We start from the raw sequence: 72089 nt of genomic DNA, 5'->3' as shown, positions 1-72089 counted from the left end.
GAATCTGCTGCAGCACACAAAATAGCAGGCGCAACTGTGAAAGTAACATGAGGTCCATGCAGCAGGTGGGAAAAAGATCTGTTTTGGCTGGCAATTCTTGTGTTCTCCCATGCTGTGGAAACACAAAATGCCAAAATGAATCTTTTAATAATATCCTAAAGACATTATATTTATGCTTTGTAGAATCCAGCATTCTCTGTGACATTTTCTTGGTTAGAAATATCTACTGGCTTTTATGCTGCAGAAAATGGATTGGTTTGTTTTTTTTTAAAAAAAGATGTATCCCCTGTACTGAAGTAGCTGGAAGACAACTGTCTCATATATTGTTTGACTGGCTACCTTTTCATAGTATGTATTGGATATACAAAACACCAACAGCTGATTTGGGTGGATGTCCTATCAACATGTAATTCAGGAAAAGAGATATAGTGGTAGAATCGCAAAATAATTATTCTAGTTATCCTGTCCCTTATAGTCTGGATCACTGACATTTTAAAGAAATATTTGAAGAAACCAAAATAAGCACAAAATAAGCACAGCTGCATAACAGAAGAGATCGCATATTCCTACTTCATAGTTGGATTATTAAGATATGGGGAATAGGAACCAGTTTGAAATACTAACCATATTGACTAAAACTTTTTATGAATAAATAAATATAGGTGATAGGATTAATAAATTTGTGATAATAGTCATTTTAAAACATTGAAGCAAAACAGATAGGGTTAGGACCAAAGAATGAGTGAGACATAGCTCATGGAACAGAACTTTCCAGTTTCCTTCTCTTGCTACAGGCGTGAACCCCCACAAAATAAGATCTTAAATGAGGACTGAAACTTTATCCTTGCCAGACTTTTTCTGCTGGTTAGAAATCAACTGGTTAGACTCAGCTGAGACACATGGAGATACAGTAACATTATCACAGAAGAACCTATTTTGGCCATACCAAGTAAACTACCACACTGTTTTAGCATGTTCACAAAACAATACGTTTAGCATGTTGCACAAAACCTGTGTAAAACAGTTTACTCCCTGTGTAAAACAGCTAACAATACTTTCTGAGAAGCAAATACTGCTATCAAGCAGATTGGTGAGAGTTACTTTCTCTTTGTAGCGCCAAGGAGAAATTAATCTTCCTTTTCTACTTTTTAAAAGTGTGAAATGGCAGATGAATAGCTAATGGCTGTTAAATCTGCCTGCCTGCCTGCCTGCCTGCCTGCCTGCCTACGTCTCTCTCTCTCTCTCTCTCTCTCTCTCTCTCTCTCTCTCTCTCTCTCTCTATCTCTCTATCTCTCTCTCTCTCTCTCTCTCTCTCTCTATCTATCTATCTATCTATCTATCTATCTATCTATCTATCTATTGGGTAGGAGCATAAGGTGGCTTCCTGACAAGAAGCATTTTCATTGAGTAGTTTTTCCTTACTTTCAACTTATATGGTTCGCAGTATGTATTGCATTTCTTTCCAGTGAAGTGTTACATAATTGAAAAATGGTACAACGATCAATATACAATACACTGCTTGTTTCCCACAAGCCTCGTGAAAATTTAACAATTGTTTTTTAACATCTCAACTTCACTTCTCTCAAGTTGTCCTGTATGACAATTATACCAGTGGGCTTTTTATAAAAAAAAAAATGCAGGCACTTCACTGGGTTTTTTTTAACAATGTGCATCCTTAACAGACAGTAATTAATTGGAAAAGAATTTTTTGTATGTGCTTGTAAGGTTTGACCTTGATGTTGTTTGCGTAGGCCTCCAAAGCAATTATTCCAGGAAACTAAGATGGAAAACAATGGCACGAAAGCAGAAAGAAATGCTTGACAATTGTAGCTGAACAGGATTAGGTAGCAGTCTACTTTTAATGAGGGAAGACATGCAGTAATTAAATCTTGACATACAATTATGGAAAATATCAAGTAACAAGTCCACAATGCAATATAAAATAAGAAAAGACGTTTTCAGAAAATTTGCCTGATGCTCTGTCATCTGAGACTGTTCTTTATGAGTGCAGGGTGAAGGTCAAGGAGGTATCTCAACTCCATCAATCGTTTGGACAGTTACAAATGACCTTTCACTTTCCATAAGACATTCAATATTCTGAATTGGAGGGATGCATTTTTCTGTGTTTAGAAAATGGCAAAATTGAAATCTTTTGGACAGCATAAGGTATCTTTATGTCTAAATCTTCTCACTAGTTCACTCATTCCTGCTGCACATTAGAAAATAATATATCATTTACATGAAACTGGTGATACAAAGTATCTGTGTCAAGAGGTCATTTACCCATTTTCTATATTTACTTTGGAGAATCCATATACAGCAAATGTCAAATGCTATGTGTGGTTCTATGTGTATTAAAATTTTCATTAGGTTATCTGGAATGCAGGATGCTGTTTCCTTATTTCAGTCAGGCAGGTTGCTCATGAACGCTAAATCCAGCTTTTCTTCAGTAAGATAAGCTTCCAATGGAAATGTGAGGAGTTCTATAAACACCTTCTTGATGTCAAACAGCCCAGTTTTGTACATTCTGTAACTGAAAGCTAAGATATAATCAGGAGGCTTCTGTGGACTATTTTCTGCTGAACAAGACAATTCAGTCTGTTTAGCTATTGTCAGTAAAGTCAATGAAGTTAGAAATGTGTAATTCTGCTTAGGTTAACACAGTATTAGCTGGGTGCTCCCTCACATTAAAAAATAATTATATATTCCAATGTAGCATATCATAATATCCTATGTGTAGATTTATGGGGATCATTCATTGTTCTCCTGCTGTCTGAAATAGTACAGTTAAGCAGCAAGTTCATCATACAATCCAACTGACTTTCTAGCTCTAATCTAATAGACCATGCACCTTTCCATTCAGGTGATCCCTCAGCATGTTATGACTTCAAGAAATGTTAGTGCATGTGACTCACCACAGGTCATCTAACCTCTACAACAGGTAGCCAGAATTGTTCACAGTGTACAAGCTCTTCATTCACCTCCATACCTGTACAACAACAAATTGAGAAGTTAACTTCAGATCATATCCAAAATGCCATGCACTCAGCTGCAATATATTTGGAAGGTCAAACTCAGTGAGACTTTGGCAGTTTGTGATAAGATCTCCACCACTGGTTAGATGTCAGTGTGGATGCATGTTCAGATGATGTATCTTCAGGACCTGCTTGTCTGATTTATATGGATGACTTTCAGCTTTGGAGCTTTAGAATGTGTCACCAATATGCTGATGATACCCAGCTCTATCTTTCTTTTCCACATAATTCCACGGATGCTGTTGATGTTCTGAACCAGTGCTTGGAATCAGTAATGGGCTGGATGACAATGAGCATACTGAAACTTAATCCTGACAAGATAGAGGTTCTCTGGGTTGGTAGAAAGGCAGATGAGGGACTATGTATGTATGTATGTATGTATGTATGTATGTATATGTATGCATGCATGCATGCATGCATGCATGCATGCAGTAGTGGGATTCAGCAGGTTCGCACCACTTCAGCAGAACCGGTTGTTAAAATTGTGCTTGCAAACAACCAGTTGTTAAATTATTTGAATCCCACAACTGTATGTATGTGTGTAATCTTATTTATGTGCTCCCCAGTTAAGCAACTGAAAGAGGAAAGCAGCAAATAACAACTGAAAAGGGAAGGGGTCACTACCTACTGCAACACTGGATTCTGCACAGTGATACTGAGCAAACATGCTAAGTGAGCATGAGCAGATATGCAGGCTCACCTTTTGGAATCAATGTAAGTGTATTTGGGGTTTACATTGCAATCTTAAGTAGGTCTACTTAGAATCCTGTTAGAATTTCTCATATTAAACAAAGGCAATTGATGCCTTGCCTTGCTTATTTAATGGAACTATGAATGCCAGTTACTGTATTTATTGTACAAGGATTGTCAGATTTGTATTGAGTAATGTATGAATTGGGATAAAAACTGCCTGATAGGAAAATGTTTCTTTCTGCCCTCTTTGTTTTTTAAAAAGTTTAACCCTCTTAATTTTCAGTTTGTTTTTCAGATAAACAAGAAAAGCAAACATGAGAGTCTGCAGAATCAGCACAATATGGGAACAAATATGCTTCATGCTACAATGAGATGATCTTCTTTCTAATTAGAATTATTTTTAGTTTTAGGAGAAAATGAAAAAGACATATGCATATATGTAAATATTGCTGTTAATTAAAACATAATAATCCCTTAGTTCAAATTCATGAACAATTCTGATTATTCCTGGGTATTCATGTGGAAAATGTAACATGAGAAACGAAATTACAGATAATGCTGGGAAAAAAAAACAATATACAGGAAAGGCAGCATATTGGGCTTGTTTGCCTATTTATTTATTCTATTTCATTTTACTTCATTTATACCCTGCCTTTCTCTTCAATTGGGACCTAAATCAGCTTACATTATTATTCTCTGTTTTCTTCTCACAACTATCCCGTAAGGTTGAGGAAGAGCGGCTAGTCCAAGGTCACCCAGCAACCTCCCATGGCAGTGGGGTTTCAAACTTGGGTCTCCCAGATTTTAATACACTACCCCACATTGGCGATAGAGTGATGAACTACGAATAGGAATATCTAAGTTCAAACCTCCAAGCATGGAAGTTGCTCTGAGGTGTATCTGTGAATACCAGATGCACACTTTTTTTTGTAATGTGACTATCATCTGGTAGAAGTTTGAAACTGTTCATGTGGGTTAAAGAAAATATTACATAAGCCAGGTCTGAGTTTCTTCAAATAATATTTGGTTGACAGAGCTCATTTGCCCTTGAAAATAGTAGACTGTGGCGTTTTTCCCATGGACAAAATATCCTGGGATAGACTCAGGATCATATATCCCAGGGTGTTTTTATCTCGGTTTCTCCCTTTGCACGGCTGCCTATCAGCGCATTCAGGCTGGGAGGAAGAACTCCAGTGAATTATGCACAAGTCCCCAGTTTATTTTAATTTTCCACATGAACATTTACATTTAAGTCGTTTACGTAGTTTGCGTACATTTACATAGTTTACGTAGATTCCGTTTTTCTGACGTTCTGATTGGCTGCAGCTAAGGGGTGGGGAGAGCAGGCAGCAAAGCCAGAAAAATAAACTGGCCCGTCTCCCAGGGTGTGTGCATGGGAGTGGGATTGGCGTGGGCTTTTTCAAAAGAACTGCCAATTTCATCATTTTTTGAAAACTGCAGGATAAGGCAAATCTTGCAGGGCGAGCCTGATTTAGGCCCAGAAGTCATGCAGAATTCATGGCCAAACTGGGATGGTTCACTTTCTTATCCCAGGATATAGCGGCCGTGGGGAAAATGCTTGTGTTTACAGGTTGTAAACATAATAATGGTAAGTAATTGAAAAAAAACATTACTGAGGGACAAACTAGGTGCTATAGTAGCCAAATATTCCATTTTAGGGACAAATTCAGCTATTAAAAATGCCATAAGAGATCAGGATTGTGACACAGTGGGAATAAGGGATCTTATTTCCCTTCCCATGCTCTTCCACAACAGGGGCCTGTTTGGGCCTTTGAAAAGATCCCCTATTCCTGCTGTGCCACGGGCTGGGTCAAGTTCGGGTCCTCACAGCATTTTAAAATCTGAATTTGTCTCTAAAATGGCATTGTAGTTACATGTAGAATTGGTGGCTACCATAACATTTCATTTGGCTGGCATTTCTTTCATTCATATTGTTCTTTTTTTGAATACTTTTTATTAGGTTAAAATAATTGAACAACATTACAGGAGGGTATATTGAAAGAAAAAAATCAACATATTTCTTGTTTCTCCTTATACATTCTTTCTTATCTCCCAAATTAGTTAAAATTAAAATAACTTTGTACGTGTCTCTAACTGAGACTCTGCATAGTCCTTTCTTTTTTCTTTTAATTAAAAGCCGAGTCAAATCAGCTTCTACGTGAATTGGCCAGCTTCCGGGGTCCGGTGGTTGTCTGGCTTAGCTTCCTTCCTTCCACACCTCCGGGGTTGTCTTAACTGGGGGATTCCCCTTTTTCTATGTAGTTCTTATTTATCTCCCCTTATAAACAAATATAGCCAAGTAAAGAAAACACAAAGTCAATGACTTATACACTTAAATCAATAGAAATTCGCCTTGTTATCGGATCTGTTTACTGATGACCACTGAACGCGCGGTTGTGGGGAATGCTGCATGTCATGAAGCTCGCGGCCGCCGCGAGGTTTACAACAAGGACAAGCTGCAGTGGTGAGTCAGACCTCGTGCTCAAAAGCACCACACCCGATTCAAAGGAGTATGGTTTGGCTCAACATTATTTTTTAAAGTGGGGAAATGACCTGTAGTCACATACTAAACAATAAGCTAAACATGAATTGGCCAATAGAATGCATGCTAATATACTGGTTCTTGTCCCTATTTATAATTTGATTTTCAAAAATGTTTTCTTCTACCATTGCTTCACAGTCTTTCGTACTGATTCACAACATTTGCAAAATGCCATGAAAATACAAATTTTGGGTGCTGTGTGGTTTCCGGGCTGTATGGCCTTAGCTTGTGTTCTATAGCAGCATTTCTCTCCCTGAAAGCGTTTAGCCACCAAACCAATGGCTGGCATCTTCAGAGGATAGATGAAGATGCCAGCCACCATGATCTGAGTGGCACGATCAGGAGAGAATGCTACTAGAACACGGCCATACTGCCCTCCCAACCTACAGCTCCTGGCTGAAAAGTGATTCCGGCCGTGAAAGCCTTTGACAATACAAAATACAAATTCTCTAGTATAAAAAATTTGAATTGAAGGAAGTATCACTTTATGGGAAGAGGTAGCATCTTTGGATAGGTCAAGCAATGGACAAGAAATGATATTGTAACCTCTATGTTCAGAATGGGATGACCCAGAAAGTGGTGGAGACTGAAAGCAGGAGAAGGCTACAAAACTCATGAAGTTAGAGGAAGCATGGCTAGGGATCTTGATTTATTTTTATAGCCCTTAACATCTTGTTTAAGGTAACTGCAATGTTGTTGGGAACTAATGGGAAGGGAGTTGTCTATTTTTGCTATATTGTAAATGTTAGAATTTATTATTCCAGGGTTTTTGTGTGTGTAATGGGTGAGAGTTCTTTTGGAAACCTTCATAATCTTGAATCCAGTTCACCAAGACTCTGAAGTCTTCATGAGCCAACCACCAGCAGAAAGAATGGACTAGGCATTATCAGACTGTAATTAGAAAGACCTGGAATGAAACTTGAAGAGGACCTTGGAGTGTTAAGTTAAATGTTAATGTTTGATAAGTGTCATTTGTTAAAGAAAGTAAACCATTTTGTTTAAAATTTAGTTGTTGCAAACTCCTTCCAAGTTCTGCCCCACAGAACCCACAAGCAGAGGTTACACTATTTTGTAGTAAATTGTTTCATAAGCAACACATCATACCTGGAAATAGTCTACAGTACTTATGGGTGAAGTCTGACCCAGGAAGTGGGTGTCTAGAAATGGGTCTCTGAATAAACAAGTGTCTGCTAAATGAAATTGCATGCAGATGGTGAGACCCTTCTCCGGCAAATGAAGACTCTACAACAGTGGTGGCGAACCTATGGCACGGGTGCCAGAGGTGGCACTCAGAGTCCTCTCTGTGGGCACTTGCAAACAGAGTGCCCCCCGCCCCCCATCAGGGCTGTGCATGTTCCGCTGGGCTGGGGCAGCATTGGAAACCTAAGACCTCGTTTTGCAGAAGCAATGTAGCTGGTAACCCTGTCAAGCTCATTTAAACCCCACTGAGATTTTCATGTGAAGAACTTCTGATCCCTTTACTTGGGAGTAGAAACTCTGGGGGGGTTTTAGCAAAGGGGGATTGCTTCTGAGTAAACCCTCCTAGGGTCGTTATTCATCCATTGGAAGAGTTACTTGCACGTTTGCTTTCCAGCAAAATACTGGCTACCCTGAAAACTTACACCCACAGTAACGCTGCGTGGGTAACCATTTTTTTCTAAACTAAAACCTCAGTATTCAGGTTAAATTGCCGTGTTGGCACTTTGCGATAAGTAAGGGGGGTTTGGGTTGCAATTTGGGCACTCAGTCTCGAAAAGGTTCGCCATCACTGCTCTACAACGACAGGCTTGGAAAATGGATTGGGCCACAGCCCAATTTATTAACGTATAACAACATAATTATTTACAGAGAAGCTGGGCAGCAAACGGGTCGCAACATCAAGCGATCCCCAATCTCCATTGGGGCCACCTGCAGGAAGCGGGAGCCCCAGGGTTGAACCCTGGCTTTAACCCTTCCAGCTGCCACTGAGGAGGCGGGCACCGGCTAAGCCAACCGGCCGCCTACCAGCCTGACCCAACCCCACTCCCTGGGGTGTCGGGCACCGGCTAAGCCTACCGGCTTGCCTACCGGCCCGCCACACACCCCGGCCCTTCCGCAGGGCACAAGCATGGGAGAACCAGCCGGCTGGTTCTGTTTCTGCCCAGATGTTGCGACACCCGTTGCCAACCCGCCGGGCTGCGCCGAAGTAAGCAATTTGCAATCTTAGTTAACAGGGAGGGAGGGTGACCCACGCCTTTTCGAGTCTCGCCGCCAAGAAGAACTATCTCTGGGTGTGGCGCCCCTTTTATACCTAGGCTCCTCCCGCCTTTTAAGGCCTGGAGCCAATCAATGCAACCCTCCTGCAGCATGCTGGCCAGCATTGCTTTTGCAAGCAACCCCTTTGCCTCCTTTGCTCACCACAGCCGCAATGGCTGCCCCCGGTGATTCGGTTGCTGCTATTAATGATGAAATGGATTTTAAATCTCTTTTTTAAACTATTGCTCATACTTGCTCTAAGCTAGAATTTGAGGATGACAGTGTCTTCTCTATAGATTATTGTGGCTATTTAGATTGAACAGAAGGATTAAATTTGCTGATATAGTAGAGGACATTTAAAGTCGAGTTCATTGATGGAAATTGGTCAGTGTATCATAAGGCCAATATGGTGTAGTGATTAGGATGGTGGATTGGATGGCAGAGAACCAAGTTTCTTGGAGGAAAGGTAGGATTAATGTGGCATGAGTTTCATTTTCGTTAACTTTTGAAATAAAATGAGGTAGAGAAATCAGTATACAGCATTATGTTGGTTTTTTATGTCAGAATGAATGGCATAGACGTTAGCATGCCAGCTTGAGAAGTACTAATTGATTTTGTGTTCTTTCAGTGCCAGTTGATACTATCTAGCTAATTACACAAGACATTCAAATCAAAACTGGAATTTTAATGAAGTTACATATGTTCCAGTGGGGCCCATGCCAGTAAGTAGAACGAGCAAAAGCTGTGCCAAGAAGATTTATAGACTGATCCCAGAACATTTTTGTTGGCTCTCCTCCTTTTCCCCCTACAGGGCACTTGTTATTCTAATAAGCTTATCATGTGGCAACTTGCTTTAAATAAAAGGCATTTCATCCATAAAGAAAACAAGCGCGCACACACAATCACATAAAGATTTGACTGTTGTGCACACCATATGAGTAATTCATAATCTGAATTCATCCTTATGGACAGAGAGTTGCCAATCATTACACCCTGCCTTCAACGAATGGTATAAATGAAATTATTCCAGGTTTGTAAAATTGGTTCAGATGAGAAGAAGATTGTCTGACAGGACAGACAAACTCTGATTTGTTTCAGTTTAATTCGACCTTGATTTGTTCTAATGCAGAGTGCTTATTCAGATCTCCATCTCTCCTCCTCCCATACGTGAAGCAGACATTAAGACTTCCTCATTTCAGAAATGACTCCTAATATGTCAACATATTATAGTTTGTTTCTCTTAAGTATGATTACACCACTCTGATTTCTGGACAAATTCCAGTTGATTGAACTTGGCCATCACTACAACTTTAGGTTAAATCTTTCAAAACCATTATGTGAGGAACAAATGGAGAAAGCACGCAGAACTGGGAGCAATGAGACTGAAACTTGTTACAAACAAAGCGGAGCTTGTTACAAACAAACCAGAGTAAAATCTGCAAGCTGTCCGAGTCACAAGCACTATAACTTCTTCCATAAGTAGTAATTTGAACCCTAGATTCTTCAAACTCTCCAAAACTATGTTGACCATATTATCTTAACAAGGTAACAGAATAATCTCTGTAGATCTTACATATAATAAGGCTGAAAATGATACAGAAATGGATTTTATTAAAAGGCATCTGTTTTCCAATGTTGAAGCTACATGTTTCAAGCAGTGAATTAAAGCTTTCATTTTGTAAGGTTGTTTTGACAGAATTATTAGAACATCACTAAATACATTTTGTTATCTTGGCAATAGATCTAGGGTAAAACTATGGCTGGAAGAAAACTAATAATCAAATTCTAGCTAATAATCAAACTCCTAGTTTTAAAAGTGGTGATGATACTGTTGCGTTTAATTAGTCTTATATATTTTTTGAGTCTTTGTGAAATGAGAGCTAGCAAAGCAATTTCGCAGTCCAGGATTTTTACTGACAAAAATGACTCAGAAATTATTGCTAGTGGTGGACAGAATGTATATATTTAGTTAGACTTTAAAACTCAATGGGGAAACAAGCAGCTTACACCATTGTCTTATCCTCCGTTTATACTTACGAATGTCCCATGAAATAGAATAGGCTGAAAAGAGTTACTGGCTCAAGGTCACCCAACAAGTTTCTGTGGAAAAATTTAAGATTTGAACCTGGGTTTCACGATAGTGCTCCTTGGTTGCAGGGTAATATAGAAAATGAATCAAAGATGGATAGTAGATGCATTTTGGAAACTATCAATATATCTAATTCCCAACAGGGTCTCACTTGTGGGTACTTAAATCCAGAGACTGGGTAGATGAACAGACAAGCTATAAAAATCCAAGGTTTGTAGGAAAATGTGAAATTAAAAAACCCAGTACATTGGAGGTTAACCTCCAATAGTAGAAGTAATATCTGCACCTTTAAGAAACTAATGTGCTCTGAGCTCTCAGGGGTCATTGTAGAGGTTGCTAAGTAACCACCACACTATTACCTCCCTTCAAACCTTGATTTCTTTCAATAAAATGCCATATAACTCACCTGGGCTAACAGCAGCTTTGCAAAACTTGCACAAATTAGAGGATCTGTCACTAGAATCTGTCGTAGTAGCAATATGCATATAAATGTACTGAATAATTTTTTTTTCAAAATAGAAATCAAGCATGTCTAATTCTGTCCTGGACTGTGGCATGCCAAAAGAAAAGAGAGTTAATGAGTTGTAAATTAATGGTACATTGTAAAAATTTAATGTTCTTACCAGAAACCATGTGTAATAGACCAAACCACCACCACCACCACCACCACCATTATTACCCTAACCCTAACCCAGAGCCCTTCGGGGATGGGGCGGTATATAAGTCCAATAAAATAATAATAATAATAATTATTATTATTCCTTTCCTCCAGTTAGTTCACTATAATGTATATTGTTCTTCCTACTTCCCGAAACAATTAGTGAAAGAGTTGTAGTCATAGTTTACTTTCTGAGTTGAAATGCCCTTCCACTTTTACAAAGGGTACTTTTTTTGCTGGATTCTTCTGCTCTATACAGAACCCCAAGCCTCAGTCTATACTATTATGGATGGTCTCCCACCTTCAGGAGCTGCTCTTAAATCAAGCTACATTGGGAAGTAAAAATATCTGCTCTGGTAAAATAGCTCTGCTCATGGTCCCTTGAATCTAACCTGAGGCTTTGAGAACACAACAGCGGGAAAAGTTAACTGTTAGCTGTTTGAAATTCCCATTCAGTGATAAAGATCATTGGATAACCTTGGGCCAGTCGCTGTTCTTCAGGCTGATCTACCCCACAGGCTGTTGTGAATGTGGAAGGCAGGTTCTGTTCTCTGAGCAACTTGGAGGAAAGGTAGAATAAAAATAAATGCTCATAAATAAATAAATGTTCAATTTTTGGTTAAAGTTTGTTCCCAGTGCTTTAGGACTGTCATATATATTTTATGTAAGGTCTTTTAATTCTCACGCCTAGTAAAACTGACTGCTCTGCTATTTATCACATCATATTCTTTCCATTTACAATATCTAGGTACTTCTTGTATTTTCATTGCAACACAAAGGCAGTGTGGTATAGTCAGAATCATGGGGAGACGGCTGAAAACTCCAGTGACGATGAAACTCAATTAATGACAGCAATGACTGTCACCAACATCATAGGATTATTACAAGGATAAAATGCAGAAAGGAAGAACCATGTACTAAAAGCTCTGTGGAAAAATGCAGACTAAAAATATAAAACACAAAATGATCCTTAATATCCTAAGCCTCTTGAACATTTTCATAAGCATATGGGAATTGGGGAGGAGGGATACAAAAGGTTAAACACTGTTTTCCTCACATGATTTCTTCAAGCCTTGAGCATGTCTCTGGAGAGGCAATGTATAGTTTTCCTAAATAAACACACAAATGACCTTTTTAATGAAATATGAACTTGTGAATTGCTCTTGTGATTTTGTTTAATTTACCTCACCTTGAATGAGCTCAGGATCATGGTCCTAATCGCCATTTTGGCAGACACAACTGAGCATGAGTTACGTTAGAATTGAGGGAGGTCTACCCATTGCATTTTGCAAGGTTTTCCTCCCACAAAATGTTGTCTGTTCCATTTTAAACTTAATGGTACATAAAAATGAAGAATTTGACCTACATTTGTCTACTGACTAATCTTTCCTGAAGTTACTATATTATTCACCAAAGATTTAATTTTTTTTAAAAAAATAGAGTTGCTTTGTAAAATGTTTTCTATTTAGCATTCACTGTTGAAAATATTTTTTAAATACTCCCCAGACTGTACATAACATATAAAACCATTTTTTTTTAAAAAAAATCCTACATAAATTCAGGTGTTGTAGTTATCAAACTGTGCTGGTACTTCATGGAAACATTAAGAAAAAAATTGGGATCTCTTGAAAAATGATTGGCTGATCTTCCAGATTTTTCAAACCATCAACTATATCTCTATTTGTCTGCTTACTGGTCTAAAATTTCATGTTCTTACCTTGCAGCCATCTCTACTGTAAATTAAAACCAGGAATGATTCCCATGTTTCTACCAAAGTTATCCACCCATGATGCCCAGTCATTTTTCTTGACATCTTGCTGAATAAAACGGTGTGCCTTTGAGTTTCAGTGGCATGCAACACACATTTCTTTGACAAAAGAGCATGCCCTTGTCATAATTAACTTGCTGCTGCTTCTGTTCTGCTTCCATTTCTACATTTTTGAATGGGAAGATTTGACTCATGATATCTTGATGATATTTTGTTAAAAGGCACCACTAGTCTGTAATCGATTATTATTGTGCAGAATTGAGACCCCCATTCAACAATTTCACCATGTGACTTCCCAAAGTTTGTGAATGATCACTACTTCTTTATTCTTCCTTGCTTGCAGCCACCTGTTCTCTCTGCACTGTTATTATCTCTTTTCTGAATTCCAGACCTGCATGCTCTGGGCATGGTGACCTATTTCAATATCTAAACCAGAAATGTTTCTTACTCTGCAAGGTAGTTATTTAATTCTAGCTGCCAAGATCTTCAGGTTTTATCTTCAGGTGCGTGTACTCCTTTTTTAGATATTTTCATCCACGAAACACTACATCTTATTCTGCACAGTTATCATAAGATTTCTCCTTGGTTTATCTCCCTAATCCCTGCAACTCGTGGTCCTTTTCAACTTAGAAGAATAATACTGAAAGGGAAAAAAGACAATAAAATTGAACGTAATGACAGCCAATCAGTAGGTAAACCCCACTCTCTCTACTTACAATCAGTGCCAGCTGTAGTGCAATTAAACTCAGCAGGTGTTCTCAGAATTTCTTTTACACCCATCCCCCTTCATCCCTATAAAATATATATAGTCTTTCAGATACCTAACAGCAGTAACCTATCTCAAGTAACAGCATAAAAGGAAGTATCTTGGATTGAATTTTTTCATAGCTGTTGCAATCCAATGTTTAGATTGTTCTTTCACAGGTTAAATTGCCCTAAACAGTTCAGGGTGCAAGTGTTGTATCCTTGCTTCATTAATGACACATCCTAAGTGAAAGAATTAAAAAAATGTTAGGAATCAGTTTCATAATTTAAAAATAGATGTATAGAAACAACTGACATCCACCAATATATTTACCCTCCAAGAAAATCTGGTCAAAATATATTGATATTGTTTCATAATAAAGGAAACAAAGCTATTCTTCCTTGTGGAGTTCCTTTCATAGTGTGTAAGAAGAATTTTGCATTTTCTATAGACATAAATAATACACATTGTTAAAAATTTCACTGTGAAAAAAGCTTTCAAAAGACTGATAGGTCCTCACTTCATAAACTCTCTCTGTACATTCTGTGGCATTTTAAAATCTATTTTATTTATTTAAAATATTGATATCTCACTTTTATGTAATGCAGTTTACTTCAGCATCCACCATGGAACCATGTGCCTTGCATTATAACCATTGGGTGAGCCAGAGTTTTTGATCTTTGTAGTTATATATGTTTAGGTCTGCACCTCAGCAAGGTTAGGACATTTTCCTAATTCACAAAAAGTATATATATATATAACATCCTTGTCTTGCACAGGAGATGAAGTAAGTCAGATGATGTTAGGTCCATCAGGGACACTGAGAAAACATGTCAGTTAAAATCAAAGTTCAAAAACTTATTCAAAAAAGAAATTATTGTATGTGGATAGGACAAAGCAAAAAAACCCCTCTCAAAACAAACAAACCTGTGAATGTTTTCTCTGCATATTCATGGAGTTAAGCTATATATAAGACATTCTAAATCAGTCATATATTTTATGGTTATTGGCACAACCTGTTGACTATAGATTTTCAGTAGGAATTGAAAATGCAATACATGGATTTTGACATGTAGTTCATATTAAGTGTAATCAAGTTTAACCAGAAAAAAAAAGTCTGAGCATGAGGTACATAAGGAGTAGGCGGGGGTGGGGTGGGGGAAGCAGTGAGCAGGAAGACTGATAAATCAAGCTGAGAAAGTGAACCAGCAACTAGAGCATGAACAGGAGATTCATATAAAACAGGTATTATATACTTCAGTGGGACATCAAAGAGATTATTGTAATACTTTCTGCTCTGTTTTCTTATCACAGCAAAAGATAGGGATGTATATTTTTAAATCTGAAAGATCTCGCCTAAATGTCAATGGGAGGCAAGTCTTGCGGAGGTTAGTTTATCCGTTTTTATGCAAGATTTATTTTTTCTCTCTTAATTCATCAATTCTTAACTCTAAGGAATCAAAGCATACTTTTAAACAAAAAAGCCACATGGTACTTTTAAAGTCAGTATTCGTTGCAAAATCTTTAGAAGAACAACTGTCAGACATGGTTCCTCTACATAAGATCACCCTGTTTCTAATGTATTATGACATATGTAGAAGACACACTAACAAATTTAAATCCCCAGCTCTCATCCACTGGCAGAGGACAATGATTGAGGCAGACAAATCTCCTTGGGGAGGGAGTTCCAAAGTCTTGGTGCCATGACTGACAAGGTCCTTTCTCAAGTTGCCACTCATTTAGCCTCAGAGAATGGGGATATCTGAAGCAAGGTGACTGAAGTGGTCTGATTAGGTTCATGTAGAAGTAGGTGTCTTTAAGGTATGGAGGCCCCAAGCTGTAGAGGGCTTTAAAAGTCAATACCAGCACTTGGAATTAGACCTGGAAGTAAATTGTAGGTGAAACAAGACTGGAGTGAGATGACCTTCCATGTGGCTTGTTGGTCTTTGTAGCATCTGTTACCTGTTGGCATTTTAGGGTCAGAGAGTTTCACTATGTGAAATAGGATGTTTGATTAAATGAATCACTTGTCTGATTCCAGCTTTTACATACAACAGTATCAGTTTTTCTCAGATAGTTCTTTTCCAACGGCCATCCTCTGAAATCACTCCCAAAATGGTTATGGTAAGATTGGATGCTGGCATTGGAAGACCTCTTTGTATAATCTGCCTTAGTATATGATTGGAAATCCCCCCCCCCCCCACCAGGCAATAAATATTAAATGCCTGTCGGGTGCGTTTTGTATTGGTAACCCTTGGAATTGGTGGTTTCCAACTGCTTCAGAAACTACACCTCTTTGGTAACCATAGTCACAGCAATACATGTACAGTTTAGTACCAGATGCCTCTCTTGTGCATCGCTTGTCAGCCCCTAGATAGCAATGCATATTGGATGGATTTACTGAGCTTAGTGTCCCCTTGGAATGTGCCTTCCCTATTGTGCTTGGCAACTTTCCATCCTGTTCACTGCCATGCCATGCATTCAGCTTCTTTGCAAGCCTGTTATTCCCTTAGAATACGCCACATGCCAAGTAGCAATACTCCCCAGATTTAAAGGTTTCATTGTCAACTAAAGATTTTATTGTCAATTAGATTTAGCATCTAAATGAATACTAAGATTGATGACTTGTTTGAAGGAATCAGATCTAGTTACAAAAGTGTAATGTACACTAAAATGCTAGCTCATCATGAACATGGTGGATGGCTCTAAATTTCTGTTGGTGATGATCTCAGCTCCACACATGCCTTAGCTGATGCAGTAGGGAGGTCTTATTTTTTCTTTCCCCACTCCACAGTCATGATGAGACAACGACAACTTTATACTAAACTGAGACCTCAATTCAACATGAAATCATAATAGATAATTTTTGAACTAGTGGTTTAAAGCCAAGACAACAATGTACAAGGCATAGAACACGAAAGAGGCAAAACCAAGAGAACCAGCAGCAGCGTGATATGCACTGGCTAGGGTCACAAAATTCAAGTGTAAATTCTTGCAGGCTAGACAAGAAATAACCTGGGAAATAATTTCTTAAAGCTTTAAATCTGTGAGTATCATGTGGGGGCTGTCAAGATATGCCTTATGAAATGTAGAAAATGCAACTTGGCGAAGTTGATGTGATACATTAACATGATTTCCTATTCAAGGGGGCTGCCATGTTTAAATCACCCTCCAACATGCAAGGCATGTCTGGAATTGCAGTGCTATATGGAAAGGCCAGCCAGGAGTAACTGGGTGTTACCAGCTCTAGCATGGCAGAATACCAGGTGCGTGGAGGCATAGCTCACATAAGAATTGATCTATGGAGAGAGTAGATACTTGCAGCTCTATTCTACTGCATTGTTGCAACATCACCCATGAACTATGAAAATTACTTTTGATCAATCACTACTAGTAGAAAATGGTGTCAAGTTGCAGCTTAGGATCACCTCAAAGACTTTTCAAGGCACGTGATGTTCAGAAGTGGTCTGCTATTGCCTCTGTTGGTCACTGATCTATTAAAGTCAAAGTCAGTTGTGTCTTCTCTGATTGTCTCACAAGTGTCTCAGGTAGAGTGAAGTCTTTCACATCACTTACTATCTGATCCTTTTTTAAGTGGAGATGCCTAGGACTGACCTTGGGACCTTCTGCACGCAAAGCACATGCTGTACCACTAAACCACAGGGATCAGCATGCACATGGAGCTAATTAGCTAACTAGCATGCCAGTCCCTAAGTACCAGGTGAAATGCGTGGATGATATCTGAACCACAGAACCTTTCCGCATTTTAGGACTGACTTATTGACTATAAAATGATCTAGTTTAAGGACCTACTGTGTCTAAAATATTACCTTTCTAATAGCTTTCATGTCTTATATGTTTATGCATCATCACTGTAAACTCTTTAAATATGGTTTAGAATTCCCATAGCCAATTATTTGGGTGTTTATATGATAGATTTCACCATTAGAACAGGCACCAAATGACCAGTTTTCACTAAGACAATAGCAAAATTTACACAGTGGCAAATTGTTTAATTGGCTATTTCCCCCCAAAGGCATGCTTATTACCTCCACAAGAGACTCTTGTGCTTGGCCTATTCTCCCTTACCTAGCAGTTTTGGTAATTAAGCTGCATTAATGTGGCTATTTTCCCGCAGATTGAACAATACAATGAAACTGTCAGAAAGAAGAGCCAGGAAGTTGCAATTTGGCAGCCTCTCAGAATCTTTGGAAAGAAGATGGAAGAAGGTGGTGGAGAAACAGCTGTGGCCCCTACAAGTTGAGTTTTAAAACAGAAATGTAAGCCTAGACATTCTGTTCAGAAGACTGAAAAAAGCTGGGGTACTGAAACAGCAGCCATGAGCTTCAGATTCAAGGAACAATTCTGTTAAGAGTTAATTAGTTATGAAACTACATGGAGAATTCTCAACCACACAATTAAAACAGACCTGCTTTATAAAAGGTTTATGGCTAATGATGAGTTCAAATTACATATCTATATGTTAATATTAAACAAATAGGAGGACATATAATATTATGTCTGAACATTTTAAAACTGTAATATGAGTGGTGCAATCCTGGGATAGGATACTTGTATAGTAGTCAGTGGTGGCGCAGCCACAGCACAGCTGTGCTGCTGCCTAAGAGACTTGCTCCAACATGGCCAGCAAGCTGAAAATGATGCTGACCTTTCCCGGTGTAGCCCACACAGCACAATGGGCTGCTGCATTGATTTTACATTGGCAAAAGGGGGCATTCCAGGGCTGAAAGGACTCAGTAAACCAACTGAAGCAGACCCTGCCCCCAAGAATGTCCCTTTGGCACTGGCATGGGCTCCTACACCAGAACAGTGCTTGGGCTGGTGCTGCATTGGCACCTGGGTACCATGCTGCTTTGTGGCTCTCCAATACCAGTATAAGTGCATCAGTGCTGGTGTAAATGCTCTTTATGCCAGTGCAAGTGGCATTTACATTCATGCCAAGTTCAAGCTGCCTCCTGAGGGTTTCATTACTGCCCCCCCCCCACAGATTGTACTGCTACTGTCAAAATTTTACAATGTATTGTAAAATGTCTTCACTAAAGGGTGCTGTGTGGTTTCCGGGCTGTATGGCCGTGTTCTAGCAGCATTCTCTCCTGACGTTTCGCCTGCATCTGTGGCTGGCATCTTCAGATCTGAAGATGCCAGCCACAGATGCAGGCGAAACGTCAGGAGAGAATGCTGCTAGAACACGGCCATACAGCCCGGAAACCACACAGCACCCAAGTGATTCCGGCCGTGAAAGCCTTTGACAATACATTGTCTTCACTAAAGTTGCAAAATTGCATTCACAGAGGAGGAGGAGGACAACAAGAAGAAGAACAAGGAGGAGGAGGAGGTAACTATTCATGATTGGAAAACTCCCCATCGCTTGAAACATAGCCACCCTGAACTCCATGGCATATGTCAAAAATATAAATAATGAAATAATTGGCCATGAATTAAAATGGCATCTGTGGGTTTCTAAAAGAAGATAGCTTTTCAAATTTGGGTTCTCAATAGGATTTTTAAAACCCGGCACATACTTGTAACATGGGGACTGTGGGTAGTGCTGGTATAGTGTGGTGAGGTTTTTTTTAACATGACTTTTCCTCAAAAGGGTTGCTGGACTAGATACCTCTTTATGTGTTTGTTTTTCCACATTATGACACTGATGCCCTGTGCCATCCCTTGAAGCACGTATCACACTATTCTGTAAGTTGCATTTCTTTTTATAAATAGCTCAAGTTGGTTTCACTCATTCGAACACTTAAATTCAGGTGCCTACTCTGTTGAATACCAACTGTTGAATACCAACAGCTCTAGAAGTACAATTCTCTGTGTTAGAAAGTAGCTATTCCGTATAGAGAGGTAGGAAACAGAGGCCGTTTCTGCACGGTGTCGATGGGGGTTGGGTCGGCGCATTCTGCGCCGACCCAACCCCCCTGGGACCGTTCGCACGAACTGTCCCAGAAACAGCCGGGCAGATGGCGCCGCGGTGCGCCGTCGGCCGGCCAACCCGGCGTGTCCCTGGCCCTCCAGCACGTCGCCGAGGCCTGGAGACATGCCCCCTGGCCCTGCGCGCCTGCCTCAGCGTCGCAGGGCAGGGGGGCGTGTCCCCAGGTCTTGGCGACGCACCGGAAGGCCAGAGACAAGGTAAGTGAAGGGTGGGAGTGGGGGGGGAGGGCGCCTTGGAGCCACTGCCTTTCGCACGGCAGTGGCTCCAAGCCGCCGTTTTCCGAAAACCTCGCTCCCCAAGCAAGGTCGGAAAATGGCGGCTTCGCACCGGTCGGGCGGTGCAAGGGCCGCGCGGCTGCGCAGCAGCTGTGCCCCCTGTGCGAAGGGCTCCCTGGGGACGGCGTTTTTGCCGTCCCCAGGCCGCCAAAAAACGCCCGTGCGGAAAGGGCCAGAGATAAAAAAAGACTAGAGTTGTAGTTTTTAGCAGTTGAGAAGAAGGGGAATTTGGGGCATGTTATTGTTAAAAATGAAACAGGAGTAATATGGAAAACCTAATATGAAAACAGAAAGAATAGAATAGAATAGAATAGAATAGAATCTTTATTGGCCAAGTGTGATTGGACACACAAGGAATTTGTCTCCGGTGCATATGCTCTCAGTGTACATAAAAGAAAATACATTTGTCAAGAATCATAAGGTACAGCACTTAATGATTGTCATATAGGTCTAGTAAGCAATCAGGAAACAATCAATAGTTGAAACATTCTTTTTTTCCAATAGGTTTATTGAGATGAAATATGTTTTAGTGGATTTTACCTATTAATTTTCTCTCTGTCTTCTATAATCTGATAAAGATTCTATCCCAGTACACATGGTCAGTGCTATCATGGCTATTGGGGAGTGGGGATGAATACATTATTCTTTCTAAATAATGTTCAAAAAGTAGTTGTCTTGGTCATGAGGACAGATCCTGAGAGTGCACAATTTGAGTGCACTTCTTTCAGTCTGACTGCAGAGAAAGTTAAGGGTTGACTTGGCTTTGCCAGACTAACAATGACATCTTCTTGCTGCTGGAATGGAGAACTGTAAGTTAATGAGACCTCTTTAAATCCTTGTAGGAATTTGACATTTAGTCTATGCTATAGTCTTACAGATAGTTGCTGAAAGCGGAAGGAGTAGTGTTTTTTTTGGGGGGGGGGGGAATCTGCTACCCCTTGAAGTCACTTTTGACCCCTAGTGGAAGGATGAAGAAGACCAGAGATTTTTTTCAGATGTTCCAAATCAGTCCCAAACATTTATTTTAGAATGCAAGATTGCACATACCCCTGAGCAATAACATCCATAGATGCATTATATCCCGCTAATTTAAAATAAACAATGAGGATGATATTATTTAACTGCATGTTTAACTACTAGATATGTTGAATAGAAATAAGTATGAAAATGTCAAAAATAAGCTTTCATTCATTTTTCTCACTAATTTTATATAGACAAGTAAATTCAACTCAAGCTTCACTGAACTTTCACCTTAGTTAATTGGCATAGATTCTGCCATGAAACAGAAAATGAAATTTTAGAGTAAGCCACCTTCAGTTTTCCTGAAAAAGGCCGGGTATAAATGTAATAAAATAAATAAATAACTTCCAAGTAGCTATGTATCAGCTTTCTTGTTTTTAAGGCAGTTTCATTACATTTCAAGATGTATTTAGATTGATTTTAATTCGAATGTTATTTAAATATGCATGTTTTTTTGCAATTGTTTCTGTGTTATAAGCATGTAAATACAGGTAATATAGGAATTCAAGACATTGCTCAACTGTTTGGAGCCATGTTTACCTGCAGTTTACTTTGCTGAGGTGGTTGAAGATCCATAACTTACTTTCTTGACCTAAAGTAAAAGCACATTCTCAAGCAATTCTTTTGCATATGCAAAGGACAACAGACAACAGATTCAAAATCCTTTTATGGCTTGTTGCTGATAAAAATTGGGGAGAGGCAGTCTTTAACAGAGTTTATTTAAGAAATGCTAAGTGTACACGAATGCATTACTATATGTTCCTTGTGACAAAATCAGCACCAACCCCCTATGATACTACCTGTGGATTATAGAAGAGGTGGAGAGTGTAATTAAGATCCAGATATAACAGAGTTCAAGCATTAACTATACTGGTGGCCCTTGCATAGTATCCTTTGTGAGAACTTAACGTCTTTGGAAAGGGACTTGATTTCACATTGATCTTTTTATTTACAGTGTCTTGAAGTCTTCCCCATACACATGTCTTTGGCTTGCTAACAAACCTTGTCAGAGGGCAGAAAATCCATTAATCTTTGCTCATGAAATAAGAACATTTCTCCTCTTCTGTGCTCTGTTTTGTTTTTCATTGTGAAAGAGTACTGATGTGTTTGCTATTTAATCAGGTCAGCTTTTTCCAGGTTAGGATAAGCATGAGAAACCCCACTCAAATAAGGTATTATCATACAGCTCCTTTTGTCCCAATATATTTATATGTTGAGAAAATGTACATTATTATAACTTGCATCTGGATCCTATACCATCTCCAAGGAATTCAAAAGCAGCATACCAAAGGTATTTTTGGAACTATGGAGAACATACATATAGTGAAACCTGTTATTTTAAATGTGACTAATTACATGTATGATTGACCAAAATCAATCAGGTACTGAACTTCATATTATTTTTCATGTGTGAAATAGTTTTTCAAATTTTAAAAATATTTTTTTGAGGATCAGAGGCAATGGAACATCAATGAACATGTGCAGGTACATCAAATAATTCCTAGATGTTTGCTGGCCCTAACTCCTTTTAGGCCATTTCCCCACTTTTAAAATGACGTCCGTTTCGTCTGGTCCAGGAGCTTTTTAGCCAGAGGGTCGTGTTCCCCGGGCTTTCCCACTGCCCCGCGCTCTGCGCGGGGTCATCAAAAGGCGCCATTTTGAGCAGCGCCAGAATGACCTGCACTGAGGGGGTGCAAGAGCAGCAGAGTCGGGGGGGCTGCGTTGTAGCCGCCCCTGTAGTGGGGAGTGCAGTTGGACTCCGCGCTACTTGGCGAGAGTAGCGTGCAGCAAACAGTGAGTGGGGAAAGGGCCTTAGTTAAATTCACATTGGCAGCTATTTCAGGAGCTAGCAATGCCTTGTCCTGGAGAATACAAGATCAAAGCTCTCCTTTGGCTATGCTAACAAGTGGCCATATCTTTGGATGGGAGACTGGTTCATGGATGAGACAGCTGCGTGCCTACCTATCAACACAGAAGTCTTTAAAGCTAGGCAGCCACCGTGGTCTTTCAATGCAATTTCAATGTAATTTGTACTCTGTGATAGGGGTGTGAAAAAAATTGATGAAATTCAAATCTAATTGACCTTCCTTTTTTCAATAAACCTGGATATTGCTGAACCTCCATATCAGGAATATGAAAAAAAAATCAGGTCAACTCCCCATCCCATTTCCGTCTCCCCATCTTCTCCACAATACCTGGACTCTAGTGCTGGCTTTAACTGGCACAGAGTTGCCTCTAACTCCATGTGGAATCTGGAGACAGTGACAGTTTGTGCCACCTGCTGCCCCCAAGCCCACCATGGAGCTTGAAGAGAGAGAGTGTCTTGCAGCTCTGTCGCCTACCACCTCTGACTTTCACATGGAGGCTGGAACCAGCGGGCAGTCTGTGCAGAGCTGCATGCCAAGCCTGGCTTGCAGCTCTGAACCACTCACTGCTGATTTTGCATGGGCTAAAAATAGCCGTGTGAAAACAGTGTGAAAACAGTATAAACCCTTCTACACCATTTTAAACCCTTTTACACCATTTTCACACCACTGTTTTTGGCCCATGCGGAATCTGCCACTGCCTCTGAGCCCCTTATGGAGCCCTGAGTCTGGCTTGCACTTCTGCACCACCCAGTGTTTCCAATATCCTTATGGAGCCTGGAGTCAGCAGCAGGGAGTTTTGTGCCAGCCTCAATAGCAGGTAAGTAAGTGAGAGGGGAGAGATGTAAAGGAGAGGGAGAACAAGGGCTTCCCCCCAGTCTTCTTATCTAAAATGGCAGCAGGCCAAAACAGTGGCTTGAATCATGCAGAAAAAAATTCAGCATGGTTTGGGGATTTGCTGTTTGCCTCCTTTTACATTGCTGCCATTTTTTTTTCAGGAGGAAATCCCCTGGAGGGAAGGATTCAGTTTGGCTTTGCTGAACTACACACCTTTATGCCCTGAGTACAAAATCAAATTACTATCAAGCAGCTTTTGCTTTGGTTGTTTCATGATTACTGATAGCCTATTAGAGGCACTTTGAACTTGCTGGTGCATCAGCCAGGCTGTGGAAGTAGAAAGAGGGTTCCCCCCCAATACTGAACTTAATTTCCCCAAACTGGTTGTTGTTCTGGGTGAATATCCCAAATCCAAGTTAGAGAATCCACACATCTCTAAGGTTACATATGAGGAGGACAAATTAGAACATAATTACCAGAAAACCAAAATCATGGCATTTGTCAAAAGGTCCAGGTACCACTCATGGAGAACTGTCGGTCATAGATTGAACAATTTTAAATATCTGGGAATAGTCCTCCACATTTCTGATAGCAGAGAGGCTCATGGGAACTATGTTGCTGGAAATGCACTGAGTGGCTCAACTACCATTCTGAAAGTCCTTAAGACAAAAAGGTGGCCATTATGTTTCTGAAACTCTACAACTTTTATTTAGCATGGGCTATGAACAGACAGAAGAAGTAGTTAGTGTGTGGCGGATACAGAGCACCAACTGGATTTAGCCAGGTCTCCAACCTTTATTGCTAGTGAATCTAACTGGTATTCAGTTTCTCCCAGGGTGGCTTAATAATTCTTGAAGTGCCTAAACGACAGACAGCCTTTACACTGGCTCAGTGGCATGACCTCCCCACTGCCTTCCTGGAAGACTGATACAGGAAAACTCCTTGTCAGAACAGAAATGTCCTTCTGGATCTGGGCATATAGAAACAGTAGAACATGTGTTTTTCCATTGTCGGTTTTACAAAAAATACACACTCGTTTTATTTCACCACTTTTGTACAGATTGTACAGATTTTGTACAGATTAGAGTGTGGCCAGGTTCTGAGTAACAGCACTGAAATATGTTGCAGGATGGTCTGTGAAACATAGTAGGCTTATTGACTTGACAGCTATATCCTTCAACTTTAGTTTCCTTTTATACCTATTTTTTTTAAGTATTTTATTCTTTTAGTTCTGGTCGATTCCACACAGCAGATGTCTAACAGGTTGCAGTCATTATAAAACAGCCTGTTTTCCTTTTTCCTGTTCACATACATGCCACTCAGGCAGCGATTGGAGCCCATGGAAACACTTTTCTCTTTTTTATAATTTACTGCAATCCATGCGTAGCTGTGCAGGCATACAGAAATGAACCCCCGCAGCCAGGACGATCGTCCCACAATATTATTGGCTGCACCTGTGTAGCTGTGCATGCACAACACTCAACATTTAAAAAATGAAAAAGGGACCTCCTTGTAATGACAGGAAAATAATGAATGTATTGCTGTGGCAGGCAAATACTCCCTGACTTTGAATGACACGGTGGAAAAGAGGGAACTAAAGCGTCTCCTGCCTGGCCATTCTCACCGGAGCAGCTCCAATGTCGGATTTTGCAAAAAGATCACTGGTTTGGGGATTTTTTTAACATCCCAGGTTGAGGAAAATAAAATGGGGCATACTCATTTTGGTGTGAAGTCCCTGCTCCAAACAGTTTGTATTGCATTCTACACCTGTTATATTTGCCCTGTGTGGAATTTACCACTTTAGTTTTATCCTTTATGTTCTATCTTTCACCTAATTTACATTATGCTGGTCTATGACTGTGATAAAGATTTGATTGACTGATCGATTGACATGAAGGGGAGCACATGTGGTGACAGAAGACAGGCAAGGTTAAGCTCCCTCCCCTCAGCAATGGAGTGTACCACTTTATGGAGATTGGTCAGCAGCTGCCTATTTTATACTGCACTCCTTTGTTATCTTGCCTTTTCACACTGGATTTGGAGCTTGCAGAACAAATCAGACTGCATGTAGACTGAACAATACTTAAGAGTAAGGAAGCCCACCACTGAAGTGAATGAAAAATGGAAATTATTGGCTGAAGGTTAAAAGAAAGATTAAAGGAGACAAAGCTGGCATGAGCTGGAATATCTGTCTATTTTACCCTTTAAATGTTTGTATTTCCTTTAGAAGGCACAACAGAAATGAGTAGAGAATTAATTCGAGAAATTAATTTGGGCATAACTGGATGCAAAATTAATCAGCTGGATCCAAGCTAGAACTGCATATTTTGGATGGTGGGGTAACATTTTTTGATGGGGAAATGTTTTTGTGGGAATCTGGGTAGGAAATTCAGTGAGATGTGAATCACTTGAAATAGATTTGAGTGGAAGAACATATTGTCTATCTAAAACATTTGACCTTCAGAAATAATTGACCTCTGAACATAGAATTTCCTTTAGCTTACATAAATGCAGCTGAGGTAGAGAGGTAGGAGAAAGTTTGGGTAAATGGAACTGAGAGATGGGGTGGGAATTGTTTGGCAAGGGCCCTTTGCACACGGGCCAATTAAACCAAGATAAACCTGGTAAAAAACCTAGGTTGGGTGAGAACACCTTCCCCCCACATGGGTTTTTTGACAATTGCGCTACGTGTGATTCTTTTGTTTTAATGTGGCTTACAGCCGCAGCAGAGCACGCAGCTGTGGCTATGAGCCACAATAAAACAAGAGAATCGCACATAATGCGATTCTCAACAACCCCTTCCTCAGCTCCCAGCTCTGGAGCCATGCAGGGGACATGGGGTAAAAAAGGGCCTTTGTGCAAAGACGCGCACCCTGGCCAATGCACTGGGACAGCCAGCTGTGCGAAGGGCCAGGGCGAGGGCGGATTCATGTAACCCTCCTTCCCCCTGCTTTTATTGGCCCATGTGGAAAGGGCCAAGGTTGATCAGATTTGTAGCTTGAACTCTTTTGGAATCCTAGGCTACAAGAAATCTATGATTTGGCATTGCCAGCCTCTGTGTCATGACCCTGGTATTTCTTGAAGAACTCTTATCCAAATACTCATCAGGGTCAGCACTGAGAGTGTCTGATTAGCCCAAGATCGCCCAGCAAGCTTTCTTGGCATGAGTGGGGACTTGATTCTGGGTTTTCCAGGTCCTAGTCCAACATCTTAACCACTACATCACACTGTCTCTCTGTAGCCACTGGCATCTTTCTAATACAGCATGTTGTGGTGGTTAAGAGTGGCAGACTCTAATTTTTTTTGCCTCAGGTTCACTGCTCTCTTTCAACAGGAACCCCCAAGTATCTCTGGCCGATTACCCATGGGCCAGCTGCCACATGTTGGGAGTTGGAGAGCATCAGGGCAAGAAATCTTGTCCTGATGTGCTTTCTGGCCATTTCAGCCAGAAGATGCTTCTCAATGGGTGGTAGACCAGTCCTCTGCAAACCCAATGGCTTCTCAGTGGGAGTCCTCTAAGATTCTCTTATATGTGTCTGTGTAGTACAATTATGTGCTTTTGGGGCTAAAAAGGCACCCAGGATCAGAACCTGCAGAGCAAACATCCTGGGGCAACCTTCATCAAATGGAGGCAGGGAGAATCCCTTCAGCAGCACACAAAATATAGGGCACAAGCAGAGGGTGAAACTGACTAGAGAGCAAAACAGTTGGGTGGGAAAAAGCCCCTTTCCCCCCTGATGCTTTTGCTGTCTGGAACCAAATCAGGAGTCACCTCTTTTTAAGATGTCCCCCAGATGTCTTACTTTGGGTTTGTGGAATGAAAAGAAGCAGTCATCTCTTTTTAAGATGTCCCATAATCTTTTTTTGTGCTGTGTGGAACCAACCAATGTCTTGATCTTCATTGGATTCCTTCCAATTCAGTCCATATGCCCTTTCCTCTAAATAGGATTGCCAACTCTGGACTGAAAAATACCTGGAGATTTTGAGAGTGAAGCCTGGAAAGGGCGTGGTTTAGGAAGGGGAGCAATGGCATAAAGTTCACCTTCCAAAGCAGCCAAGTAATGTTTCCAAAGCAGCTGTTTCTCCCTAGGGAACAAATCTTTGTGGTTTGGAGATCAGTTGTAAAAATGAAAGATGTCCAGGCCCCAGCTGGAAGTTGGCAACCCTAGCTGCCAGGTAGGGGTAGCACTGCTGGCATTATGCAACAGAGACCAAACTCATCTATATTCCTTAAATCATGGTTTGGCCTTTAGTTGCGGGAAGCACTTTGTAAGTTTTACATGCCGCCTCGAAAAGATGTAAAAAAACGTTTACCTCTGATCCTTGTTCAAACTTCAGGAATGGCTTTCTCTGCCACGAGTTTTCATTCTGCTTTTGTTGTTGAGATGCTAGTAAGTCGAGAGTCACTTGTTGCCTTAGCGCGAAGCTTTTCATGAAGTCTTTCCAGTCATCCTGGGGTGCCGGAATTGCCTTAGGGGTTTGCTGCTCACTCTCGAAGCCTTTGCCCCTCCACTTTACCTTACTGGATGCTGACCGACTTGCTGCCCAGCTGCCATAACTGTCCTGGTAGATCCACTCAGTGCCTGACTTCGCATCAGACCCAGTGGTCACCAGCTCATCCTCTTGGATTTCACAGGCCAGATGAGACTCATGCAGTGTGACCTCCACTGTGTGGTCCTCAATCTGCACATCCTCTTCTTCTCCGCAACAGCTGCCAGTAACCTGCTCCATCACTGCAAGCCTGCTGCAAAGCCACGAAGGTGTTTATCCTGGAGTATTAGAGACCACAAAAGCTGCCACCATATCATGAAACCAAGCCTGGGAGAGCCACACTTGTTTCAGTAAAATTTTGGGTCCTTTTCTCCAATAACTCCAACCAGCTGAGTTTCCAAGGATTTATTGAAAAACAGAAATCAAAGAAATAAAACATAAATGCAGTTACAAGAGATTTGCTCAGCTGAATGAATTCTTATGGATCTCTCGGGACATCCAGCCCAGAGGTCCTTCTCTTAGCTTAGCCCATGATAGAGTCACCTAGGCTTTGTTCTCCTACTTTCCAAGAACACGTTCCACCTTGCCATGCGGTCCGCAAAGGCTTTAAAGTTCCTTTTGGTTTCCCCACCCGGTGGATCAAAGATCATTGATCAACTACACTTTTTTGCCATGTAGGTGTGACTCTGGTTGTTTCCGCACGGGCAGAATACAGCGTCCCAGGGATGCTAAAAACAGTGTCCCTGAAGAGAGGTTCGCACGGCTGCCGCTGCTAAATCACAGCAGCAGCGGCCTCGCAAGCCCTGAGCCGCGCAAAGCCACTGTTTCCGAACCTCGCTCCCTGGGTGAGGTTTTTTGGAAACAGCGGCTTCGCATGGCAGCGGCTGGAAGATGCCATTTCCCCCCTTTCCCGAATGCCTTACCGTCCCTCCGACCTTCCGGCGTGTCGCCCAGGCCAGGGGACATGCCCCCTGCCCTGCGATTCCAGAGCTATCGCGCAGGGCAGTGGTGTGTGTCCCCTGGCCTGGGCAACGCGCCGGAAGGTCGGAGGGATGGTAAGGCGTTTGGACGATGGTGCAGCCTCCGCACAGGCGCAGCCTCCACGCAGGCTGCACCGTCTTCCCCGCCCCTACTGGGACTGTTTGTGCGAATGGTCCCGGGGGGGTGCGTCGGTGTCATATACGCCAACACACACCCCGAGCGTGCTAGTGGTAGTGTGCTAGTTTTACAGTGCTATTCCATCACAGGACTTACTTCTTTTTACTTCTGCACCCTAACTGCACCCTAAGAGGCTGAAAATCACTTCAAGTAGCTGTTTTAATTCAATCTCAAAATGGCATGTACACACAGCTTCCAGTCTCTCTTTCCTTCACTGCCTGCCTCTGTGAAGTTATCTGGCTTCTGTTAGTCATTAGCTAGGTTGCTGGGCTGCACAATCAAACTGCGGCCCAAATTCAGATAGAGCCTTCGTTATTTGAAACAATGGGCATAAACATCAATAGCCAAATAATGAGACTCTAGGGGCTCTGTAGATGACAGTCTAGCATAACATAAAGTAAGTTTGTTGTACAGAAAAACTCTGCCCTAGCACAAAAATGAGAGTTCCACTTCCTCCAGGTTAACAAGAACATTTCAGAATTAAAATGGAGGCCTGAGAAAGGCCATACACACAGTAACCAGGTGGCCATTCATTCTTTTTCAAAAAGGCAGCTCTTTAGGACTCAGGTTTCTTTCTTCAGGAGCAGCTTTGAAAATAACCTTTTCAGAACAGTATGTGGTAATAGTTAATGCCAATTTGGTCAATTTTGGAAATTTCACTGTTGTTAATTTTCTTATGTGACAACTGATCGAATATATGTTATAAAGTACTGTACTTTGACTATCAAAGCTAAAAGCAGAAAAATAATCTGGGACAATAGCACTGGTAAAATGGCTCTGAAGAAGAAGCGGGGAAATGGGAACCTACAGGAAGAAAACCTGGAAGCAGCTAATATATCTCATAAGCAAAGGAAACCTGTTTTTGAGATTGAAAAACTAGGAAAGACCTTGCAGTCGTTGCATCTGAATGTAATAGCTTCCCAGCAGAAACGCAAAATGGTTCTTGTTCAGCTAGAACAGCAGATAACACAGCTTGAAAAGGACCTTACAGATGCCAGGAAACTTTGTAGTCAGAAAGATCAGGTATGCTCTTGTGATGAGAAAAAAACCCAAGCAAAACAGTTATCTCTAAAAAAAATCACATCGCAAAAGAGGGTGGAAGAAGCTCGGATGTGTACCATTTCATATATATTTGTTATGAATTCCAAAGGAGGAGAGGAAAAAAGCAACACTATTTTATCACAAATTTTGTAAGTACATATTGCTTTGGTGTTAGTCTCGAAACTTGAGATATGTTTGCATTTGCGATAACAATTCTATTCAAAAAGCATGTTGATACAAAATAAAATGAATATAGCCATATAAATGTCTGCAGAGATTTTAGAAACTGCATTTCCCATTTTAGTTGTGAATATGCTCGATATCAGAGACCAAGCTGGAGGCACTTTTCCTCTATAAAAATGTACAGAGGCCCACAGCTTTTTATGTTATAGTCATTTGAAAGCTATCTGTATAACATGCGGGGGGTGGGGGAAGAGATATGGTACTTTGTAGGGATGTCTGCATTATTTTTTTAAAAAAACAAAATGCTAAGGTTTCTGAAGTTTACTATATGTATGTATGTATGTATGTATGTATGTATGTATGTATGTATGTATGTATGTATGTATGTATGTATGTATGTATGTATGTATGTATACATTTGCCATTTGTTATGGAGTAATAATTTTAAACGTGCAGAGGAAAAGAATTCAATCCCTAAAATGTCGTTTACCTATTTATGTATTACTGACAATGAAACAATACAAAACCATTATGGGATATTATGTATGACCTATGTTTTTAGACACCTGAAAAAAATGTTATTTTAAATCATTGTTGCCATATTAACATCACAGCCAAACATATCTGCAGATTTTAAGCTGTCTAAAGCAATTTTACCTTCTCAATTAAGAATGTTTAACATTTGAACCAAAAACAGTAGAGCATGAGTAATTAAAGGCTTAAGATAAATACATAGACAGTCATTTAAATTTAGATCTGCACTAACATTTACTGTTATTCTCCAAGGCTTTGACCGTGCTTGACAGAAACAAAGTACTCTGGGATTAATTTCAAGAAATGGTGCCAACTGTGTACAATTTGCTGTAATTAAGACATGAAAGAGTACTAAATATTCAGATTAAAAGAAGCATGATGGAGCATGATAGAGGTGTGGCACCAAGCCAATGATGCAAGAAGACTTCTGAGTATCCAGTTTTGCATGATATGAAAATGGAATTGACTGAAACTTTGCTCTCATTCATAACTAGTTATTCATTAGCATCAGGACATTTATAAGGATTGGAAATCCAGATATTCATGGTATCCAGGCTAATTTTTATAAATAGCAGTCCCAATGTTTAAACCTGTTACTGTAATGAAAATTGCGCTAACTTAACAATACCATGAGTCTGATACCAACTTCCTGATATCTTGAAAGCATGTTAATGCTGGAGCTTCAATTTAAATATTCAGTTATTAAAAAAATAGGATGTGACTCTCCTCTGTCTAATTTGTACTATCTCTTTATTCAGTTATCTTACCTATTTGAATAAGAATTGTAGTTTGTGGTTCTAAACTGTTAAATTTATTTTTTATTCAGCAAACCACATTAAAAACCTCAAAAGCTGCACAAATTTAGATCAAAACCTGTTTTTTTCTTCCCTTTTCTCTGCAGAATTCTATGAAATATTTCCCATGAACTATTATTTATTGATTAAGTATATTTCTTGATGTTGTTCTTACACAGATGCCTTTTCAATGTAAAATATGCAGAACGTTAAAATGTAGAATATGTATAACTTTGTTTCTAGAGGGGATGCCAGGACTACACTTGATTGAGAATGAGAAATGGTATAATCTTCCATATTCTATAGCTCAAGAGATCAGAATGCAGTATTTTTTTAAACTTCATCTGAGGATATTCTATTGGAACTTTTTTTTTTTATGGGTCTTCACAGGAAATATGCAAAAGAGATGACCTTCTGAAAAAATCCAAAGCGGCTCTCCTTCAGGCAAGGGAAGATATCAAAGCTGAAGTGGCTGAGGTGGAGCACTCTGACAGACTGGTCAAGCTGGTGAAAGCAACTGCCGAGGACACTCAGAGAGAGAAAGCCATCCTATTTAGAGCTGAAATTCGGCAGGTAAATCAGGAACTGCAAAGATGTGCAGGAACGGTGCAGAGGGACAAGGCAATAATGTAGAAAACGAGTGATATTACTGCACTGTGAATTTGGCACAGTCTAATAGAATAGAAATATCAATCATAAGGACAAAAGATTGCAGTAATCAAATGAACACAAAAGGTTCCCAGTCCAGTGTTAAGGGGGAATTTGGAGCTGGAGAAAGCAGCTTTATCAGACAGACTGAATTCCTTTGTTTCTGCACACTACTGGAGAGTGTGAAAAATGAGGGGGGGGGGTTTACTCTTTCTGCCTCAGAGAGCTTTGCACACTTAGCAACTAAGAAACAGTGCATTGTATCAAATGCACAGACATACATGCATTGGGCGTCTATAGCACATGCGACAGTTCTGACTGATTGAAGTCACACAATTAATTGCCAGGACTCAAACGTTATGGCTCAAAAGGAGTGCTTGAATAGCTCCAAGACAAAAGAGCTGTTTTCACATGCACCGTAGCCTTACACTCAGAGATATAATTTCCCATTTCATTTTGTCAGTCATTCAAAGAGGCGTTCAGCCACAGCCAATAATTTCCTATCTGTCCCCCCCCTTTTTTTTTGCCTAGTACCTGTAGCCTTGGCGTCTATGTTGGAAGGTATTTTTCGGGATCCAGTCAATACCAAAAGGACACAGTCTTATTATCATCCTTTAACGTTAGGAATCCACCTCTATAGTAAAGTTTTGAAAGATATTTTTTTTTGCAAATAAAATATTAATGAAGTCATTTTGAATGTAATGGACAGCTTGTGTCAAACCCTTAATTTTCTCTTCCACTATTCACAACATTGCCAGACACCATGTTTCTGGATAAAACCCCCTAGAGGTTTGCTGCAAATTCTTTTTCAATACAACCAGATCATTGCAGATAATTGTATTACACAGGGTATTGATCCAAAATCGTTGTGCACCGGAAACATCTGAAAAAACATGATTATAGCTTTCTGTTTATTGTTTGTACATCATATAAGCAGGCTTTTGTGTGAATCACCTGTAAGAAAGGCAAGGTGGAAACATCAGAGAAATTACCTCTTTACAAGAATCTATTGATCACTTTAAATCAAAGAAGTATGTTTGACATAAGATTACCTGCCAGTTTGAACATTAGGTACACTATGTTATAGCCTGAGGCAGTTGTAAGTCTGACAAAGGGATTGTAAATAAAGCATGCAGCTGCTAGTGCCTCTGGCTTGGGATCAGCCAAGGCTCAAGTCCAAGGCATAGGTAAACTTAAAATAATTTAACCCTTTTCAACCAGCACCTTGTGAATGAGAGTAGATTCTTTTGAGAATTGAGGGGAGGGACATAAACGGACTTTATCAATTCGAAGAGCAGAGTCCCTTAGATTTTTATATCCCCAGGTTTCCTCTGTGGGGAAAAATAAGGAAACTGACAGTGCTTTCAAGAAGGTTCATCATAGGTCAACTAATATACATATCCGTAGGCAAGCTTCAGAAAAATTTTCTTCCCCAGTATGTGTATTATTCACAAGTAGTAAAGATCAATATTGTTTTACTTTTTAAAGAATTAGCATGAATGTTGCCTGTTGTGTATTTTATTAAAAGATTGTGCAAAGCATCATCTTTTGAATACAGATATTTGAAGGATAAAATCAAGGTATCTGATGTACAAGAAATACAACTTTACCTTTACATTAATTTTTGGCAGGGAACATTTCAAACGCAACAGAGGCCGATGCTGCAAAATGTTAAAGCAAATTGCTCAATATTACTGAAGAAGACTGTTCATGCTACTAGTTCTATACTTGATATTTCTTACCTGCTGATTTATTTGCACTGTTGGACCCTAAAAATCATCTGTCCCATATATCATATTTTTTTCTTTTTATTAAACAACAGCAGCTAACACATATCTACAATATTTCAAGAAATGTGTAAAAATGGTAAAATATATGTATAAATATATGTTCCTTAAAACTGTACAGACTATATGAATGTTCAGCAGTCTCTCCCACACACATACTGGTTCAGACACATGCTTATGGAGACTACTCCAGAATTATATCCCCTCCAAACACATATATACACATATACATATGTATAAAATAATAAGAGTGGCAGGTAATAACAATAATGTCTCCAGTTGTATGGTCAGAAATATATTGCGTAAATGTTCCGAATGTTCTTGATCATTAATTAAATACTTTTATTTAGATTTATCTCATCAGAGCAACAAAGATTGATTTCAAGAGCATAAGATAAATGTATGCTGTTTGCAGAGACTAGTGTGCCAATTTTTTATGACAATATTAGTTTTATAAGGCTCCAGTCCCTTTGCTTCAAATTAATTGAAGTCTAATTTATACATCATTCTTCCTACATAAACCAGGGCTATTAAAAGGAAGATGTTTGAAGAGATTTGCTCTCTATGAAAATATGATCTTAATGTTGATGTTTTCTCTTCAAGGTGCCTCAGCCGTTTCATTTTCAAAAAGGTTTGGATTGAATATACAATATTCAGTACAGGCTTCGGTTTTAGAAAGGAAGCATTCGTCACTGATACATGTTTATTCTGAAATTTAATTCTGTACTTCATTAAACTTGGTCCACACTGCTGAATAAACATTTGTATGTCTAGGGATGTATATTCGCCAATAGCTAAAAAAAACCCCTTCTACAAAACCTCAGATATATATCTGTGCTAAAGGACAAATATTTAAATGAACACCTATATATGTATATTTCTTAGAATATGGTCAACAAAAGAACAAAGGAAAAATGTCTTTGTCTTAAATTGCCTATTTTTCTAAGGCTTGAAACATACTGCCCTAGATTCTTTGGTCTAATGAAAGAGTGCCATCTATTGGATGACCTTGGGAAATATTTTGTTTATACTGTAGAGGTAATCTTACGTACGAACTAATTTAATGAAGCAGAAGTTTTTGGCTTATTTTGTAGTTTTCTTCAAAGTGAAATAGAAGTTATTAATCACAAACAAAATTGCAGTTTGAAAACTCATGACAAATCATGCATGCTTTTGAGAATTTTTTAAAAAATATTTCATAGTTAAAGATTTGTGGATTGTTTGTCAATTGATAAACATTTTAATGTCTTTAAATTTATGTTAAAGCTTTTAAATCATATCTGTATGCATATGTGAGTTTCATGTTTTAAAAATGCTTGCAGGCAGAGCTGATAGTTTTTAAATCAGTAATTTCATATTTGACAAGTTCATATAAAACAGGCTTACCACTTCATGGAATGTAGAACAAAACAAAAAAAAGTAAAGCATTAAGTTTGTTTGAAGCTGCAATACTTTTTATTATCTTTCAGCCCAAGAATTTGCCAGTCAGGATGAAAAACTTCTAATGGAATCCAGCTTGAAAGACTGTCAAGGGCTGCTAAGTGAGCAAGAGGCAGAAACACTTCGCCCAGACCAGTAGAAAAATCAGAGGCAGAGCTGAAGCCACTGAGAAAACGCATTATAGATTCTCATGAAGAAATTCGTGATTACAAGTGAGTTACTGTTTGTTTTGATGTTGCAGGAAGGTTGAAATCTATCCAGAATTCAAGAATAATTATTTTAGTTCTGTGCTGTAGGGTTTGTTGTGGTCAGGTTGTGTGTTCTGTAATTGCTGTTGACTAATTTATTGATTAAATTGTGTATCAAGTAGTTGATAAAGTCATTTTTACAAACAGCTTTTCAGGGGTTGTTTAAAAAATCAAACTAATGTATTAAGCAATGTTCTTTGTGGTATTTTTTTAACCTTCCTAGAGTATGTGAAAATCTGGTGAGGAGGGGAAAATACTTTCCTTTATTGTCTATCTGTCAGTGGCATTCTCCTCTTCCTCTCTTTCCTAGGGTCTGAAGGTTACATATGGCTCTTATTGTCTGTCTTTTTGGTTCAAGAAGCTGCCTCAAAGCAAGACGCTACCAAATTAAAGCAAACTTGAGAGTTTGAGCTTCCAGTCAGAGTAACGAGTAACATATGAAGTTGCTAAAATGAACTCAAATACTAATCCTAGGCTGTTTCCGCACGGCACAATCATACCGGGTTACAATTGGTATTTTACAATCTGGGTCTATTTTATCCCGGTTTCTCCCTTTGCATGGGTGCCAGTTTCTGTGAAGGAGTCGAGTAAAGATTGGGAGGATTTTACTTTCCTGGCTTTTTTTGTTTTTACAGCATAGATTCAGCAACATGCTTGAACATCTCCAGTGTGCTGCAATCTGATTGGCTCTTTCCCCCTCCCAAAGACAATGCTTCTGATTGACGGATCCACAGCAACTGCAGGAAAACCAAGCAGGACACACACACACACGCCCCTTTTCTCTAGCTTTGAAAAGGATCTGGTGTAGTGAACAACATGGCAAGCACGTTGTGCTATACAAAGTAAAAACTTTTGATCAATACTAGGCAAAGGACTATGTCCCATCCACGTTTAAAGGTGTGCAAAAAAACCCCCACAGCATGAGACACTCACCCCCCCTCCCCCAATATACCAAATAACATTTGAGTGGTCTTGGGGCTGCCACGGAATGAGAGCATCCTGCCAAGCAGGCACTTCCCCACCCCTCCCCTCTCAGGATCCTGTGGGAATGTAAGGTGGGAGCTGCAGGACTGAGCTGGCTGCAGCTCAGCTAGTGAGCAGTGCTTGGTGAAAGTGAGCTGGAACAGGGTTAGCATGTTGTAAGGCAGGGAGATCAGGCAGTGGGGTGGGGAAAATGAATTGGTTTTGCTTCCTTGGTCTTTGCACAGAAGCATTCAACACAGAATTTTGGGAAAAGATCAACATTCTAGCAGTTTTTGAAAAACCCAGGATGAGGGAAATATTGTAGGACAAACATGCTTTAGGATTGGGAACTGTGCAAACTTCTTGGCCAAACTCGGATATTTCTCTTGCTCAACCCAGGATATTTGGACCATGCAGAAATGACCCTAATGTCTCTTTTTTCTTTAAGGAAAAAATTAAAGCTCCCAAAGATTGTTTTCATGTTTATGAATCATAAATTGATTCATTGTTCAGTTTTCCAGTGAATGTTATGAAAGGTATTCATCTCATCTAAATACTTTTGTCTCTTTTGCATTATATAAATACGCTGAATAATGCATTCTTCTTGCTAAATTTGGTACATTGTGTGTTCAATTTAGATGGTCTGTTTTTCAGTACTGCAAGTAAATGTGAACTTTGTGAATTTTCAGTTCACTAGGCTACTGCTCAATTAGGAAGAGGTTTGATTAATCAAAAATAGGCGGCAAGCATCTGCAAGATATCCACATTTCTGATTAAACTGTAAGGTAAAATGACAAACCATTTTCTTAGATGTCTAGAGCACATGGTAGTCTACTCACCTGAGATCCTGAGGGCCTATCTGAGCCTCACCTAAAACTAAATTCTAATAGTTGAGCAGCATCAATCTTGACAGGCATGGATTCATACAATAGTTGTGAGTAAATAACACTGGGCCTGGCCTTATGGCCACAGAACTTGTGATACCATCAGATCAGCTGCAGCTTGTATTGTCATTCTCCTACCTTTTGCAATGGAGACCTTTATGTCATTGCATCTTGTATGAAATGAGTTTCAAATATTATAGAATCCAGTTATAGCTTCATAATGCAACATTATGAGTGCAAAACAAAGTAATCTTTGAACATGATAAATAGTCTGCTATAGAATGTAAGGGGGAAAGATAGATAGTTCTAATATAGTTACAGTACAGCAACATGTGGAAAATTTCTACCAAGTAAAACATTACATTTCACCTTTCTAATTAAGCACCTCAATTCTATCCTGGTTCTGGTCAGTTATTTTATGAAGACCATGCTTCTTTTGGGAAATAGTACACAGAGTAGAAAAAGACTAATAATTTGACAATTTGTATTAAAAGTGTCCAGTGATATCAGACTTAATTTTAATCTTGAACTGATTTCCAGCTACTTATGAAACCTTAACAGACAGATCCTCTGTTTCTTGAATCAAGAGGAATTGTAGAGGTATCACTCACTCTGTCAAATGTAGTTTGCCTGTGTGTTCCCATTTTAGAAATTCCGTCTTTCAGATGTAGCACAAGACATGTAGACATTCTTAGTTTCTGATGGACTATCAACTCATGCTTATACAATACTGTGGCTCGTAGGTCAGCTTCACATGCAGTTCACAGTGACATTTATGAAAAAGACAGGGTATTCACAGAGTGGGAATTCAGGAAAATAACATTTAGTAAGCTGACCATCTGGAATGTCTTGTCAGGTACTGAAGAGAATTTTGCCACATCACATATCCATATATTTCCAATTGTATACTGAGGTGTGGCAAATTTCTACTGGAATACACTGGAATATACTCACTACTGGAATATAGATAGATATAGGCTTCCCAAAAGATTACATGAACATCACAGCATGAGTGGTTATTTCAAGAGCAAGAGAAACATTAACCTGGCTTCAGATGATGCCTGATTTGATTCAGATATTGTAGCCAGCATGTGGAGGTTACTGAATACATTCCTGCATGAAATTATTTCCATGAAAAACACCATTGGAAGGCTGTTTACCAGATGGATTCCCCCAATCATGTTGTACCAGCCCAAAATGTATGGTGTTAGCTCACAGGCTCTTACAAATAGGGACATCCCTGCACTGAATGGCTTTCTCATGCTTTTACTTCCCAATGCAAAGCTGGGAGCACTTTTAGCAGCCTACATGTTGTGACAATATTTGAATTGGCCTCTACACTCAGTACAATTCAACTCTCTCTACATTATCATCATCACATCTAACATATAACTAGTTAATATTATTACCCCCACATTGCAGATGGGACTCTGAGGTTTGCCGAAGCCCCACCAACTTTCGGAATGAGATGAGATTTAAATCTGCAGTTTCTTAGATCGTTGTATACGGTGCAATCGTATACGGCAGCATTCAATGAGAAATGTGCAACTCGGCTTGGAGCGCCTTGATAATCCTCAGTTGTACTCGCTTTAAAATGCACGCTATGCTACTATATTCTGTTGGCTAGCATTTCACTATAGTTACGCAGGCAGCAGTAACATCTAGCATGCCCAGATGCTAAAAAGTATAAGCCAGTCCAATGTAGCAGTTGAAGGATCTGAGAGACAGGGATCCTGCACTGCCTTGAACATAATTGAGTAACCCAGGGCCACTAATTCATTTCCAGTCTTATTTAGTTCTCAGTGTTGTTATCAGAATATTGTGGAATGGGGCGCATCATGTATGCTGCTCAGAGTTTTTTTGGAGGGAGATAGAGGAAGTCATTATTGTAGTAATGAATTAAATCTTGCCTATCCCTGACTTGCCACGAAGGAAATATTTCCAAAGCCAAAGAATGCCAGCACAGGAGACAGAACATCCTTATGTCCACGTAATAAAAGGAATATTTCACGGTAGAATGCACAATTTTATCTTAATATTCTTTGCACCAGTACACAAGTCTGCTAGGGATTTGAATCCCAGTGTGGCAAACTGAGCATGACTGTCACAGAAGAGGTGATTGGGGGTTTGGGAGAGTTTAGCAAGCGAGCAAGCAAGATAGGCAACAGTTTATTTATGCTATCATATGCTTGTCAGAGAGTCTACTTCCTACATGTGTAAAAACAGAAGTGCAAAAGTTGTCTGTTCTGTAGGTGTCACAATACAAGTTCCTAAAGCAAACACAAGCAGCTATTTATCTTAGCTGTTGGGCTGAAAGCGAAGAAAGCACAAAACAAGGCATAGCTGGAAATAAAATATTTAACAGTTGTACAAAATTGACAGGTTTTGAGATTTTATTGCCACTTATTCTGGATGAGCTATATGTAAAGTTTGAAAGGGGGGAAAAACCCAGCTACAACAACCCCACTATGTAAGCCTGTTACACTTGAAAGATTTGTTCAGAATGTCCAGTGGGAACCTGGAAATCGTAATAATTTGTAGTATCGATTGTGTGAAGCTATGCAGCTGCGGCCCCTAGTGAATAGACAGGAATAGACATTTTATTGATTAACTTTTACAGTCATATTTTCAAGACTCTGCTGCAACATAATTTTCACTTCCCAGCTTTGTGCTGGTGCATCATGAAACTTGGATTCTTCTCTCTTAACATTTACCCACGAGAAAAACAGTATGGACTTGCCTGTGCGAGGCTGGCCATAGAGTGATGCATATGCTTTGTGTAGAAAGTCTTTTATTTTGGCATTTCCATTCTCTTCCTTTAAAGAGGGCTATCAGAAAAAAAAGTAAGGCACTTAGACATAACATGTTCGGTAACTAAATTATTGCAACAGCTTTTTTTATCTTGATCCCATTATTGCTATCTTTCGTTTAAATCAATAATTGCAAGTGAAAAGTTTTGCATAAAAAGTGAATTGTCCCACCAGAGTTAGATTTTTTTTTCTTCATGACCTTTTAATTTTTTTAAAAAATAACTAGATAGTGAAAACCTGAAACATGGTCTCTGGAAAAAGCAGATATTTGGTGGCTATTTTTAAAAAGTTTTTTCCCCCCACTTAATTGCCCACAGCACTGGATGCTTAGTTTTCATTGAACTGCACTTCTCAATGATAAAACCAAAAACCAAAACATTGCTTTATTATTTAGTGTTGTCATGTATGCTGAATTTTTCTAACTGTCCCAATATGCTGCATAAAAAAATTTCAGTCCCTTTTTAATACTTCTTCTTGTTTAGTGCAATTGTAAAAAAAAATACTATTTCTTTTGGCACACTTAAGAGTGTACTCTTATGAATTAATTTCAAATGGCTTGGACAGGGTACCACTGAACAGAACTACACGGTTAGAAACAAGCAGTAGTAATGTTACACAGGCTATAGTAAAGCAACTACCAAAAGTTCTGATGATGCTGAAGATCCTGCTCTTGGGCCCCTTCTGCACATGCAGAATAATGCACTTTCAGTCCACTTTCACAATTGCTTGCAAGTGGATTTTGCTGTTCCGCACAGCTGCAAAGTGCATTGAAAGTGGATTGAAAGTGCTTTATTCTGCATGTGCAGAAAGGGCCTTGATGGATGCTAGGACATTTTTGCCTGGTTCCTTGTCTAAATGGAACATGAGGCTCTGAGGGAGTAGGCTGGGCAGGATATTTTTGGGGAGGCAGGCAGGCTGGAAGAGGTTATCTACCCGACATAGTCAAAATAAAAGTGACCGATTATAGTTAGAACCAAACATGATTTTTTTTTTTGTTCGTTTCATATTAGCTTAAGAAGGAAATCTGTTTGGCCTGTCCCATATTGTTTGACAAGGTTGGGATTTACAATGATTACGGTTTTGTCCCTAGGGGGTGACTGAATCTTCCAGACTAGGGATGGTAACAATAGTATGGCTTCTATTAGGGAACAGGTAGGAATAATGGGCAAGCACCTTGAAGCAACTAAAGATAAAGAGAGTTTTATCCAAGCCAGCCACTCAGCAGTTATATGGATGGTGGAATTCGGAGTCTATTAATTCAGTATCTGCTGAGCCCAAGTTGCTGAATGGCCAAGAGGAGAGTGATGAGGTTTGGTGTATTTTTGGCACAGGCATGTGGTCAGGAAAGGATTATCAGTGATACTGGTCATGTATGGAGTTGTTGTGGAGTTGCTCAAATACAGGCAACCATAAAAGGCTGACCATGGAAGGCAACTAGAATGATAAAGGGTTTGGAGCACCTTTCATATGAGGAAAAGCTGAAGAATCTGGGGCTTTTCCATTCAAAAAAGAGATTTTGAGTTGTTCTGGGGAAGTGGCACTTCACTCCAGTTGAGCCTTTTAATGCTCCTGGCAGTATTGGGGACCTTAAATTTGGCAGGTGAACTAGATATAGACTCACTAGTTCTGAGAAAACCTAGGCTCAGCAAGTCTGTGTGAGCTGGGAGCTTTCAGAAGTATCCTTTTACTTTTCTTTTATTAATGTTATGTTTGTCTATGTTTACTTTTTGTTAGTAAAATAAAAAAAATTAAAAAGAGATTTCTAATGGCAGCACAATAGAGGTTTATAAAATTAAGCTTAGGGTAGAAAGAGTAGTCAGAAAGAACTTTTTCTCCAACACAATGAGGCTGGTGGGCAGTAGATTCAGGATGGACAAAAGAAAACACTTCTTTATTAAGCCAGTTCCAAAAGAGATAGTGATGGTCACAGGCATAGACATCTTTAAAAGGAGATCAGACATATTCATGGAGGATGTCTATCAGTGGCTGCTAACCAAGAGGACTAAAGGGAACCTCCATGTTCAGAGACAATAAACCTCTGAATGCCAGTGTTAGGAGTATGCGTGAGACAGGATGCTATGCTAGATGGGCCCCTGGTTTGATACAGAAAACCTCTTTTTTTAACCTGTACAGTAGGAGGGAGGGAAATGTCAATAATTATGCAGACCATCAATTAATAAAATCTGCTTTAACCTATATGCTGGTATCTCATTTAACCTATATGCTGGTATCTCATTTCTTTCTTCAGGGATATAGGGCAATATTGCTTGCAATATTGCTTGCATGTGATGCTATCAGATCTGACAACAAACACATATTCATTGTTCTTATGCACATATATGCATTTTATATCCTAATAATATTGATATGCCTGTAGCATTTTAATTTTGTAGCTTTATGTTTGTTTGTGAAGTCTGGTTCTTGTTATAGTTCTTAAACTTTTTTCCTAGCAAACCTGTAATCTTGCCAAATATCATAGCACCTGTTATGTTTTTGAATCTCTATAGTACAACAGTACAGTACAGTACAGTACAGTACAGTGATCCCAAAAAATGTGTACAAGCTGTAACTGGAGTTCTATGCAAATGCATATGTTCTGAACATAATTTGGCAAATAAAGTTGCAATCAAACAGCATCACATTTCTTGAAGCCTATGGAACTACTTGCATTGAACAATTATAGAAACAACGCTGTTTCCCAAAATCATATAATATTAACTGATACTTCTAATTTGTTATTTAAATTTCAGTGTAGCATCTACTTACATTATATTTTGCTATAATAAGAAGCTAACTTTCAGAATAACGGTGGTAGTTAGATCAATTTCATCATGCACAGTCATTCTATTTTGTTAACTTTGCCTTTTGAATTTTATAAAGTTTTTGTTAAAACCTGAAATATTAAAGTGGATATTATTAGAATGTAGAAATACCTGAGCTGAAGCAAGATCAACTAAGTATAGTAATATGAGGCCAGTCAGATGCCTAACATTTTAAATGCTTTAAGGTATTTTGTGTAAAGAACTGTCAAGACACAGCCGATTTATGGCAACCCTGTAGGATTTTCAAGGCAACAAACTAACAGATGTGGAGGGCTATTGCCTTCCTCTGCATAACAACCTGGTATCTCTTGTTGGTCTCCCATCCAAGTACTAACCAGAATAGCTTCTGAAATCTAATGTACTAACCAGAATAGCTTCTGAAATCTAATGAAATCAGGCTAGCCTTGGCCATTCATGTCAGGGCTTAAGCTATTTTAACTATAAGCAAAAAAGGTGTTATGATGCATTTAAAATCTAACAACTATATTTATGATATCAAAATCACATGGCAGGGGGAGGGGGGAGGGATTAGAATCCATCAGCATATGACCATCAGAAAATAGGGACTTTTTCTAGGAGGCTAATGAGAGTGAGCCATTTGGAGCATTTATTTGTTATCGCCTTTCTTTTTTGCAGTGTTTCCATATGTTCCAAATGATATCAAGGATCTTGATGGCTTTCTGAGTTGCATCATATACTGGTTGCTAGAACCTGGAGGTATATAAATTTTCATCCTTTAGTATATTGTGAAAACTAATGTTAGTCGATTTGTGCTTTTTGCCAATTGTGATTACATTTCCAGGTGTTATTGGAATATTTGCTTTACTTCAAACCTTTGGATGCTTTCCAATGAATTTTCACTGCTGGGCCCAATGCATCATTGTTACTTATGCATTAAATTACATGCTGCATCATAGTTATTGTTGCCTTGATGCTGTACAAACATTTTGCAGTTTGTATAAATGAATATTTATGGGAGAAACATTTGGAATGTTGGGAGTAAAATATTTAATCTAAATTCCAGTTTCCCAAATATCAGCAGCTGATCTACTCACTATATTTTTCAAAAAAGTAGAGAAAGGGCCTTTCCCCACTTAACTTAAGCCCCGCGCTACTTGAGGAGAGTAGCATGGGGTCCCCCGGCACTCCCCACGAGAGGGGCAGTGACAGCACAGCCACCCCGACACTGCCGCTGTCGTGCCCCCTCAGCGTGCGGCATCCCTGGCGCTCTTCCAAAGGGCGCCTTTTGATGACTGGGGTCGTGGGGATGTCCGAGCGCGCGGCATAGGGGGGATAGGGGAGAGTGGGGAAAAGCCCAAAATTTGAGGAACCTGTGACGGATTCAAAAGTTGTATTCACCACTTTGATTAAACAAGACAATCACATTCACTATTAGCTTTCTAGATTTATCAGTGGCATAGTGGCTAAGAGTAGGTGCACGCTGATCTGGAGGAACCGGGTTTGATTCCTAGCTCTGCCGCTTGCGTTGTGGAGGCTTATCTGGGGAATTCAGATTAGCCTGCGCACTCCCACACATGCCAGCTGGGTGACCTTGGGCTAGTCACAACTTTCCGGAGCTCACTCAGCTCCACCCACCTCACAGGATGTTTGTTGTGAGTGGGGAAGGGAAAGGAGTCTCCTGCAGGAGAGAAAGGGGGGATATAAATCCAAACTCTTCTTCTTCTTCTTCTTCTTCTCTAAGGAATGTCAGGGTCATGATATAGAAGCAGGCAGTGGCAAATCACCTTTGTCAGTCTCTTGCCTTGAAAACGCTGTGGAGTGATCATAAGTCAGTTATGATGGTAGACCATGTGTAGTTGGTGGGAAGAGGAAAGGAAAAAAGATGTGTTACAATAGCATGGTACCACGTAACTCCCAAATCTATGGGTGCAAGGCTCTTGCTTTGTATATGTCTTGGTGTTAATAAAGTCAAAAAGGAGAAAAAATGCAGAACTTCAATTAAAATAAAATATTTAACAATGCATGCTTTTACAAAACAGCAAGTATAACCTCACTAACTTTAATAATCTAAAGAATCCGTTTCTACAAAGATGTAGCAAAATCATAGTGTTGCAAGGAATATTCTGGGTCATTTAGTACAATCTACTACAACACCAGAAAGCCTAGACTTGTGCAATCCCAGCCAGATCAATCTAAAGAATCCGTTTCTACAAAGATGTAGCAAAATCATAGTGTTGCAAGGAATATTCTGGGTCATTTAGTACAATCTACTACAACACCAGAAAGCCTAGACTTGTGCAATCCCAGCCAGATGCTCATTGTGTTTCCTATTAAATTCCTTTAGGAGAAAATTTTTCTTCCATTAATATGTTTACTACCTGTCACAGTTCCCGGATTCTCTTGGGAACCACAGAATAGATATTTGTAAAGTCAGGCCCAAATTACATAAGGAAGAAAAAGAAAATATAAAATTAACATAGATAGATGGACTTGTAAGAGCAAAATACAAATAGTCCAAAACAGGATTGATTTCTGCATAATGTGGTGGAGGAATCCCTTGTTATTGATCAACTTTTAAAGCCCATGCACAGCGCTTAAAAAGATAAAGTAAGCAAGGTCAGATAATCAAAGCATTTAAATAGTAAAAACAGCAACTGCCACTGTAGACTGCTAAAGTAAATCCATAATACAAATTGCTTTAGCAAAAAAGTGGATGAGCAGCTGATCTTCCTATTGAACTCTTATACTGTTCAGTGACCACACTGGGAAAAGGATTGGGAGACTTGGTTGAAAGATCAATATTGAGTGAGATGTACTAGGGATTCATTCAGGACATGAAATAATTGCTAGTATGAGACAGCAGAGATATCTTTGAGATGTCATCAAGAAAAGATGCTTAGTTCAGTTAAGAACACCCTGGATGTCACAGCTAGAGAAGGAATTAGCCAAATTTCTTTTTTGTTTTCATTGATCCAGTTTGCTTCACCAGGACAGCCTGCTCTGTTTCAGCACACATTTAAAATGAACTATTATTATATAGCAAAATAATAACTTAGGATGGGGGGAGGAGGATAAATGGGGCAAAAGGATCTGGGAGACCCAGGTTTGAATCTCCACTTTGCCATGGAAGATTGCTGGGTGACCTTTCACCAGTTAGTCTGCCAGCCTAACCCCTGCACTGGCTTGTTTCTGGAAACACAAAATGAGAGAAAAGGGCAAACTGTGTTTAAGTCATTTTGGGTTTCCATGGGGGAAATATAAATATCGAAATAAAAAAACTTTAATAAAGTGAGCCATGTTTTCAAACGTTGTTATCCTGTTCAGTACAAAGAGCAGGATAAAATATGTATGGGGTTGTAGATTGCCTTCCTTCAGACTTTGTTGGAGTGTGTGTGTACGGGAATGATGCAGCCAAAGTTAAACACTTTTTAATCCCTATTGATTTCACCGGGAAAAGCTTCTCTACCACAGAAATCAATTGGACTCTTAAGTGCCAAAGTTTGTCTGGATCATGCCACAATGTTTATCTTTAATTGTGCGTTCCCATGCTCATTTATGTGGGGATTCAGTCTAAGATTTCTTATGTCATGAACTTAATTTAAAACTTTTACAAAAATCTTGAGGACCTATGCTCATAATGCCATTGAATTTTAAATCAGAATTGTCTCCTACATGAAATACTTTTTGTTCACACTTTTTTTGAGTGACATTTATTTTTCCAACATTTTTTATGTATTACTGTATACTGGGCAACATCTCATGGACTGTTATGTAATACCTGTTTTATTCAATCATATCCCCATTACATCATCCCAAATTGTTCTAGGTAACTGCAGAAAGAAAATTGCCTGCTAGATATATAGAGAATAATTTCAGCTAGCAAAATGCTGCTTAATTAATGCTACTTATCAAAAGTTAGGACAATTACAATATAATCCATATTTACTGAATCAGTGGAAAAACACCAGTGGAGGTATTACAGTGCAACCCTAAGAACACTTTCCTGGGATGAAACCCTACTGAATAGACCCAAGAAAAATGTGAAGTAGATTTTCTTAGGATTTCCTTGTAAGTCATATCTGTATTCCATGCTTAATCAAAGCAGCTTTGGGAATAGGCCTTTCTGTGGTCCCACAATAATCCTAAGAGGTAGGTTAGGTTGAGAAATGACAGCTTGCCCCATAGGTTGACCAAGAATTTCAGCCTTAGCTTTCCAAATCTGGGTCCAGCAACACTGTAGTGATCAACACACTACTAATTCACACTTGGAACAAGATCCTTTAAAACCATGGACATATTCCTCCCTGATGAGTGACTCATGAACAAGACATTATACCTGTATTTTTGTCAACATGTAAAAACAATGTAAACACATTTGAATTGAATTAAAGTTAAAATACATATTTAATAATGAAATGCATTGTACCCAATAACACCTCCACTGCTTGAGAAGCTCCTTACACATATTGGGAGCTGCACATGATCACTGGGTCAGTAGAACAGAGTCTTCTGATGCAACCCAAAGATCAGTTGGGGATAAAATAGATCAATAATGATACCCAAAAAAACTGAATGAAGCAAAAGGATGGACTGGGACTGGCAGGAACTTAGAGAAACATATGGGATGGGTTAAGACAGGGGTAGGGAACCTGCGGCTCTCCAGATGTTCAGGAACTACAATTTCCATCAGCCTCTGTCAGCATGGCCAATTGGCCATGCTGAGTAGAAACTGATAGGTAATGTAGTTCCCTATTTATCTGGAGAAACCGACTGGGATGGATTAGGAGGTAGCAGAGGTTGAATACAGATAACTTTGTGGTAATGCAGAAAGAGGAAAAGTACCAAGCCGACTGTGAGAAGAAAAAGAGGGTGAGTTAGAAATGCCAGTTCAAGGAGGATTGGGGGAAGGGGGGTGGGGGTGGGGGAGATTGGAGCAGAGAAAAACAGCCAGACAACTTGTTCAATGGTAAATTAGCTGGCTGTAGCTTGTTTAGTGAATTCAGGCAGAGGAGCAAAGGAGCAACATGCAGATGGATCCTGGCATTGGGTGACCCACCTGCTGAAAAGGTGAAAACACCTTTTCCCCAGCCCTCCTACTGGAGGAAACCATGGAGTAGCACATAACTGGGAACAGTTGGGCGCCACTCTCTAAATGGCTTCCCCTTGCTACCTTGAGGTGTTGGCCAGCCAGCAGCTCCTACCTTGGTATGAATCATCATGGTTCTCCAAAACCCCCAAGACCCATTATGGGAACCCCCAACATGGGAGAGGCAAGCACTCAGGCACTACCTCCTCCTCAAAATCTTCCATCCTGATGCCCAACCTGCCAAGCTGTGACAAACAAATATGGAAGCGATGGAGTAGCTAAAATATAACAAAATAATGCAATTGCTGAGAGGAAGGGAGGGTGGGCAAAATGATGGAGCTCCACACAGGTGGAAAAGGCCTCCTTTTATGCCCCCAGTAGTCCACGGTTTTGCCTCTGCTGTCCCAATGTGGGAAAATTTTGCTGACTGACAAGTCTTTAACAGTCATACTGTTAGGATCACCATGCAGCCCACCAGCATTTTGCTACCTTTTTGTTCTCTGTCCACCGGGATGGCAATTAGCAACTTTAAGACTACAGCATGGGGAACAGAAGAAGGAATATAACTGGGGTGCTGTGTGATTCCGGGCTGTGTGGCCATATTCTAGCAGCATTCTCTCCTGATGTTTCGCCTGCATCTGTGGCTGGCATCTTCAGAGGATCTGATAGTAGGAAAGGAAAGCAAGTGGAGTATGTATACCCGTGGTGGCGAACCTATGGCACGCCATATGTTCATGGACTACAATTCCCATCAGCCTCTGCCAGCATGGCCAATTGGCCATGTTGGCGGGAAGCTGATAAGAACCTGAATCCATGAACATATAGCGATAACATAACGTCGCCACTCCTGTCTCTATAGAGTAAAAGGTTAATAGGTGAAGGCATCTGAATAGGAGTGGCCTGGCAAGTAAGTAACAATGGAGATAGCAAGGTCAGTAGGTGAGGCATCTGAATAGAAGTAGTCTGGCCTTTGTTCCCTTTGATTGTCTATAGTCATCCCTGTGTTTGTGTGGAGTTGATTGAGTCACTGTCTTGACTCCTGAGTGTTTTTTTCAAAACTGGCAGCCAAATTCTGTTCATTTTTTCATGGTTTCTTCCTTCCTGTTGAAATTGTCCACGTGGTTGTAGATTTCAATGGTGTAGTCCTGTTACAGTGAGTGGTTGTTAGAGTGGTCCAGAATTTCCTGTGTTTTCTTAGAAGTAATATTCTGTGTCCAGGTTGGTTTCGATTATGTGTTCTGCTATTTCACGAGAGGATTTTTTTTTGGCTGAAATAGTCTGCAGTGCCTTTCATGTTCTTTGATTACGTGTCCTGAAGGCGCTGTACATTTGGTGGTTTCTATGTAGACTTGTCCCACAGCTACACGTATATACTTTCACATAGGAGTCCAGGTTTTCGAAGCCTTTTAAAGGCTGAAAAAAATCCCCCCCCTCGACTTATCACGGTGGGTCCCCACCCACCAGTAATTTTTTGGGTGAGTGTTCCCCCTGTCACTTTCTTTGCCTTTCTGATCTGCCTTCTTCTCCTGCAGCCCCTCTTTCCAGCCATTCTCTGTGCTTAGTTTTTTTCTGTTTAAGCTTTTGACTGGCAGGCCCCTCACTAACTCACCCCTTTTTTCCCTTTCCCGGCCCAGGCTGCTTAAGACTTGGTTCAGAGAAGCTGCCTGTTGGGCAGCCTGCCTCCTATGATTTTTTCTTAAAGGGGGCAATGCTGCAAAGATTGCTTAAGCAACCTTTGGAGCAGTTACCTTTCGCAAGAAAACCACAGAGAACAGACTGCTAACAGGCAGCTCCTCTGAAATCAAGAATCTTACAGCCTACCGGAAGGAGGGAAGATAGAGTGCGCTAGTGACTGCTTCTGCTGCTTCTTCTCTGCCATGCTTTTTTTTTCTCTGCCGCAGCCCACTTTCAGCCGCTTTCTGGTACCTCGATTCTCCTCTGCCTTTTCCACCAACACCTCCCATACCCGTTCACACTCCACGGCCCCTAGTTTATTCCCTCTCCCCAGACCCACCTTGCCCCTCTTTAAAAAGCCTCCCAAAGGCTTCTGGGGTGCTCCTTTCCCCCAACTGCGGCTCCTTTGCCTGCTCAGCGCTCCACACCTCCCCATGGACCTTTCCCACCCCTCGACTTATCACGCGCCAAGTCAATAGGGTTTCTCCCAGTTCTTCAAAGGCAAAATTAGGTTGCCTCGACTTATCACAGATGGATGGAACTTATCGTGACATTGAGTATACTGTACGATTTTTATGGTATCGCGGTGAACTCCTGCAGTAGATAGAGGACCCCTCTTATCCTTTGCTGAACGTAGCATTTGTTGAATTTTCTTAGTGGGTCTGTAGATTGTTTGTAGGTTATGCTTCTTCATCAGTTTTCCTATGTGGTCAGTGGTTCCCTTGATCCTCCAGATCCTCTGAAGATGCCAGCCACAGATGCAGGTGAAACATCAGGAGAGAATGCTGCTAGAACACGGCCATGCAGCCCAGAAACCACACCGCACCCCAGTGATTCAGGCCTTGAAAGCCTTCGACAATATAAGGAATATAACTGATAGCCAATATGGTGCAGTGGTTACTATGTCGGATTTGAATCTGAAAGTATTGATTTAAATTCCCATGCTGCCATGAAGTTTTCTGGATAATCTTGAGCCAGTCATTCTTTGTAAGTCAAACCTACATCACAGGGTTATTGTGGAGAGAAATGGGGAAAGAGCATGCCAGCTGTATGTTTCTTAGAGGAAGGTAGGATTTTAAAAAAGGACTACCATAACATTAGAAATAGTAGACAATGGTAAATACGATGATGAATTAACAGAGAGAAAAGTATAGAAAAATCTGAGTCATACAGAGGCAGAGGTTAAGGTATATTATAGATAAAATGGAGAAAAAGAGGACCAACAAAAAACAGGATTTTAAAAAATTATAACCAAAAGGCATTATTTTAATTAATACAGTGATAAGATCTCTTGGGTTAATCTAAAAGGTAAGAATGGTCTTCAAACTTATTTTGGATGGGCACTCTGATTCCATAAAGTTTGCAGTAGTCTAGGAAATTTGCATTCTGCTTTACTATAATGAATAGTTATTTCAAACTGTTATTGGCTCCATATTTACTGTATGAATTGCTGATTACAGCAATTTTAGTGGTAAAATTGTGAAACAATATTCAGAGTTGTCAGAAAAAGGTCAGCTTATTTGCATTCATTAGGAACCTGGAGGACCATGTCGCGTGCATTTTCCTTTGGGATGCTTACAGTTATTGATTTGTATACAGCCGTAGGAAAAATTAATTAGAATTATATTTCACTTGCTTCCAGGGACTGTATAATATAAAAGTCGTCCATTTAAAAAATGTTCAGAACCAGCAAATGAAAATAGTGGAGTTTTTTCTTTTTTTTCCTGGAGTGTAACTTTTCTGGTGCAGATCATAAAAGTCTGCTTTTGGTGTTGGGGCAGAGCACATTTATACCTCATTCATTAGAGCTTTTGCGTTGGAAGACAATATTCATTTAGACACATCTATGCTGCGGGGAGGGATAATCATAGGATTCAATAAAGGCCTGTTTCTCCCCCATCAACACAGGCCAGTGACCATTTGAACACATAGCATGCTCAGCTATCACAAGGACTGAGGAATACATGCGCACTTCTGATAGCTTCAGTCAACATTCAGCAAGCATAGAGATCATGTCACTCAAGCTTTAAATTGCTGTGGTGGCAATAAACTTACTGTGTAGAAAGAAAAGAATGAAAGAGAACATACGGTGAAACAAGGAAGGAGATCAGACTTTTCAGATATTACCATTTATCATAGGCACTAGAATCCCTGTGGAGAATTTTTCATCCCCCTTGCCCACTGTATTGTGTCTCAGGCTGTTTTTGCAGGGCCAAAAAAGCCGGTAAAAATATGGTAAAAGCAGCATTATAGGTGGGGAGTTTGCATGGCTGTCGCTGCAGAAATGATGCTGCAACGATTAGGCAACGCTCCAGCGAACCCACAACAGTTTATTTGAAAATTGCTCACCGAGCATGTCTTTTCAACAACGGCGCTCTGCAGTCGGTGTCGTGCAAAGAGCCCGCCAGGAATCGGTGCCATAGAGTCTGCCCCCCACAATGGCGGCCCATGCTGGCCAATCCTGGCATCAAATGCTTGTGACATCTACCCTGGGAAAAAAGAATGCCGTTTGTAAAGCGCAGCCATGTGAAGCATTGAGGTTCAGCTGTTGTGCTACCTGTCTACAGAGCACCTGCCCATGCAAACGCTCTGTTGCTGCAGCATTGCCAATAACACTGGCTGCACTGCTTACTGTATGATTGGCTATGCAGAAAGCGGCCCATTAGAATAAATTAACAGAGTTGAACCAGGATATCATCATTGTTAGTTTCAGCAGCTATATTAGTAAGGTTGCCATTTGTCCTGTCGAATCACACCCAATAAGCCAGTGCTCAAATGAGTGGCAGGAGAAAATGGGACCAGGGAAGAACTTTGTGGATGCATATGTGTAACTTCAGGCTAAAACTTGAAAGTGATATCACTAAAGGTCTGTGTTAAAGCTGTAGAGATTGGCAAATCTTAGAGCACCTACGATTTCACTACCAGTTGAACGTCAATAATATTCTTTCCCCATGCCCCACCTCCATGCACCTGGCAACCATATATATCAGCAGTTAAATACCACTGATGTGACTTGTGGGTAGGAAAAAAAATTGACCTTATGCTGCACATTCTATTTGACAATAGGATGGTGATTATGATTAGAAAACTCCATGTCATGGGCCATTTTTTTTCACTTTCCAAATGCCCTGTGGCATATCTGGGAGTGCACCTGCTGCGGGGCTTTTCACCCAGCTTGTAGCTTCCCACTGCTGCCCGGCTCTTTCCTTCGTTCAAGTCAGGGCCATGCGGGAAGACCCAAATTGTTCCCCACAAGCCCGGGGCTTTCCCATAAGCATCTCTTAAGCCCCACGAGCTCTTCTGCAGTCTTTTACACGCATGCGCAGGCAGCCTCTGTTTCCTGCATTTGGATTGGCTGAATCTCGCCCCATTCCCTCAACACACTTTCAGTACCTTTTTTGTATTTTTAAAACAGAGTGCAGGCAGGTGCTGAGAATCAGTGCCCTTGCCCCCATCTAAAATCCTTGCTTCCCCCCTGCAAACCCCTTGCTCATGTGAAAGAATTGCCATTTCCCCCCACAAACTCTTCATGTGTATGTGTGTGTGTGCAAGGAAACGAGGCGAGATTGCCACTGTTTGGTAGGGTGGGCATACTGCTTTTTTTCTGCCCAAGGTTTTCCCCTCCTCTATAAAAACCAAGGTTTCTTCATCCATTTTTTCCTCATTGATAGGGGAGGGGGCACCAATTCTCAGCACGTGTTCATTTGGGGCATTCCCTGTGCCAACAGAGGAGCGATTTCAGCGTGCAAAACCAGACGTGGTCTGACTGGTGACGGGCTGGAGCAGCAAGCAGTTTTGAGCAGGGAAATACAAATGCAGTTCCAAGAGTCCAAAGTCAAAGCATGATGAGTTGAACAGAGTACAGAGTACAAAAGAAAAGCCAAGAAGTAGTCCGAGGGTCAGGGTCCAAGGCAAAGGTAACAGAGTTAGAATTTCTGATACAGAAACAGGTCCGGAGCAGAGCAACAGCAAGACCAACAAAATGCTTTGCTTTTGTGGAAAAGCAGCTGTTAGCCTTGTTCTTTTATACTCTGCTGGGGCAGGTGGTTGTAATTACCAGTCCTGGAACCAAACCTTTGGTTGACTTACAGATGTCGAGCAGCCAATCTAGCAGATCTCCTGCTCTCTGCCAACTCTAAACACAGTTGTCGACACCTCTGTTCCAGCTGGGGCGGGGAGGTAGGCGGAATGCATGCCCCTGGTGCCAGTGGGATCCTTGAAGCTGGTCCAGGATCCCTGCTGGCAAAGCAAGAAAGTCCTGGGACATGGCCTTTGCCACTGTCTGCCACTTCCAGGTCTGTTGATAGTGCAGACCTGGAATGCCAGTCCTCCGTTCGTGGAGCCACAGGGCTTCCTTTGTCCTTGCTGCCAGCTAGCTCCTCCTCCTTGTCACTCTTGCCTGCATGCTGTTCATCACTGTTGTCAGTGTCAGACTTGGCAGGGCATGGGCAGGGGCAAACCACAACACCTCATGGCTGGGACAGAGAAATAAACAGTTTGAAAACATGAAGCTGCCTTATATTGAGTCAAACCATTGGTCTATCAAGGTCAGCACTGGCTGCTCTGACTGGCAGCCATTCTTCCATGGTTTCAGGTTCTCTGTCACATCAATGACTACCTGATCCTTTTAACTGAAGATTAAACTTGGGACCTTCTTTGTGCAAAGCGGATGCTTTCCTACTGAGCCATGATTACTCTCAAAGGAGGATAAAAGAAGTAAAATTTTCAATGCATCTATCTATATATATAAAAATCTAAACGTGTGTTTGTCCCTGATACCCAAGCCAGGACTGTGCATGTTAACCAGCCTCATGGACAGCAGGATTCACATTCTGGACAGTTCCGTTGTGGAATGGAAAGGGTTACCTTATACTAAAAAAACAAGACAGCACCATATAACGATGTGCATTGAAAAGGGAAAGAGGGATTCCATTTGTCCACCCCAAAAGGCTATGCTGGGGATCATTAGACCTGCATGGACATCTGTGTGGGTTGCAGACTGTGATGAGAAGGACAATTGCCGCAGCAACGCGTGGCCAGGCCTGCTAGTTGTGAAATAAAACCTATGGTGCAAAGTAAATAGTAATTGTATGTATTCTTCTAATTCCACAGGTCTGATAAGCACGCCAAGGTGTACAGAATTCAGAAAAGAACTTATAACAGGCATATTTTTTGACTTCAGATGCTCACCACAAACCTGGAAGCAAATACAGTGAATCTGAGATGGTGGAAGATCACTTCATTAATGGCCTGAAGCATTGGGAGGGTTAAGAGCACAAATTATTATCTAATCTGGAGGAACCAGGTTTGATTCCCAGCTCTGCTGCCTGAGCTGTGGAGGCTTATCTGGGGAATTCAGATTAGCCTGTACACTCCCACACACGCCAGTTGGATGACCTTGGGCTAGTCACAGCTTCTTGGCGCTCTTTCAGCCCCACCTACCTCAGGGTGTTTGTTGTGAGGGGGGAAGGGCAAGGAGATTGTAAGCCTCTTTTTGAGCCTCCTGCAGGAGAGAAAGGGGGATATAAATCCAAACTCTTCTTCTTCTTCTCTATTCCTACATTTGTGATCCAGCTTGCATTACACTGTAAAATGTGGTCCAAAATTGCTGCATACTTCTGTGAACTTTTAACACTTCAAATGGATTAGAGTGTCTTATTTTGATTACATCCATATTGTTCCCTGTGATAAGATTAGGTTCTTAGTCATTAAAAAGAAATGTTTGGCTTCTTTCCAGTGTATTCAGGCATGCACTAAGTGGAAAAAATTTAGACTTGCACCCCTTCATATTGTGCATATGTGACACATGTTAGCAATTAATCAAACCATAGTCATCTCTAATTAACAACAATACTGAGGCCAAAATATGGCAGAAACAGATGACAAAAGAACTGAGTATGTAATCTGCAGAGAGGGAAAGAACTATTGAGTAAATCCTGAAAGGATTCAAATGTGCCATAGTTGTCTTTATGGCTGTCAATAAGTAAGCAGTAATGAGACTGTTTTACATTTCGTAACTACTGAAAACTTTGTCAGTGTGACAAATCAGCTGTGATGATGGCATACATGTAGCCATGTAATAACAGGATGCAGTATAGTCATCATCACTGACATCTGTTTAACTCATCAGAGTATGGCACATTGAAGAGATTCCATCTAAAATGTCAGGCTTGCTATAATGTGACAGGAAAACTATCTGATTCACTGATATCCCACAGTTTTTCCAAGTAGTTTAGGACAGTGCATATGGTTTTCTCCTTCACCACCACATGAACACATAGATGAACAATGAAGCTGCCTTGAACTGAATCCAATGATTGGTCTATCAAGGCCTATTAAATACTACAGTGATACCCAAGGTGGAGCCTGCTGATGTGTTTTCTGGTGCCCACTTCCTTCTTTCCTGAAGCATCTTTTCGTCTGATGCAAAAAGCTAATCCTGTTTTGCTCTCTATCTCTTTAGAGCACAAATCCAAGAGGAATAATATTCTGCCTGCAGGGAGGACCCATACAAAAACAGCTGCTTTCATCAGAAGAGGGCACTTGACTTGGAACCTTCCAATATTTGGTGGTTAGACACAGACCCTAAGGCAGCCATTTGGATGTTGGCTGTCCCCACCATCTTGATAGCCATTTGATAGTGGTGCTCACTCAACATACTCAAAATTCCAAAAGTGCCCACTTACTCAACAAGATTAAGGTCACCTGGTTTATTATAATTGACAGCTGCTCTGCAGTATCTTTCACAATAATCTGAGTTCTGCATGCAAGCAGATGCTCTGCCATTGAATCAGACCCTGTCCTTGGGGCTTTTGCTCCAGTGTGGCTTAGAAGCACAAAAAACCCTTTCATAAGTTGTGCAGTTCCTTTGGAGGAGTTGACTGTATCCATGCCTGCTGACCTGGCTATTACCAGCTGATATATTAACTGCATATGAAGAGTAGAAATGAATGCAACCATAAAATCCTAGAGCAGGGGTGTTTGTTACAAGGGCCGGATATGACATAAATGTGACTTGGCTGGGCTCAGGGGGTGGGGGGCTGGCTGCCTCAGTTGGTCCCAGAATGACAAAGGGGAGAAGGGTGTGTACTTGAACTGGCAAGCCTGCAGCAGGGTGGCTGCCTTGAGAGGGCTTATCAGGCCTGCCAGCCAGCTGAGGCAACCCCACATACCCAGTGGACTTGCCAGGTCAGAAAGAAGTGAGGACAGGGGTGTGGGGTTGCCTCAGCTGGCTCACAAGCCTAATAAGTCTTCTCACGGACAGGATCTTGCCCCTGGACCACATGTTTGACACTCCTGTACTAGAGTAACACGCAGTCCGTGGGTTCAAGTTTGATTTTGGACAATGAAGTTTCAAAAAAGAAAGAAAATAGCACAGTATGGTAGATGGGGCACCCATGATTAGTGGTGCATGCTGTAAATTTGAAACTGCCATTGATAAGGCTGAGACTGACTTACTCATGGTAATCAACAGTGTAGTCCTATGCAAAGTTATCAAGTCTACTGACATCAGTGCTGCATAAGATTGCACTGCCAATGAACTTCAAGCCAAAGTGGGGATTTCACTCTGGGTCTCTCCATTTCTAATCTAACATTCTAAACTATTACTCTATTACAGGGGTAGGGAACCTGCGGCTCTCCAAATGTTCAGGAACTACAATTCCCATCCATGCCCCTCTGTCCCAGCATGGCCAATTAGCCCATGCTGGTAAATTTGAAACTGATAGAATGCTGGATTCCTAATCGGAAAGCCACCCAAGGTTCCTAACTCTATCCAGCCTTCCACAAGGAGGAAGGAGAATTTTTCTTGTTCTCCCTTCTGTTTTTTTCAATAGAGATGGCGTCCAGAACGGCAGACTCAACTGGCAGACTCCGTTGCAGTAGTTTAATGTAGTTAATTCCTCCCTCTTATTAAGTTAGCCCTAGAGAAGTTAGGAGTTAGGATTTGAAGTTAGGAACACCTACCAGGGGATGTGACAGAGAGTGAGAGTTGTAAGAGCCGGCGTGTGGCGAGGAGCCAGCTTGAGGCGGGGACGAAGTGACGGAATGCACACCACCGTGTCTCCCTGCGCCAGCGTTTGGTCCAGCGTCTCTCCCTCTCCCTGCTGCTTTTAGCCAGCTGCTTCTCAGCGTTTATCACTTAGCGACCTGGACTCCCCTTGATGACGGGTGCCCGATGCTGGTGCGGACTGGTTTAGTGGCACTGAGGGCTGGATATTAACAACTGACAAAGCCTGGCCGCAGCGGCGGAAGCTTTTCAAAGCAGCCCGGCTGGAACGTGCTGAAGGAACCTCTGGCGGCAAGCCCCATAGTTGATCACCGGGGCTTTGGCGGCCCTATTTCTATCGGCAACTTTGGTGGCTTGGTGGGCGTTAAGCGGCTTGGCCCGTTCGCGTGCAAGCCTTGCTGGCACCGATACGGTTTCCAGTTTGGTGGGTAGGTACCATCGGGGGGTGGTGGCAGAGAGACCCGCGCCACCTTTCTAGCCCGGGACCCGGACTTTGCTGGCGAAGTCGCGACGGGGGGGCTTGGAAACAGCAGTGAGCCCGGCTACGGACGCCTGCGCCAGAGCCTGCTGATAAGGAGGCACTTTCGGCGGTAAGCCAATGCGATCCTGAGGCTGTAGCGGCCTTTGCTCTTGGCAGCGGCCTTGTTAGTACGGCCAGCGAAGCAGTGTCGCGATGTCGGCTTGTGGGAGGCGCTGCAGAGGAGCTGGAGGACCCGGCCGTCTGCATGTGGCGGCGGCGAGGACCAGTCCCCTAAAGGTTGGCAGGGGACTATTAGAATTAGAAAACTCGGATGCCCGGCAGCACTGTCCGACAGGATTTGAGGGAGCCGGTGGTGGGAGAGCGACGTGCGAGCCTTATTCCAGAGGGCCAGGACTCCAGCTTGATTAGGCGTGAGCAGATCTAAGATGGGGTGCCCGGTGGCAGGGGCTCCCTGCTGGCGTACCCGTTTGTCTGGGATTGTGTTGCCAGGTACCTTTGGAACTCCCTGCTACCCTCCTGACGATCCGGTGGCAGTAGCCGATTGTCACTAGTGGCACTCTCTCTCACCCCATGATTAAAATGCCAGCTGATCAGTGAGATACACCTAGCTGATAGCTGGTTTTGTTTCGATTTAGCCCTACGATTGTATTTTTTGTTATTGCTAGGATTAGTGGAGATTAGCTATATATATAGGTTTGATTAGACGCAGGTTGTTGCTTGCCCAGCCTCCAGCCTGTATGTGAGTATTAACTTAGCATTAGCTAGATTAGTATTAGTTTGAGGTATTGGAGTTGGGCCCTACCCTAGTGGGGGTATTGTTTAGCGAAGGTGAGGCTATAGGTTCTGAGGGAAAGCGGCTGAGCAATGGGGGCACCTATCTTGGGGCAGGGGATCCCGGTGCTGATGAGGCCCGGGGAGTAGATATAGCGGTGGCCCGGCTGACCATATGATAGAAATGGCGAGCGAGATATGGTTTTGCTGTTCGCCTTCTGACCCTCCGATATCAGTATATCCCAAGGGACTGATGGTGGCGAGGTTCAGGGGTTACTCTGCTTAAATTAAGCTGAATTGTTGATCAGCATGGAGTCCATCAACAATAAAGACCAGCTGTACTCCGAGGAATTATCACCGGAGCTCAACGGAAAATGGACCTATTACCATCCACCACGAAACCTGGGTCTTGTAGCCGGTGAAACCATTAAGCCTTAAGTAGTCAGCGCCACCCGGTTGGCGTGTCTCCATCAGCCACCGAACACAGGGCGAGGTGTGGCGATGTTCATCGATTCCTATTCCCTTCCAGAGTGACCCCGTCCCGAGGAGATCTACCGGCATGGAGTGGTTAATGCGACTAGGTGGTTGATAACGGGAGAGGGATAGGCGGTCCTCCCCTGGTGTACACCCGGTCGCCCTAGCGCACCAAGGGGATAACCAACTTTCTTGACTGCTGGAGGTGGTGGCCGGACTGGGCATTCGCGGTTCCCCAGACTTATTGTTCTAGGGGGACTTCAATGTCAATATTGACACCATACCCTCATGTACAGTAACCCTTGGGACCTGAAGTGTCATCCATGGCGGCTGGGCCTCTCTCCTTGGTAGAAGTTCTGGCCCCACTCAGCAGGGCGGTCCACCGCGCTGGATTTGGTCTTCGGTTTGGGGAGTTAATATGGTCCTTACCCTCTATGGATAGAGTGCCATGGTCTGAGCCATTACACCCTGAAGGTTGGATGGACCTGCAGCGCCAAACCCGTCTAAGCTGAGGGCTGATTTATGCCCACGCTCCAGCGGAGACTTATGGATCAATTGGTTTCCTGAGATGCTCGCGGGACCCTGAACTCCATCGGCACACTTTCGATGAGCAGGTGGAGGGACTGGAACTCCGGCTCTCCGATGCCATCGAGACTGTTGCTCCCGGCGTCCTCTTAGCCCCGATGTTCGGCAGGCCCCTGGGTATGCCGAGGGATTTCGCCAGATGAAAGCGGGTGCCCAGGCGACTAAGCTGAGTGTGGCGGAAATCTGGAATGAGGTGGCCGAATGAACATCTTATAGGGCGTTTATGAAGGCCTATGAGATTGGCAATGAAGGAAGGCGAAGGGACGCTTCTTCTCCTCTACGTCTGCTAGCTCGCTGACACAATTGTTTCATTATAGCCGGTCTTTGACCTCCTTATCGGAAGAGGTCTACAAATCCTTCGATTGGCAGTTAGCTGTGAGGCATTTATGAGCTTTGCAGATAAAGTCAGCGTCGGCATCCGCCAGGACTGCTTCCATACATTATCTACAATTAGTGAACTGGAGGCACCCTTGCTGTCTTGAGGACTGGCCCCAGTTCTCCCTGCTCTCGAAGCCGCTGTTGACAGGGCCTTGGCTGCTGTTAGACCTACTACCTGTCCTCTGGATCCGTGCCCCTCCTGGCTTATAAAGAAAGCTTGCGGTAGACTCTGACCCCATCTGTTGAATATCATCAATGGCTCCCTTGAGCAAGGGGTCTTTCGGATGGGTTGAAGGAGGCAGTGGTCCGCCCACTCTTAAAAGACCATCGTTAGATCCAATTGATCTGGCCAATTACCGCCCGTCTGAATCTTTCGTTTCTGGGGGAAGTAATTGAGAGAGTGGTGTTGGAGCAGCTTCAGGGTTTCCTGGATGGCCGCATCTGACCTTGATCACTTCAGTCAGCTTCCGTGCTGGGCATGGGGCCGAGGGCAGCTCTTAGCCATCACAGATTACACTCCGTATCCAGCTTGACCGGCGGATGGCTGCTGGTTTTGTTAGATCTTACCTTGGCCGTTTGATATGGCAATTGACCATGACGCACGATACCCGTCTGGCGCTTCCGGGGTTCGGGGCATTGTCCTTCAGTGGATTGCCTCCGTTCCTCGGGACCCGGAGTGTAAGAGGTGTGGTCGCGGGGATGAAACCTCCAGGAAGTGCCAGCTTCAGTCGCGAATTACCTCAGGGCTGCTATCCCAGCTATTATTTAACATCTATATGCGACCACTTGCTCAGCTGGTGCGGAGCTTTAGGCCTGATCTGTCATCAATATGCTGATGACACTCAGCTCATTCTGTTGATGGGGAGGCGGTTGCGTGGCCGGCCTCTCCAGCATTGTTTGGAAGCGGTAGCTGGTTGGTTTGCAGCAAGGAGCAGGTTGCAACTGAATCCATCGAAGGCGGAGATCCTCTGGCTAGGCAGGGAGGTGAGGTTGGGGATTTCCAGCCGCCGGTGTGGGAGGTCTCATTGGCGCCCGACCTCCTCCGTTCGCAGTCTGGGGTCCACCTGTATTCATCTCTTTCAATGGAGACCCAGGTGGCCCATATAACCCGGACTGCATTTTTCCATCTTCGTCAGGCCCGGTTGGCTCCTTCACTCAGGCGGATCTGGCCGCATGATCCATACAGCGGTCACCTCCAGGCTGGACTATTGTAACTTTCGCTGTCGCCGGCCTTCCCTTCTGCGTTTGATTCCGGTTAAAACTGGTCCAACATCGCGACGTAGCGCCTGCTCACAGAGCAACTGAGAAACATCCAGCCTGTGTTGCGGCAGCTACGTGGCTTCGGTTGAATTCGAATCATCTTCAAGGTGTGGGTGTTGACCTTTAAGGGCTCTCTTGGCGGCCTGGGGCCCTCGTACCTTCGGGGACGCATCACCCATATGCCCCAGGTGGTACCTGGGTGCAGGGCAATTTACTAATTGGTCCCCGGCCTCTATGATAGGCTGGCCTCCACGGGCCAGGGCCTTTCACGGCACTGGCCCCAGCCTGAATGGAACACCCTTCTCCAGCTGTCCGGGCCCTCTCTTGAGGACCTGGGTGAGAGTTCCATGGGGCCTGTAAGACCGTGTTGTTTCCACCCGGGTGCTGGAGTGTCCAGCTGCCCCAATATGGTGCCCCACTGCTCTGTGCCTGGGGCAGTTACATCAGGAGTCCCCTCATGAGGGAAATTTACAGCCCTCAGGATTGGTAGTTTTAAATGGGGGCCAGGCAGCCTTCTATCTATTTATTATGTATTCTGGTTATTCGCTGTTTTTATGAGTTTTAAGCCATTTTATGAGATGGAGCCTATGTGTTTCTATTGTGTGATTGCTCCTGTTGTTCACCGCCCGGAGCCCTTCGGGGATCGGGCGGTATATAAATTGAAAAAATAAATAAATAAATAAATAAATAAATAAATAAATAAATAAAAATATCCTGCCACTGATCACAGGAGAAGAAAGGCATTCACTTTGCTTGGAAGTCTTTTTATGCTTTTGGTTTCATACTACAACAGATCACTGGAAATGGCCTCCTGGACAAGCCAAGAGAGATACAGGATATGATACTGAACATTTGTCTTCATAAAGGGTCTCATTCATCTCAGAAGCTTAATTCAATGGAAGAAGAATGAAATGGTTTGGAGAAGAGCAGTGTAAATGGAGAAGCATGGATTCTTTCCACACCCTCCAGAAACCAAAACTTCTACCACTTAATCGGAATAATAATTTCCCTTTGAATCCACACAAATAAATCAATAAAGACTGTTTCCTTCTGACCTTCTTAATTTGTCTTAGGCTGGTTACTTTCCCCAAGAAAACATGTAAAAGCAATTTTCAGATGTTTAAAATGTTATCAACTGAAACAGGTTTAAGTTATTTCAGTCTCTGTTATCAAGTTTCTTTTAATAAATCAAAACATTTATACTGTAAATGACCATAACCAATTTTTTTCAATTACACAAATTTTACATTTTAAGATCACTTAAACCTATTAGTCTAATATTCTGTATGTGATGCAGCAGTGTTAGCATATAGCATTCCTTTTGTAGGCCTGGTCAAGGACGTAGGTAAGGGGGGGTTCTTGGGTTCAAACCCCCCAATTACATGTCCGAAGCTCCACCCCCCCAGCACAGCTGGGGTTTTTGTATTTTTAAGTGTTTTTTGGTTTTTGGCCTGCATGGGGTGCAGTTTTTAGGCTAGCAGCACCAACATTTCAGGGATTTGTTGGAAGACTCTCCTGATGATACCACTCAGGTTTGGTGAGGTTTGGTTTAGGGGCTCCAAAGTTATTGACTTCCAAAGGGGGTGCCCCCATCCTCCACTGTTTCCAATGGGAGCTAATAGAAGATGGGGCCACACCTTTGAGGGTCCATAACTTTGGACCCCCTGAACCAAACTTCACCAAACCTGGGTGGTCTCATCAGGAGAGTCTCCTAAAGATACCATGAAAGTTTGGTTCTGCTAGCTTAACAATTGCACCCCTAACAGCAGACACCTCCCAAATTTTCCCAGATTCTCCTTTTAAATCCATAAGAACAAGCCTGCTGGATCAGACCAGAGTCCATCTAGTCCAGCACTCTGCTACTCACAGTGGTCCACCAGATGCCTTTGGGAGCTCACAAGCAGGATGTGAAAGCAATGGCCTTCTGCTGCTCTTGCTCCCGAGCACCTGGTTTGCTAAGGCATTTGCAGTCTCAGATCAATGAGGATCAAGATTGGTAACCATACATCGACTTCTCCATAAATCTGTCCAAGCCCCTTTTAAAGCTATCCAGGTTAGCGGCCATCACCACCTCCTGTGGCAACATATTCCAAACACCAATCACGCGTTCAATGAAGAAATGTTTTCTTTTTTAGTCCTAATTCTTCCCCTCAGCATTTTCAATATATACCCCCTGGTTCTAGTATTGTGAGAAAAAGAGACCCCATGCATAATTGTATAGACTTCAATCATATCCCCCCTCAGACATCTCCTCTCCTCTTCCTCATAAGGAAGGTGCTCCAATCCTTCAATCATCCTCGTTGCCCTTCTCTGCACTTTTTCTATCTCTTCGATATCCTTTTTGAGATGTGGTGACCAGAACTGAACACAGTACTCCAAGTCGCGTTGCTTGCACTGCTTTATATAAGGGCATGACAATCTTTGCAGTTTTATTCTCAATTCCTTTCCTAATTATCCCCAGCATAGAATCTGCCTTTTTCACAGCTGCCATGCATTGAGTTGACATTCCCAAGGAACTATCAACTAAGATGCCCAAATCCCTTTCCTGGTGTGTGACTAATAGCACTGACCCCTGTAGCGTGTATGTGAAGTTTGGATTCTTTGCCCCTTTGGCATGGATTTAAAGGGAGAATCTGAAGTCCCCAGTTTAAACATTGAAAATGATGCATCACTTTCAATTTTGTTTTAACTGGGGACCCTAGATTTCCCCTTTAAGGTGGATTTAAAAGGAGGATCTGGGCTCCCTAGCTTAAACACCATTGAAAGTGATGCTGTTTGGGGGTGGATTCCAGTATCACAGCGGCCACTCATGGGCCCCCCAGAAAAACTCAGATTTTGCACCGGGCTCCATTTCCCCTAGCTACGCCTCTGCCACTTGGGGAGGGGCCAGAAGGGGAGCCAACCAGGGCAGAGTCTGCCATCCCTGGCCTTGGAGAGCTGCTTTTATAAGCACTGAGTGTGGGGGCAGGGCCTGGGGAGGCATGGCCCCACCCCCAGGGGTGCCCACACCCCTGAATCCCCGCATAAAAAATCTATACCTACATCACTGGCCCTGGTGTTTACCTACATTCACTTTTATATCAGAAAGAAGCTCCTTACAATTAGGATGTGGGTCAGTCCACTTCATCATATGATACATTTTATAATATTCTGATGGTAGATGAAGTACTGTGGCAGCCAAGGGTTTAAAACTGTTTGCTTTCTGATTTCCCTTGCATTCATTTGAACCAGTTGAATTCCAAACAGTCAGTTTTATTACGGCCATTAGGCCAGCAAAAAAGAGTAGAGAAGAACAAGAAAAAGGAGGAACAATAAACAAAAGAAAAATCGAATTTGTACTGAAATCCACGATACAGAAATCCACACAAAAAAAATATCATCAGCTTGTAGCATTATTACGGTCACCCTCATGTGGTCTGGCTCTTGGTCCCAACATGGTTCTTCTCTTACTATATGCCAGCATACAAAATTTAGCTACCTGCTGAGATATAAGAGAAACTCGGTCTTCCAGCAAAATGCTCACAAGAACTGAGTCGGAATTAACTCTAGTTAAATTTCTGTACTGGATAAACAATGGATGAATTAAAGCCTCCCTTTCCCCTTTATGGAGTTCACAATGCAATAAAATATGTAATACAGAGTCCACTTCCCTGAGTTACAAACACATAGTCTCTCCTATGTGGGTAGGATTTTTTTGAAATCTGCCCATTAGATTGGCTGATGGAAAAGCGTCCAAAGCAGACCCTTAGAAAGGCCAATGACATTCGTAGATATTATATTGGACAGGTGAGGGGCAGCCCGAGATACCTGTCCAAGATTTTAATAGTTTTATATAATGCGGTAACAAGGAGAAATCTGTTTGCATTTCAATATCATTGGAGCCGTTGATAGATAGGGCTGTTGCTCTGCAATGATCCAGTTCCAATAATTGTACAGGGATCCAAGCCACACTGTGTAAGTTTAAGTGTTATTTTTTTTTTCTAGCCAGCTTGGATATGAATTGTTGCTTGCCAGTAGCAAGGGCAATAAGCCCATGGGATGGGAGGGACTTTTAAGCCAGTATTTGATAATAAGCCTCCAAAAGGTTGTCTCGACTTTAACCAAACCTGCTTCTTGTCTTAAAACTACATTAGCTGTACATTTAGGAGTGTTAAAAAGAGCTCTGAGGAATGTGGATAGGACTCTCTCTAATAGAGTGAAATCCGAAATTATTGCCAATGGGGCTCCATGGGTGAGTTGTGCCAGGGATTTAGCTTCAAATAATCTAATTGCCGCTGGAATAAATCCACCCCCTTGTGATCGAAAATATCTTAGGATTGCCTGTGAGGACCGTTTGTGCTGTGTGTATGGCTGTTTGTATATATGGGCTGAGGGTTTTCCGTTGTACCGGAAAACCACACCTAGGTATTTGAAACACTTTATTTGTTCAATCTGATGACCTAACAACTGCCATTTCAGTTTCTTAAATTTGGCATTAAAATGCACTATCTTGGTCTTTGTGTAGTTGATACTTAGCTGTTCCTCTGTGCATATCTGAGCAAAATATCTTCCAAGCAGCTCTTTTTTTAGCCCCACTCTTGTCAATGATAATACAACAGCATCAATGGCATACATGAGAATGGCTATACTCTTATCAGCCCGGTAGGATAGGTGCATGAGTATCTTTCTTATGAAACCCTGTTATTAATGTATTAACATAAAGTTAAACAAATGGGGTGCTAGAGGCACCCTTACCTTACCTTTCTGGTAGAGATGAGAGCCGTTAGATGACCTTTGTGTGAGAACCTTACCTGTATGGTGGAGTGTTCTCTAATGTAACTTAACAATTAAGTGGAGATCTACTCGATATTAGTTTCTGCTAACTTTGACCAAAGCCGACTTCGAGTTACATTTGTCAAATGCAGCTTTAAGATCAACCAGCTGCATTATAGTGATCCTTTTTTGACAAGCACATATTTCTCTACCAGGTAGTTTAGTATCAGGCAGTGATCCATAGTTGAATGAACGGCCTTTACGAAAGCCAGCCTGTTCATCCTCCAGTAGTTTTTTCTCTATTCAGCCATTTAAGTAGTTTTATACACAGATATTTAGTATATAGTTTGCTTGCAACACGAAGTAAGCTAAGTGGTCTGTAATTGGCGGGATTTGAGGAAAAGCCTTTTAAATAGGGACTATAATTGCAGCACTCCAATCAGGAATGGAATACAGGCAGTTACTTTATTGATATGAGTAAAAAGCTCAGCCAAAACTGGGGCCCACCATTCTACATTAGTTTTCAGTAATTCTGGTGGTATAAAGTCGTTTCCCGGGGCCTTGCCATCTTGCAATTGCAAGATCATGATTTTAATTTCCTCCGTGGTCACTGGAGGCCATAGTGGGATATCAGACAAGACAGAGTGATGCCTCGTTAGAGCCTGCTGGTCTTTGTAGAGGTCAGAGAAATAACTCTCCCAGACTTCTGCTGGGATTGTGTTTGCCATGGTAAAGTTGTAAAAATTGTTATTCTGTGCTATTAGTCTCCAGAAAGTTCTGGAAACCAGTTGAATTCAAATACGTAGTATTACATGTTTTGCTCCTCTCAGGACAAAGACCCATGAATTGGGCTGAAATTTGCTACAACCAGGCCCACCCCATGTAGGAATAGTATCCTTCTCTGAATTTCCACTTTTGACTCTTAAAAAAAAATAAGTCTCTACCTCTTCATGACAGAGATGTAAAGAAAATGTTGTTTCTGTTCAGTTCCTTTGAAAAGTTCAGAAGGGATACTACAAAATAGCTGTTCTCATGAATTTTCTCAATCCTTTCTCATTGAGTTCAATCTCATCCACTGTTTCATTACCCCACCCATTTCCATTTTTGTTTGTTGGTTTCCTTTCCTTGCAATGTCACCCATGACAAGTGAAATCAGAATAAAACATTATTATTGCTACTAATAAGGTTATTTTTAATGTTTGGAAAGTAAAAAAAAGTATATTTAGTCAGATAATACTTGGTTGGCTGGATGCAATCCCCCTACTTTAAATAGCGTATCAGTCAGTATTCCCCCCACAGTATTGACCTTACTTGGGTTTTTGGGAGATAATCAAACAGATTCATTGGCTTTCCCCCACTACAGCCACTTTGGGTTACGACTACCCCCTCCCCACAAGAACCTGAGAGTGTTTAAAATACTGAAAGTAAGCTTTCAAGTCTGAAAAGATTATTTGACTCAGGGTTTTTTTTCCCTCTCCCTAAAGAAAAACAGCACAACAAGCAAAGAGAGGTGACAGAAATGTTCTCTTCACTGCACTAGTTTTCTAACTGCATGGAGTGTTTTTAATGTAAAAAGAATCAAAACTGCAATATTTCAGTCTTAAGTGGAAGAGTCTATTCTATTGCATATTTTATTTCTGTGTAAAGTAACCATTCTTTCCAAGTTGTGCAATATTCTTGAAATAACTGATTACTCCCATTTGTACTAGAACAAGCCCCTCATGATATACTGGGACAAGGTACATTGTCTTTTATTTAGAGATAAACAATTTATGGAGTTTCCATATATCTTCAGAGTCTCAGAAGATGTAATAATGACATGTCCTATGGCCTCCCAGACCTTGACTGAGATGGATGCAGAGAAGGCAGAGTCATCAAGCCCTATGAATCCCAGCTAGGTCCCCTGTAGACTCTGTGGTTGACGTTGACCACAGTCTGCATTCCAAGGAAGTCTTTGAAAAAGCAATTAAGCAGCACCAACAAACCCAGAAGAAGCTAGGAGCAGGATTTGTACTAACACCAATATATAGGATCTCATCTTCAAACACACACACACACACACACACACACACACACACACACACACACACACACAAATGTAGAAAGTAGCAAGCTTGCTCTCCCGCTTGGCATCATGTAATCTTCCTTTCCATTGTCCACTCTGATTAGACTGGGATGGAACTGCAAAGCCAACTATAAAGCCCTGTACTACATACTTGGAGATTCTGCCTGAACATCAGCTAGTACAGTGGTGACGAACCTATGGCATGGGTGCCAGAGGTGGCATTCAGAGTACTTTATGGGCACGCACAAACAGAGTCATGCCCCCCCCCCACATATCTAGACTGGCCTGGGCTGCTGGGCTCGATTATTAGCATTAAATCTAATTTTGGGGAAGCAGTGGAGGTAACCCTGTTAAGTGCTGTTAAACCCCTCTGATTTTCATGTGAAGAACTAAAGCGCAATCCTTTACCTGGGAGTAAACTCGGTTGCTGGCAATGGGGCCTGCTTCTGAGTAAACCTCCTAGGGTTTTGATTCACCCCTTGGAAGAGTTGCACGGTTGCTTTAAAGCAAAGCCACCAACTACCTCCAAGCTTACTCCCAAGTAATGCATGCCTCGGAGCCAACCGTTTTTTCTAAACTGAAACCTCAGTATTCAGGTTAAATTGCCGTGTTGGCACTTTGCAACAAATAAATGGGTTTTGGGTTGCAGTTTGGGCACTCGGTCTCGAAAAGGTTTGCCATCACTGAGCTAGTATATTTGTCCCAGTGACCTTGTCTTGAATCTGCTTCTTGCCATGGTTGGACAGTTCTGCAGCCTTGCATGCTGACTGATGCTCTGCTGAATCTGCCTCACCAGAAGTGTGTAGAACCTGAGTTACCTGGCAGCTCATCTTTTGCCTATATGTAGGGCAATGAGTGAACAGATTCCTTAGCGCAAGAATTGACAATGACTTCTGCAGTTGGTTGCCAATAATGATTGGATCTTTTTCCCAGAGGGTGAACTTTATATGAGGAAACATGAGTAACAATGAAAAAAGGCCTAGAACAATCAAATGGAAAGCTCAAACAACGCACTAAGCTCTTATGTCAGCAGAAAAGAATATTCAGGCTTTAGATCCAAAATAACACCAGTTATTTGAAAGGAATGCTATTTTTGAGGGGAGGGGGTAAGAACAGTAAATCATAATAGGCTGCAACAGCTGTAAAGGTTTGCTTTACTGAATGTCCCAATGTTACATTATTATAACCCTTGAGAAACCAAAGCAAGGTGACATTAGCTGAGCAGGGAGATCTACTGGGAAGCAATTCCAACTGATAGAAGGAAAGCTTCATCAATGTGTAACATGTGAAATGCACACAGAGTTGCAGTTTGGATCAGGGCTGTGCAGGAAGGACAGAAAAGATTTCTTTTAATAGCCAGAGTAGAGAAGGATCAGTATAGATTTCATGTGGCAGGTGTATCCATCCTAAAGTTAAGGTCTGGATGGAAGTCACTAATTCTCATTTTTCAGATACTTTATGGGAAAAATGAAATGTTCCTGTCAGATTACAGACTGATAGATATCCAAATAGATCATCTTTGTGTGATCTGCCTCATTAGAAATATTTGCCTGTTTTCACTTGTCTGAAAATGTAGGATAACATTTTTCAGTGTAAAGATGGCTGTTTGGTAAACATGAAATAATATACTTTTGTTTTTCAAAATTCTTAATTTAATATGAGGTCATATTTTGGTATATTATTGGGGCACGGTATTCAATGACTTCCATATGCCCTTCTGACACATAATGAAGGAACTCTGAAGGGAAAAGACATTTATTTGCATGGTATTTATTTGCATTTATTTGCATTTTTTACATTTATTTGCAAATTTATTTGCTTTCAAAAATGTGATATACTACACTATTCAAAATAGCCCCAGACAGGAGAAGATTGACAAGATGTTTTTTTTTAATATGGGTTGGGGCAGTTGAGGTTTCAACCACAGATCATGAGAAGTAGGGATGTGCATTGGGAAATTTACTAATCAAGATCCAGTGTAAATTATAACCAATGTACAAATATAGTAAAACTCTGAATTCAAAGAATTATTTCTGATATTTAGAAGTTATTAGAGTCCTGCGATCTGAGTATTATTGTGGCAGCTCACTGACTAGTTTAATTTTTGAGAAGAGAGGTTGACTCTGTGCTTGAAAGGGATGTCATCCAACCACAGCAGTTACTTCCTGTTCCTGCCAAACAAGCATAGCCTTAAAACTTTCTGCCAATCAAAGCACAGATTGCATTGCCTTTGGAAATTTTCTCATTCTGTTGGAGGATTTGGCTTGTTTCCATTATTACTTCAGATGAATAAAGATTTTGACTGCACATAATATAAAGGACACCAAGAAAGAAACAGAAGCAGAGGCTGAGCCTTAGTCCATATCACCACCACCATCCATGTAAACCTGCTTACAATAGGGAATGATGGCCACAGTTTTGCTTGCAGGCAGATAGGTAGGGATATAGAGTTTGGAGTAGGGGGAAGAAGGCAGAGTCAGAGGCACAAGATAAAAAATATCTTACACTTCATTATTGTATTTTAAAGTACTGTGGTCCTACACATGAGTTCAACCATTCACAGGTTTTATTTTAAACATATTGTATTGTTATAGGTTTTAAATACTGTTATATTTCAGTTTTTATATTATGTTGTACGCCACCCTGAGCCCTTCAGGGGAGGGCAGCTAACAAATCCAAAGAATAAATAAAATAAATAAAATAGGAGGTCTATTTTTACATAAAAGTGCAGCATGAGAATTAGAAGAGCTAACTATGTTAACCCCAGTTCTTGAAGCATATTTTCTCCAAGGAACTCAGCCAGGTTGAGAGGAACATGCCTAACACAATGAAAGGAAATGTGCCCACATGTTCCATTCTTATAAAAAAAAACCGCTTCCCTACCAACAAGAATCCTGGGAATAACAGAAAAATTCACTCAGAATTTCCAGTTCCTGATGTGCAAGTAAAAATTCTAAAAGTCCATAAAATTGGGTTACTTTCTCTCTTATCCTTGATATTTGAGGGAAGATCACATGGTAAGGAGGACACTGGGAATATTTCTTACTGATTA

General features: G+C 41.3%; 1 long non-coding RNA gene across 1 annotated transcript; it reads left to right on the top strand.

Annotated features, from left to right (window-relative positions):
• Positions 1-30245: 30245 nt before the first annotated feature.
• LOC125439201 lies at positions 30246-57469 on the top strand. The gene is made up of 7 exons (XR_007245497.1): positions 30246-30578; positions 32331-32513; positions 35845-36027; positions 44179-44259; positions 53935-54180; positions 55376-55568; positions 56727-57469. It is a non-coding gene; the product is annotated as an uncharacterized LOC125439201 (long non-coding RNA).
• The last annotated feature ends 14620 nt before the right edge of the window (positions 57470-72089 follow it).

The sequence above is a fragment of the Sphaerodactylus townsendi genome, linkage group LG09, assembly GCF_021028975.2.
Source record: "Sphaerodactylus townsendi isolate TG3544 linkage group LG09, MPM_Stown_v2.3, whole genome shotgun sequence".
NCBI lineage: Eukaryota > Metazoa > Chordata > Lepidosauria > Squamata > Sphaerodactylidae > Sphaerodactylus > Sphaerodactylus townsendi.
Note: the sequence above shows the minus strand (reverse complement) of the source record. Positions and strands in the feature narration are given on the sequence as shown.